At 36.7% G+C, this 65,714-nt stretch overlaps 5 protein-coding genes and 1 pseudogene across 26 annotated transcripts in view; 2 read left to right on the top strand and 4 right to left on the bottom strand.

The window, feature by feature from the left end:
- Positions 1-9,973: 9,973 nt before the first annotated feature.
- On the top strand, positions 9,974-13,572 carry LOC121972695 (annotated as a pseudogene).
- A 2,070-nt stretch (positions 13,573-15,642) lies between these two features.
- LOC121970763 lies at positions 15,643-28,133 on the bottom strand. Of its 6 annotated transcripts, none has more exons than XM_042521695.1 (16): positions 27,882-28,133; positions 24,989-25,946; positions 24,019-24,104; positions 23,724-23,943; positions 23,208-23,293; positions 22,637-23,130; positions 22,136-22,561; positions 21,941-22,059; positions 21,291-21,874; positions 20,723-20,953; positions 20,508-20,632; positions 19,848-20,353; positions 17,603-17,723; positions 16,558-17,517; positions 16,095-16,484; positions 15,643-16,026 (listed from the first exon to the last, which is right to left on the bottom strand). In XM_042521695.1, exons 2-14 carry the CDS (start codon positions 25,709-25,711, stop codon positions 16,838-16,840), a joined length of 4,401 nt encoding a protein of 1,466 aa, XP_042377629.1. In that variant the 5' UTR covers positions 25,712-25,946; positions 27,882-28,133; the 3' UTR covers positions 15,643-16,026; positions 16,095-16,484; positions 16,558-16,837. The 6 variants fall into 6 exon arrangements, with proteins under 6 accessions (XP_042377629.1, XP_042377631.1, XP_042377630.1 ...); XM_042521697.1 differs by having other exon boundaries at positions 15,643-15,957; XM_042521696.1 differs by adding an exon at positions 27,579-27,774 and having other exon boundaries at positions 15,773-16,484.
- A 1,763-nt stretch (positions 28,134-29,896) lies between these two features.
- Positions 29,897-35,890, top strand: LOC121970761 (zinc finger CCCH domain-containing protein 33-like). Of its 4 annotated transcripts, none has more exons than XM_042521689.1 (7): positions 29,897-30,412; positions 30,608-30,774; positions 30,956-31,009; positions 32,415-32,531; positions 32,672-32,983; positions 34,936-35,205; positions 35,299-35,890. In XM_042521689.1, the coding sequence occupies exons 1-7, from the start codon at positions 30,331-30,333 to the stop codon at positions 35,590-35,592; spliced, it is 1,296 nt and encodes a 431-aa protein (XP_042377623.1). In that variant the 5' UTR covers positions 29,897-30,330; the 3' UTR covers positions 35,593-35,890. The 4 variants fall into 4 exon arrangements, with proteins under 4 accessions (XP_042377623.1, XP_042377624.1, XP_042377625.1 ...); XM_042521690.1 differs by having other exon boundaries at positions 29,898-30,397; XM_042521691.1 differs by having other exon boundaries at positions 29,898-30,412; positions 34,957-35,205.
- Positions 35,891-38,150: 2,260 nt separating this feature from the next.
- Positions 38,151-51,509, bottom strand: LOC121970760 (protein argonaute 16-like). 4 transcript variants are annotated; one of them, XM_042521686.1, is made up of 23 exons: positions 51,326-51,509; positions 44,222-44,447; positions 43,942-44,153; positions 42,742-42,960; positions 42,522-42,658; positions 42,318-42,415; positions 42,134-42,231; positions 41,886-42,048; positions 41,668-41,784; positions 41,487-41,594; positions 41,338-41,400; positions 41,093-41,218; positions 40,850-41,015; positions 40,663-40,775; positions 40,421-40,552; positions 40,133-40,263; positions 39,826-39,891; positions 39,339-39,402; positions 39,161-39,272; positions 39,002-39,075; positions 38,789-38,883; positions 38,666-38,697; positions 38,151-38,556 (listed from the first exon to the last, which is right to left on the bottom strand). In XM_042521686.1, exons 2-23 carry the CDS (start codon positions 44,435-44,437, stop codon positions 38,390-38,392), a joined length of 2,709 nt encoding a protein of 902 aa, XP_042377620.1. In that variant the 5' UTR covers positions 44,438-44,447; positions 51,326-51,509; the 3' UTR covers positions 38,151-38,389. The 4 variants fall into 4 exon arrangements, with proteins under 4 accessions (XP_042377620.1, XP_042377619.1, XP_042377621.1 ...); XM_042521685.1 differs by having other exon boundaries at positions 44,222-44,438; XM_042521687.1 differs by having other exon boundaries at positions 44,222-44,438; positions 51,342-51,509.
- A 1,665-nt stretch (positions 51,510-53,174) lies between these two features.
- On the bottom strand, positions 53,175-59,122 carry LOC121970759 (alpha/beta hydrolase domain-containing protein 17C-like). The gene is made up of 6 exons (XM_042521684.1): positions 58,518-59,122; positions 54,767-54,803; positions 54,451-54,687; positions 54,321-54,368; positions 53,656-54,101; positions 53,175-53,569 (listed from the first exon to the last, which is right to left on the bottom strand). The coding sequence occupies exons 1-6, from the start codon at positions 58,820-58,822 to the stop codon at positions 53,476-53,478; spliced, it is 1,167 nt and encodes a 388-aa protein (XP_042377618.1). The 5' UTR covers positions 58,823-59,122; the 3' UTR covers positions 53,175-53,475.
- A 2,283-nt stretch (positions 59,123-61,405) lies between these two features.
- The window catches only part of LOC121970758 (serine/threonine-protein kinase D6PK-like), a 10,940-nt gene continuing 6,631 nt past the window's right edge, over positions 61,406-65,714 (bottom strand). For 3 of the 11 annotated variants that reach the window (XM_042521679.1, XM_042521683.1, XM_042521672.1), the window contains 3 exons: positions 63,242-65,714; positions 62,301-62,512; positions 61,406-61,665 (listed from right to left, as the gene is read on the bottom strand). The exon at positions 63,242-65,714 is cut by the window's right edge and continues 429 nt beyond it. In XM_042521679.1, the coding sequence (XP_042377613.1) occupies positions 65,282-65,714 (433 nt within the window). In that variant the 3' untranslated portion in view covers positions 61,406-61,665; positions 62,301-62,512; positions 63,242-65,281. The remainder of the gene's footprint in view (positions 61,666-62,300; positions 62,513-63,241) is intronic. The other 8 variants (XM_042521682.1, XM_042521678.1, XM_042521681.1 and 5 more) reach the window with 8 other exon arrangements.

Genomic DNA, 65,714 nt, shown 5'->3' with positions numbered 1-65,714 from the left:
TGAACTTTTCCGTGCCAAGTCTCCATACTTGGACTTTTCCCGTGCCAAGCTCCCTGCTTGGACTTTTCCGTGCCAAGTCTCCATACTTGGACTTTTCCCGAATCAGGTCAACTCAAGTTGGGTCAACCAGGTCAACCTTGACTAAAGGTTGCACCCACAATCCCCCAAGTTCCTATTCTTGTCAAGCATCAAAACATAACTTCTTTATTCTTGTCAAACATCAAAATATACCTCGAGTCAGGTCAACTCGAGTCGGGTCACCCAGGTCAACCTTGACCTAAGGTTGCACCAACAGTTAGGAACAACAATGATATCAGAGCATTAGTTCTAAGTACATGAAAACCTCCTGGAAGCTTTCTCTGTTCTGCCCGTGATTTTGTTGACAAAATCGTGATCTGCAGCTGTTGAATGAAATCACGATCCGTGATCAATGTTGGCAGGCTACCAGCTTCCGTGGCCGGCGAACACAGATGACCGTGTTTGAAAGGCTGGCGATCAGCTGACCATCGTATTTGTTACAAGAAAAGGAGCATGGGAAAAATGGAGAAGATGAACAGTACTTTTTGACAGCACAGTAAAATTTCCCATGTTTTAATCGATTACTCAACCGATTCATTCATTTGAATCGATTGAAAAGAAAATTTGAATCAATTAATTTCACGGCACAGTGATTCATGTGCTTAATCAATTCATCAATCGATTGAATGCATGTCAAAAAATTTTTATTATGTTTTAATCGATTAAATAAAATCTCAATCAATTAAAAAAAAAAGGATGAATACTATTATTGACGAATCTCTTTGAGAAAATTTTTGATTTTATTAGATAAAAAGGAAAAGAAATAAACTTTCTCAAAACACGTTTAATGAAAAAAACCATGCATGAACAGTACGTTTCATGTTATTAAATATATTTGTTAATTAATTAATTAAATGCATATAGAAATGTATTTTATATATATATATATATAATTTATTATTTAATTAATTGAAAATTGAAATAAATCAATATGTCTAATCAAACTCAAGTCTGGTTTAAATTATTGGTTGATTTAAATAGACCAGTTTGATTTAATAATACCTAGAATTATTCAAATTATTTGTTGGTTTAACCAGATCAGTTTATTATTGAATTAGTTGGGGTGATTTTGATTACATAAGTTGGGCTCATCAAATATGACCAGATTAGTTCTATTATGTTAGATTTGATCAAAAATATTAGATTTGTTCTAGTATGTCAGATTTAATCCAATGGGTATTGGATTAATCAAATGGACTTGAATTTGATCAATAAGTGTGAGATTGGCTTAAATGGACTTAGATTAAAATAATAACAAAAGATAGGTCAAAAATCTCTGACCAATTAGATTTGTTCTAATAAGGACAATGGACTAAACTTAGGATCTAGATACCTGATCAACCAATCTAATGGATCAGTCGACTTAAACTCCTGAAAATCAAGAAGATTCATTTTTCTTGATTTATAATGATGGTTCTATGCCTGTATAAATTGAATTAAACTGGTTTTGTACTGGTTAGTCGATTTTGTACTGACTTATTTAAATTCAATTTTTCAGATGACACGAACGATTACCACATTGACTCATCACGAAATGAGGCGAAACCAGCTCAGGGAGGAGATTCAGGAGATAGAGTATAACTTCGCTTATGGAGTCGACGAACATGTTAGACGGCTTGATAGACAATTTTAGAAACTTGAGCAAGAAGAGTTTCCAGTCTTGGACAGTAATAGGATCTGGGCTTTGATGCGTTCATTTCCAGAGTATTCTAGGGTGATAGCAAATTATGTATGGGGATGTCATGAAGGACACGTCACATATTCAGAACTGTGTGAGGAACTATTTCACCATATGGGTGAAGAAGATCCTGAAGAGTCTGAAGAGGACCAAGAAATGTTCGAGGAAAATCCAGAAATAGATCCGATGACAATCTTGAAGCAGTCCCATCTAAGATTATCCCAAATGAGTCCAGGATGATACGGATAATGTTGGTCGCTGTACTAATATTTGTCCTAGTGAGAGTGGTATTGGCATATCTAATTTACTAGTGTTCTGTTTACTGTCGTTATGTACGAACAATATTAGCCCATTTAGTTTTTGAGTCATGTAATAATTTCTATCGTTATGTAGGAACAGAGTTATGTTATGAAAAGTTATGTTATGTGTTAACAAACTAGAAAATGATTAGTTCATTTCATGATTCGTTCATGTTCAAATATATGATTAGCTCATATATATATAATTTGTTCATATTAAATGATTCGTTCATTAGATGGGATGTATGTAATATAATTGATCAATATTGATTAGATTGACACATATAAATGATGAGTGGAAATATAGTTATCACTTGATTTTGTAAACCAATTTTAATTTACAGTGAGTCAATAATTAATTGCATGCATATGAATTATATTGAAATAATAAATAATGTATTTATTTATATAGGTTATGACAATTAAAAATATCATAGCTGAACTCAATAAAGGAGAAAAATTATATGGCGATAACTACAAAATATGGCACCTCAAGATACAATACGTTATTGAGGAACAAGAAGTTCTAGAGGCTGTAAATCAATTCATGGACGAATCGGCTGATGGTTCTACAACACAGTACAGACGTGACTTTAATGCCTATAAGGCATGGAAAAAGAAGGACTTCATTGTTAAGGGAATATTGATTAGTTCAATGGTTGATGACCTGGTCATTAATGTTGTCCTTTGGTGAAAAGCTGGCGTTGAGTAATGATCATTAATTGATCATTAATGTTGTGCTTTGGTCTTGAGCTCCTATATAAGGAGGTTGCGACCACAGGTAAAAGGTTACGCAGATAACACAGCGAAAGCAAACAGAAGCTCTCCTCCTCATTCCCCTTCTCTATCGTGCAACTCCTGCTCGGCAGATTGCCCGCGGTAGTATTCGGGTACCACTCAGTTCGCCGTGACCACCGGTGCTTGGTGGAGTTCACGGTCAGACCGTTGTATCCTGGGAAACAGACCACCCAAATAAGCCTCGAAGCACAGCCGGAGGTGGGGGCGAATCTGTTTCAAGGAAACTGCTACTTGCAGGCCTCGGTCAGCTTGCCCGGTCGGGATTTTGCCCGACCTTACTGCTCCGTCAAGACCTGTTGCTCTGTCGAGACTGCTCTACAGACCTGGCATTCTGTGTTCTGCAGATCTGCTCTAAACAGACCTGGTCTTCCTTTCTGTCAAGACCTGCTTTGCTGCTCGACCGACTCAGCCGACCCGGCCGATTGACCGACCCGCTGACCCGGCCGACCGACCGACCCGCCTGACTGATCGACCCGCCGACCCGGCCGACCGACCGACCGACCGGACCGACCTCATCTCGACCGATCTATCCTCTGCTCGGTCGATCCGCCCGCTCAGCAACACAGACTAGTGGCTCAGCCGATCTTCTAGGCTCGGAGCAAAAATCAGCCCCTGCTGGTAACCTGAGATAATCCGCTTAGGTCATCTCTACTGTAAATTGAATTTAATTCAGTGCAATTTAAATTCAGCTAATAATCCGTAAAATCTCCGGCAACGTATTGTTGTGTGTCTAACAAACTAATCAAAGGTTACATCTAATTTGATGGATTCAGATCTACAGAGGTGAGTAGTAGAATAAACAATTGCAACTGAACATATGAAGAAACAGTACTAAATTGGGAAACTAACGAAAAGAAATAAATCCTATGAGCTGGGGCACTAATCTTTGACAAAGATAATAAAATTGATAGCCCATGAAATCAGATCAGTGAACCCAAATCTGACTAGTCCAGTTGAACTGCAGAAATCAGAATCAGTAGAAAAAAAAACAGCATTTCCCAATCAGAGTGGTCAGAGCTCAAGGGAAGGAAACCACATGCTGGAAGATGAGGTATCTGGCTTCAAAACCACAGAATCGCCTTCTCCCCGCTTCTTCCTATTCTTCCTCAAAATCGCGACACCCCTGGCTCTGTAGCTTCCCCTGCTCTTTATTCCTCAATTTCAGATCCGGGATATGAAATTAAGCGGTTCAAATCTTTCATGTGCAGATCCAACGGTCCAAGCTTCCTCTGCCTCTCATTCAGTGTTGTGGTCCAAAATGCCCAGATCTGGATCCAATTTGATATCTCCATCCAAGCCTAAATCAACTCCAGCTTGATCTGATCAACGATCCAGATTTCTCTCCCTTCAATGCCTACAAAGGTCAATCAAACAAATAACTCCATAATTGCTACAAAACCCATCAAAACTCTAATCAACAAGTAAATTCCTTTATCAAGATTAAGGACACAATTTTAAACTCAATAGATAGTTAAAGACTCTAAGATGGACTCAATATCATGCTAAAATAACACTTATCATGGAGCGGCTCTTTATCATGGAGCGGAGAGCCAATACACTGAAAACAGTGCCTTCTCCTCAGTGAAGTGGGTGAGATTGTACACTTCACACCATGGGGCTCAGACGTCTTTAAAGTCTTTCCTATCCTTATCAACTTGGATCAGGGTGAGGAGGCAAAGTGGCAACCCACTCAGTAGGGAATTTAAAAGGGTTAGATGGCCGTACAAAGAAGAAGAGCTCTTTGTTAGTGCAATATCCTCTCAAGATTGATTAGGTTGACTAAATTTGAATTGGCTCAAGCTTGAGTCTTGATATTTGGGTTTTGATGTTTGACAATACATGGAGATTGCAAATGCAATCGTCTGATTGGGGAGATTGTTGATACAATTCCCGTTTGATCAAGGATTGACCAGTTAGATGTGACAAAAAGTCAAGTAGGTCAAAGGCTTGACTGGATACTTGACTGGGAAAGTCCTAACTGGAGGTTAGGCAGTTAAAAAATCCTGGTGAGTAAAGCGAGACAATTGGAAAGTCCCGGTGAATGAAGCCGGGCAGTGGGAAAATCCTAGTGAGTAAAGCTAGATGAAAGTCCTAGTGAGTGAAGCCAAGCAGATTGAAAGTCCTGATGAGTGAAGGCAGGTAGATTGAAAGTCCTAGTGAGTGAAGCCAAACAGATGAAAATCTTAGTGAGTGAAGTCGGGTGAAAGATCTAGTGAGTGAAGCTAGGCAGGTGAAAGTCCTAGTGAGTAAAGATGGACAATGGGAAAATCCTAGTGAGTGAAGATAGGTGAAAGTCCTTGTGAGTGAAGCCAGAAGATTGAAAGTCCTGGTGAGTGAAATCAGACAGATGAAAAGTCCTAGTGAGTGAAGTTAGGTAGATGGAAAGCCCTAGTGAGTGAAACTAGGCAGATGAAAAGATCTGATGAGTGAAGTCAGGCACATGGAAATCCAGTTGGGTCAAGGTTAACCAGACACATGGTGTTGAGAAGTCCAAGTAGGTCAAAGGGTTAACCGGATACTTGACATAAGGAAATTCAGATTGGTCAAGGGTGACCGGACATCTGGTGGGAGGAAATCCAAATGGGTCAAGGGTGACCGGACATCTGGTAGAAAGAAGTCCAAATGGGTCATCACCAGACACTTGGCACGAGATGGTAAGTTCCAAGTGGGTCAAGGTTGACCGGACACTTAGCACGAGGAGAAAAGTCCAAGTGGGTCAAATGATTGACCGAACACTTGGTGAAGAAGTCCCAGCAGATTAAGGTTGACCGGATACTATGCATGAGGAGTTCCAACATATCACGATTGACTGGATGTTGGATTTGGGGACCCTTGAGCTTGAGTTAAGCAAGTCAAGGGTGGTCAATCGATCAGCCGATCGATTGAACCGAAGCCCAATCAATCAGTCGATCGATTGAGAGAATGTTACGATAAATAGTAGTCCAATCAATTGGTCGATCGATTGGGGGTGCTTGTCGCGCAAACAGAATGGTCTACAATCGATCAGTCGATCAATTAGGCACCACTAATCGATCAACCGATCGATTGGGGGTTGGAAATCGTGCGAGTCACGATAAAAGCTAAATCGATCAACTGATCGATTCAGGCCATTTCCAGCAGAGCACGGAGGCACTTTGAATCAATCAGCCAATCGATTCAAGCATCCCCAATCGGTTGATCAATCAATTGGGATACGACCGTTGTGCAGGATGCAGGTTTTGGATGGTTGAGATCGCAGGAATCTGACGTGACAATCGATTGGGAGCCCTAGAAGTGTAGATATAAAGGCGACAACGAGTTCAAACGTTACAACGCTTCTCCCGATTCTTCTCCACTAAGCTCACGACTTTTCCACCAGTTCTTGGAAGCTCTTGGGAACCGGTGCTGCTGTACTTCCAAGGTTTAAGAGGCATTTCTTCAACAATAAGGTCAAGCAAGAAGAGGTGTTTCATTTATATTCTTGTATTTTCTTCTTGCGTGTGCTGTATCTTGTTGTGTGAGTTTGTACAAGGATTCTCCGCCTTCGGTAGATACCGAGAAGGAGTATTTTTTATAGTGGAGAGCGTGTCGTGTGTGGATCCTTAGATTAGTCACCTCTTCTTGAGGTGGATACCAAGTAAATCCTTTGTGTTAGCATTGGAGAAATTGCTTCGAGCTTTATTCCGCTGCAAATCATCACGAAGCAAGCTCACGAAGCGCGACGAGCTATTCACCGCCCCCCCCCCCCCCTCTAATTACAAATCGACCCTAACACTCTTTCCACTCCTTCGGAGGATTTTTGACTCCGGTTAGAAAATAGGTCTTTGGCCTGAATGAAAAGTAGTGTTGATGCAATATCCCTAGGTCAAGGTTGACTCGGTTAACTAAGCTTGAGTTGGCTCAAGCTTGAGTCTTGATGTTTGGATTTTGATGTTTGACAATACATAGAGATTGCAGATGCAATCATTCGATTGAGAAGATTGATGATATAATTCCCCTCTAGTTAAGAATTGACTAGTTAGATGTGAAGAAGAGTTAAGTAGGTCAAAGGGTTGACCGGACACTTGACTAGGAAAGTCCTAACTGGAGGTTAAACAGTTGGAAAATCTTGGTGAGTGAAGCCAGGTGAAAGTCCTAATGAGTGAAGCCATGCATGTGAAAGCCTCGGTGAGTGAAGCCGAACAGTGGAAAAATCCTAGTGAGTGAAGTTAGGTGAAAGTCCTGGTGAGTGAAGCTAGGCGAAAACCCTAGTGAGTGAAGCTAGTGAAAGTTCTGGTAAGTGAAGCTAGGCAAATGGAAAGTCCTGGTGAGTGAAGCCAGACAGATGGGAAGTCCTAGTGAGTGAAGCTAGGTAGTTGGAAAACCTGGTGAGTGAAGTTACGTGAAAACCCTAGTGAGTGAAGCTAGGTGAAAGTTCTAGTGAGTGAAGCCAGACAGATGAAAAGCCCTAGTGAGTGAAGCTAGGTAGAAGGAAAGACCTGTTGAGCGAAGCCAGACACAAGGAAATCTAGGTGGGTCAAGATTTACCGAACACCTGTATTGAAAAGTCCAAGTAGGTCAAAAGATTGACAGATACTTGGCACAAGGAAATCCAGATGGATCAAGAGTGACCAGACATTTGGTGGAAGAAAGTCCAAGTGGGTCATGGAGTACAGGACACTTGGCACGAGACGGTAAATCCAAGTGGGTCAAGGTTGACCGGACACTTGGCACGAGGAGAAAAGTCCAAGTGGATCAAAGAATTGACCGGACACTTGGTGAAGAAGTCCCAACAGGTCAAGATTGACCGGATGCTAGGCATGATGAGTCCCAACAAGTCACGGTTGATCAAATGTTTGGTTTGGGACCCTTGGACTTGAGTTTAAGCAAGTCAAGGTTGGGGCAATCAATCAGCTGATCATTGACTAAAGCCCAATCGATCAGCCGATCGATTGGGAGAGTATTGCGAAAAACAGCAGCCCAATCGATCGATCGATCGATTAGGAGCTTATATCACGTACACAGAAGTCTTCTCAATCGATCAACCGATCGATTGGGAACCGTCAATCGATCAGTCGATCGATTGACAGCTGGAAATCACGCATGACGCGATGAAGTTACGTGAAAACCCTAGTGAGTGAAGCTAGGTGAAAGTTCTAGTGAGTGAAGCCAGACAGATGAAAAGCCCTAGTGAGTGAAGCTAGGTAGAAGGAAAGACCTGTTGAGCGAAGCCAGACACAAGGAAATCTAGGTGGGTCAAGATTTACCGAACACCTGTATTGAAAAGTCCAAGTAGGTCAAAAGATTGACAGATACTTGGCACAAGGAAATCCAGATGGATCAAGAGTGACCAGACATTTGGTGGAAGAAAGTCCAAGTGGGTCATGGAGTACAGGACACTTGGCACGAGACGGTAAATCCAAGTGGGTCAAGGTTGACCGGACACTTGGCACGAGGAGAAAAGTCCAAGTGGATCAAAGAATTGACCGGACACTTGGTGAAGAAGTCCCAACAGGTCAAGATTGACCGGATGCTAGGCATGATGAGTCCCAACAAGTCACGGTTGATCAAATGTTTGGTTTGGGACCCTTGGACTTGAGTTTAAGCAAGTCAAGGTTGGGGCAATCAATCAGCTGATCATTGACTAAAGCCCAATCGATCAGCCGATCGATTGGGAGAGTGTTGCGAAAAACAGCAGCCCAATCGATCGATCGATCGATTAGGAGCTTATATCACGTACACAGAAGTCTTCTCAATCGATCAACCGATCGATTGGGAACCGTCAATCGATCAGTCGATCGATTGACAGCTGGAAATCACGCATGACGCGATGAAGGCCGAATCGATAGACCGATCGATTCGGGTTTCTCCAATAGAGCACAAAGGCGCTCTGAATCGATCAGTCGATCGATTCAAGCCTCCCCAATCGATTGGTCAATCGATTGAGATGTGATTGTTGCGAAGGAAGCGTCGGGTTTGAAGTCATCTTCTTCGTAACGATTTAACAATCTCTTCCTCTCCACTTCTTGCGATCTTTTCTCATAGGTTCACGCCAGTTCTTGAAGCTTTTTGGGGCAAAGTGTTACTGCACTTCCAAGGTCAAGAGACGTTCCACACAAGAAGAAGAATCAAATCTAGGGTTTCATGTTGTAAATTCTGTAAGAGAATATTTGTATTTTGCTTGTATTTTCTTCTTGTTGTATTGAGAGGTTGTACAAGACTTCTCTGTCTTTGGTAGTTACCGAAAATGAGTGTTTTCATAGTGGATGAGTCAGTGAGGGTTGGATTCTTGGATTAGTCACCTCTTCTTGATGTGGATACCAAGTAAATCCTAGCGTTAGCATTGTGAGTGTGCTTTGTGTGTATTTCCGCTACATTTCATCATCACGAAACAAGCAACGAGTGCATGACGAGCTATTCACCCCCCCCCCCCTAGCACCAACCGACTCTAACAAGTAAAACACCCCTAGCTCGATATATTCAACTGGAAAAAACACTAAAAGAGAATAGTCGTGGGAGCTACCTCTAGCCAGTCATGACTAACAAAAAGTCTAAAATGGACCTCCATCCATTCAGAGTGATCTAGTGAGGGGAAACGAAAAGTACATAAAGACAGAGAAGAAGAATGGATGCAGTGAGAATCACAGAATGCCTTCAAACCAACCTAGAAGGAAGCCTACAGACCTTGATGAAGGTCGGTGGATGTGATCGGATTGTAGGGAGTGACTAGGGTATGGTTGGTGGGGACATACCAGTTACTGTAGAAGGTCTCGATGGTGGGAGGTCCTAAACGGGAGGCTTTCTCCTCAAACCACGGACTCCAGGATGGTCGAGAAGAGGAGGATGTGGCCTTGGAAGAGGTTTCCCATAGCATGAGGGACTCGAAACCAAAAGACAAGGAAGGAAAGGGAGTTTCCCTTCGTGGTCCCTCCTTTTTATAAGGGTGACTGAGGGGGCATGCTTGTGGAAGTAGCGAAGGGGATTGAGCCCCCACTTATCAAGGGAGGGGATCCAACAAAGTCAGGGTGTAGTCTCGCTACAGCAACGTCCCGTCCTTGGTCAGCCTCGCTATCCTAGCCAGTGCGGATCCATGCCAAGCTACCAACGACATGACCTAGATCATAGCCCAGGCGAACACAGTTTGGGATGTGGCAATTTGGTAATGACCATATTAGGTACAACCCCAAAAATACTCAAGCTTCCACAACTTGGGATGTTGCAGTTTGAGAATAACGCCATTGGTACATCTCCAAAAAGACTCAAGCTTCCACAACTTAAGATAGTACATGTTGGGAACAACTTCATTGGATACATCCTCGGAAAGACCCAAGTTTCCACAGCTTGGAATGGTGTAGCTTGGGAACAACTTCATTGGATACATCCCCGAAAAGACTCAAGCTTCCACATCTTAGGATGTTACAACTTGGAAACAACTCCATTGGATACATCCGCAGAAAGACCCAAGTTTCCACAGCTTGGGATGGTGTAGCTTGGGAACAACTTCATTGGATACATCCTCGGAAAGACCCAAGTTTCCACAGCTTAAGATGGTGTAGCTTGGGAACAACTTCATTGGATACATCCCCGAAAAGACTCAAGCTTCCACATCTTAGGATGTTACAACTTGGAAACAACTCCATTGGATACATCCGCAGAAAGACTCAAGCTTCCATAACTTGGGATGTGACAATTTAGGAACAACTCCATTGGGTGCATTCCCGAAAAGACTTAAGGTTCCACAGCTTGAAATGTTACAATTTGAGAACAATACCATTGGATACATCTCCAGAAAGACTCTAGGTTCTACAACTTAGGATGGTACAGTTTGGGAACAACTTCATTGGGTATATCCCTGAAAAGACTCAAGCTTCCACAACTTGGGATGGTACATCTTGGGATAGTGCAGCTTAGAAACAACTCCATTGGGTACATCTCCGGAAAAACTCAAGTTTCCACATCTTAGGATGTTATAGCTTGGGAACAACTCCATTGGGTACATCTCCGGAAAGACTCAAGCTTCCACAGTTTGGGATGTTGCAACTTGGGAATAACTCCATTGAGTACATCCCTCGAAAAACCCAAGCTTTCACAACTTGAATGTTATAGATGGGGAGCAACCCCATTAGGTACATCCCCATAAAAAAAAAGGTAGATCCGCTACCTTAGCGGCCCCCTTAGTGTCGGCCCAACGGATATGGAGGGAAGTTCATGCAGGTACATAGGTTATAAGCGCATGGTGGGTTAAACCCCAGGTCGTCAGTTCCTGAGAATCGACCCCTGGTCATTACGCCAGAGATACCATACACCCACCATCTGCGCTACACCTTGGGGGCAGGTACATCCCCATAAAGACTCAAGCTTCCATAGCGTGGGATATTCTTATCCCTCCTTTGAACTTTACTCAATATTTTATTGCTAGCAAAAGTCTCTTGCTGGTAATAGTCTCTTCTCTCTAATAGAATTTTCTTTAATTTCCTTTTCTCTCTTTCCTTGTCTATTAATAATATTTATTGATTGTCTTGTTTCATGTTACCATGTGTAGTTTGATGTATTATCTTAATGTTTAATTTAATGGTTTCTGTATTTTATTACTTCCAACTTGCTAGCAAGCGTAGTTATTAAAGGCACTTGCCTAGTTGTGCAAGGCACAGCCAGGCAAGCCTCTTGCGCTTATGTGCCTTAAGTGTGCACCTTGCGAGAGGAGGAAGAAATCAGTCTTAAGGAAATCAATGAAGATTCAGTTATATAAATCTGAAATATTTGGTGATGGTAATGATATGATTGAAGATAATAAAGATTTAGATATTTGAATTTTTTTAAATGTGAATTATGTTGCATAATGTGTTTATTTACTAGTGAATTTTATATTTATATTATTGTTTAATATTTTATGGATTATAGTTTTGTTAGTAAATAGTTTGACAGAAATTTTCTATATATGTTTGAATTGAAAAATTTATACCTAGAGTGTCTTACTTCAATAAGGCATCTCAGGTTCCATTATATCTATGTGCTTTTGGGCACCTCGTGCCTTAAATAACCATGTTTCATTGCAAATGAGAGGCTTACCCAACTGTAGTTTTTTATGTGGCTTCTCTATCATTCTTTACCAAATGCTTGAAATTATTTTACTTGATCATTAAGTTGCAAGAAAATATTATGCTAGTGCCTTGTCATAAAGTATTAGTTAGTTGATTCATAAGGAGCCATCTAATAGTAGATTTAAAAAATAGCTCCAATTAAGTTCTCTCATTGTTTTTGTCATGTGACTTAAAGATTACGGGTTCAAATTTTGAAAATAACCTTTTGCAAAATTGGATAAAGCTACATATCCTTCTTGGAACTCCATATCGGTGGGAGTTTTGTGCACCAGATTAACCTTTTTCATGGTATATGTGAAACTTATATCGAATGACTCATTTATTTTTTCTTTATTTTTTAAATTTCAAGTTATGTTTAGAAATATCGGTATTTTGCTTTAACGCGAAGCAACTTTTGTTGTAGTTTCTCAGATAGAAGCACGCAGCGAGCAGTTTGATATGTTCATGCATCTAGATGTGAACATTGAAATTTATCCACTCCATGTTGGAGATAAATTCACAATGGTTCTATCTCCAACACTCTGGATGGAACTCCCGACACTGGTTACTTCTTGCAGGTATTAATTAGTATGACTATGAGTTTTATTTCTTTGATCTTTTAAATTTTATCGAGAAGGTGAAACTCTTGTGCTTGATGATCGAATGTGTTTATTTATTTAATTTTTTTGTTTGTTTTACTTATTTTGAGTTAATATCTCAAATCATATTGAAGGTTATCATTTATGTTACAGTTTTGTTCACTATATTTTTTCTAAGAATTATTGGTTTATTCCCAGGGTAACAGAAAATCACTTGCTGACAAATTTGAGTATGTGATGCACGGGAAGCTATACAAAATCTCGAAGGAAACTTCAAGCGGACAGAATGTTAATGTTAAAGTGTATGTTTTTTTTTCCTTCCTAAAAGAGAATTGCCTCTTTTTTATTTTGTTATAATCAAACTTACAAGTAGAACAAGTTCTTCAGCAATTGAGCAAAGAATGCATTTAAAATTGTGGAATTCTCATAAGGCACACTTAACTTTCAGATTTCTCAAAGGGCGCATTTGTTTTCTATTTTACCCTTCCCGTCAACCACTGCAGAGTGCTGCATTCAAATAACAGTACCACTATGCTATTGCATTTCAAAAATCAAAATCAAAGTGGTTGTTTTCAAAATAGGTTTTAGGATTTATGCAACACTAAAGTGATGATGTTGTTCTTTGAATGCAACATTACAGTCGTTGGCGGGAGTAAAATGGGAAACAAGTGCATCATTTGTGAAATCTGAAAGTTTGATGTGCCTTTTGAGAATTCCGTAATTTTAAGTGCGCCTGGTCAGTGTTTCTTCATTATGCTTTTTTACGTCCTACCATAATCAAGTTCTGATGCTCACAATTAAAATGCAAATATTTACCAGAAAGAATGGATATTAAGTTCACTGGAGGTTTATGCACTAGGCATCCTCAGACTGTCCATTCGTGTGTGCCCGACATTTGCTATTGTACAAATTCTAGCCCTCTCTGAATCTAGTGAATCTATCCCCTTTTCATCTCTTCAGAGAAATATATGCATTGTTCGGAGGACTGCTTATGATGCTCAAGGGCGACCCCTCGAATGCGGCTCAATTCGAGTTGGATCAGAGAGTCTTTCTTCTGATAAGAAAAGTGTAATCTGTATGTTCCTCAGGCTAGATAATGACTTAGCTTTTGAGACTTTTAGTCTTTGGATTCTGCATTATGTGAATTTGGATTCTGTTTCCTTATGATTATGACTCAAAATTATCTAGTGAGTTTGGTTATATTCAGACATTATGAAATCTAAAATAATCTGGTTTTCATCTTTGCTTTATAATAAATTTTTGTATTTGATTGGTTGGGGAAAAAAAGTTATACATGATTATCAAAAAGTATATCTTCGATCATTTTTAAACTGAAGATATAGTTAGGGGAGGATTTTGTTTTCTGGAATTTTATTTCATCAACTGTTGTCTGTGAAATAAAATGGAGATTTAAGTAGCTAAAATAAAAATCTGTAAACGAGCCAAAGCAAACTAAGCTTTGCAGTATTCAAATTTTTTTGATAAGGTAATCGAGTTAGTTTAGTCTAAAATGAATCGCTATTGAAATGATTATTTAAGTTTAGTTTGATTTGATTTATTTTTAAGCTTGAGTTTTAGTTTGAAATTTTTTCTTTTTTAACTAAGTTTAAATGTTATTGAGCTCTCAATTCAATTTTAAATTTTTTTGATTGGTATTAAACTTAACAATATAAATTTATTTGTTCATTTTAATTTTTTTTTGTTCGTTTAGTATATTTGTTCACAAACGTTGTTCATAAACATTAATAAGTTGAATAGATATGTTTAAGTTTGTTTGTTTAGTTTAACGAGTTATTCATTTAATTAATCTGTGTATATTGGATGAACATAAATAAGTTCTTACCAAGTTGAATAACAAATTTATTTATTTAAAATTTATTTATTTATTTAGTATATTTGTTCATTAACATTGTTTATGAAAAATTAACGAGCTGAATACATGTGTTTGAATTTGTTCATTTAATTTAATAAGTTATTCAAACTTGTTTATAAAATTAAACTTATATATATTAAATGAACTTAAATAAATTCTTATCAAGATGACAAAAGACGAATAAAATCAATACATTTATGAATATTCAATTTATTTACAACCCCATACATGGAGTCTATTCCATTCAACGGGCAACTTCTTTTTCGTTATAATTATTAAGCTATCTGCAGCGGATCGTGAGGCCATTTCCCTGGATCCACTGAATTTTCTATTTTGGTAGTTAAAATGACATCATGCTTTCTTTGGCGCCGGTCTCCGGCTTCGTCCCCTCGCCCCCTTCTCCTTCATCTTTTTTATCTCCCACTAAAGTTTCACTCTCCCCTCGCCTTCATCTTCTTTATCTCCCACTAAGATTTTACTCTCCCCTCGCCCAAAGCACTGCCACTCATAGTTCTAGTTCTCTCCCCTCACAGATCATTCTGCGTAAAACTTTCGATAAAAGGTATGATTGTTTCCTTTTGAATTGGATAGCACAAGACAAGACAAGACAAGACAGCAATCCTCATCCAAAATAGCTGATGCGGTAAACAGTAAGTGCCCTTTAGGTGGGGCCCAAGGTCAAGGAACTGGTTAGCTGGCAGGCGATCAAGATTGCTCGAGCAGCATTTCCCGAACGGCTACCACTGATCAGACAAACCCTCTAGGGTCCACTCCCGATTCAAACCGGACTTATCCGGGGCTATGCTCCCCACTCTATCCTGATCGCACAGACGCTTTGCAGCCTCACTCCCAGTTCAGATTGGACACACTCAGGCTCTGCACCCTCTCTCTGATCAGCTACCATCAATTGGACAAACTTCCTAGGAGTCCACTCCCGATTTAGACTGGGCTCGCTCGGGACAAAACCATAAGATGGAGTAGGCCGAAGACCCTGTTTCCTCTAGGGACGTCACCACAGCCCATCAAGGCACCATATGAGAAATGGGCTCTACTCCAAGAATCGCACGACAGCTCATCTAGGCCCATAAAAGGGCAGGCTCTCTTGGGACTGCATCCACCATATAATAGCCCAATGGGCCTCCCGGCCCAAACGTCTATTTCATCATTAATAAATACATGGGATTGTTAGAAAGCTAAGAGATACACAATACACACAATATTCTCCGCCCATACCAGTGATGTAAGCATAGTGATTGAACATGTTGTCAAGATGGCAGGATAATATCTCCTTAAATGCGGAGATGATAAGGAGCACTATAAAAGGAAGTCCTCTGCTGTACAGGTACACATATATATACACACACACATTTATTAGCATTTCATATTTTTCCTCCGTTTTTGCACCATCATCGTTTTCTAACTTGATCGTCGTAGTAGCTACCCCACCAAGGACTCCCCTGACCCGCTTACTAATGATTTTTTGCTCCATTATTTGTTGATATCCACAGGCAACTCCCAGAATTCGTGGTATGGAGTCTTCTTTGTCAAAACCAGCGCCATCTCACCCAGCGCTGTCTCACCCGCAGTCTACTCTCTACCGTTTCCGGATAGGGTCAATAGCCATTGGAAACCGAATGAAAAACAGGATCATTCACTTGTAAAACTGTGAAAATGGCTATCATGGGAGATATTCTACAAGATGAAGAAACCATATACAACACAACTCAATACCTCTAGCGTACCATGTAGACTCTGTAACTCAATTTCGGCGACAGCAAATACATCTCTCGACTTATTTGCCAGAGCCTTGTATGTGTTTCGGGTACGTACCAATTACAAGTAATTTGCATTAGCCAAATCTGAAGGTGCACTAGCTGGACATTAGTCTGGATTTACCTTGTCAAGTATTTCGTGTTATTTCCGAGAATCCACATCTATAAAAGAAATACGTCCTCGTTGAAGTTTCAGATGCTCCAGGCTCCTCTAATCTGTTAATTGGCATGAAGGTTGTGGAAAACAATGCCAGTGTAGACTAACCATTCTTCATCTAGCACAAGCATTGCTAGCAAAGCTGTTGATGTCTTGTTGCTTTATGAAACAGTTCCTCGAGAAGGATTTTACCTATAGTGCATCAGCTCATTATTAAGGACTTCATTTGCATAAAGAAAAAGCAGAGGCAATGACGATAACTTACTCAACCACATCAGCAAAAGCCAAACAACCTGATCCCCATCGACCTTCCTGTATAGAAACATGAGCAATGTACCTTGCACTAGAAAGGAAGGAAGAAAAAGAAACAGGAATTGAAGCGTATATAGTGTAGGAAGAAAATAGCTGGCCATCTTGAGGAAACCGCATTCAGGCTGCAATTTCTAATGACAAGATACATGCTGTATATGAACTGTGATTCTGAATTGATTTATAGGTCTGTACAGTCACCAAAAAGCCAGGAAGAAGTGCTAGTAGAAGCCGTATCAGGCAAAAGATTCTCTACTTCTGAAATTTGGTTTAGCAGTTTGTGCCTTCTCCGATACAGGAAAAGCAAGCGAGAGCGAAAGCAAAGTCGGTGCATCATCTCCATCAACCACATCAGGAACATGTAGCTTATCTTGTCTGTTCCTTTCTGTAATTTTTTGAGATTGCAAAGGGGAGATCTCCTGTTTTGCGATTCTTCTCTTCTCTCCCAAAGCTAGCTCGAGAACAGGGATGTTAGATTTAGGCGAATCATCATCATCATCTGATGAAACATATATTACGTTGTCTGCCTTTGTGCATGTAGGTCCTTGATTGACATGGAAGAAATAATTTTCAGCATTTTTTGATCTCTCCGACATTGCCCCATAGAACAGGCTACTATTTGGTAAACTAGATGGCACGAATTGTACTTTAGGAAACAATATATTGGATGAAATTTCCTCCCTCGAGCTACAATCGATATGGCCACCATTGTCAAGCCTCATCTTTTTGTGCTCTTTTTCGTCACTCAGAGATGTGCATGTTGACTCACCTGCCCACAGGACTGCATCACCAGTGGGTTGTAACAAATCAATGGAAGAATTTTCTATTGCATCCAATGAACTAGGATTTGCGCACTTCAGATTCGGCTTTGATTCCCAGCTAAAATGGTCCAACATTTGAATATTTCTATCATTACCTGATCCAAGAAGTGGCTGATAAAATGAGAAGATATTTTATGCATTGAAAGAGATGTGAGTCAATCACAAGAGCAGATGCCTCACCTTGCCAGCAGTTTAATGAAACCAACTTTGAGGGTTCTACACGATTACCAACCTGTGTGCTACCACTTTTAACAAGGTGTTCATGGCCTTTTCTGCAATCTGGATCACTGGTGAATTCATCCTATAACGTATGACAATATGACATGTAAACCTAGTTGCGAGTTTAAGCAACCAACAAAAGATCATAATAAAGTTGGATAAAAACACTTAACTAGGTTAGCAATACAACAAGTTGACCATTAAATAAAAACTAAAAAAATCATGTAGTACAAGAAGGGTTGTGACTTCGAATCAATGAAGCGGGCTTAGGACTACAAACTATCTAGCATTTCTTTTAACAGTACAAGAAAAAGTTGCAGTATGATATTTGGGTAACCATTAGCATGTACATCAAATCATTTTAAAGATGACTAAGGATCATGAATCAGAGATTGTATACTAGGAATAGAAGAAGCAAACATATTGTACCATCATGAATTTCTTGTATCTATCAAATCTCATGGTGCCAGCAGGTCCAAACTATAAAGAGACAATAGGGAAGGCACATCCTCAATTCTTTCTCCATTATGGAAAATCTGATAGCAACGTATTTGATTGCTGAAGTCCACAAAAAACTTTTACCATTCTAACTATCTTCTGTAATCAGAATTATACTTGCAGGATTATACTATACTGATTGCTGCCTTTATTTCTTGCTATCAGTCATGAGCTTTTCAGTTGATCTTAAGTCAGAAAGCCAATGATTAACTTCTAACAATATGCAGAGTATGGGCTCACATAGGAAACCAACCGATTAACAATTTCACTTGCAACTATATGCATCTCGAAAACCTCAAGGCTGTAAATAAATACAGTTATCAGTGATCGAAATCCTTGCTATCTTCCATCTACTCAAGATTGATAAAAATGAGGTATAATATTAAATCTAAGAAATTATTCTGACATTGTTTTCCCACTTGGGAGATTAACCGTGCAGTCAGGCAATAGTGCCAAATACTCATATAACACTCAAATAGGGAGATGATCATGTATCACTTATTAAGTTACGCAATAGAAAAAGTTAAAAAAAAAAACAAAATAAACTGGTTTGTGATCTAAGTTTGAACTTTTCATTATTTTATTTTATAATTTTGTTATTTCCAGCAAGCCTAGTCTATTTTAATTTTACACCATTTTTTAGGAGACCAGGTTTTTGTAAGACTTATAAGCCCCTCTGCTGCTGTTTTATTCATATGTGAAAATAAACCTCTTTCAGAAGATATTGATTGTGGCTTGCAACCTGGAAAGGTCACCAACTAAGCACAAATTTTATCCCGCATCACATCATCCCATGAGATATCCAGCTGGGCATATAACTTCGCTGATGCTATGTTACATGGTGTTGGAACATAACATTGTTCCCAAATTAAACTAAACTGGATAAATGGACAACGCAAGTAGATACCGAGTAGTTCATTTGGAAAGAAACCCCTTTTAAGAATGAATTAAGACATGTACCTACCGAGATATGACTTCATGAATATACACCCGACATTAGATCAGCACATGAATTTTTTGGCATTTTGCAGACTTGATGACCCAGAATTTGAGTCATGAAATACAAACATTCTCTTTTTATGCAAGGATAAAACTATGAACCACTATCCTCCTTATTTAACACAGACTCATCAGTGGGGCCTGCCTTTGAAATTGCACACAAATAATTTGACACTTTTGCAACAATAGTGACAACAAAAGTGGAATACGACAGCCTGGAGTCAGCTGCATGGTCCTTTTTCCTGCAATTGAAGTCTACTTAGAGGATACCCACACAACAAGGTGTAATTTCAGTCTGAACAATCGTTCTATTATCCAAGATAAGTTATAGCTAACTGAAATGGGCTTGAGCATATCTATTACCACCATCTGACATTGACCATAGTTCTTTCCATCACAACTAATTCAGCCTATGATGTATGATGTTCATTCTGTACAAGGTGATACTCAAAGTAGAGATGACCCCTACTGCTGATAAGGTAGTTTTCTGGAAACCATAAACATTTTAATCCATTTGTAAATATATATTATTACTTATTAGACAAACTAAAGCCCAAATATGTGATGTCTGAGAGAGAGGGAGGGACCTCAAAGGAAAACATTAAAAAAATAATCAACTTGTACTTGTAAACGTGTGGTATCAGGCAAACTAAAGACAATGAGATGTAATGTGTAAGCCTCTCACAGAGAGAGAAATAGACAAGCTTACCAAGCTGTAGATATCATCTTCCACTTCTGGAGGCAATTTTTCAATGTCTATCTGAAATTTTGGTTCTAGACAGGAAACACAGACAGTGCTGAGTTGGCTCATGTTTCTAGATGAGTAGGCTGCAGGAAAAGAGCATGAAATCTGCTTCTTTTGAACTTCATCTGGAATATCCTGATGCAAAGTATCCTTTACAAAAGCTTGCTCCTTGTTGGAGACCTCATTATCCTTCCCTGAGGCTGGAATATCCTGAAGAACACTGCAAGTACTACATCTGGATGCATTTGCAATTGGAAAAGTATCAGACCCTGATGAAGCCTGATTCTTGACATTAGATATGTTGACAGTGCTACAAACATCAGAAAGAGTTTGCATAGACAGCCCTCGGGTAGCAGGTTCCATGTTCAAACTAAAAACAGTAGGCTTCTTATTAAGACCAGGCAGATCTCCCAAGTTATTTTCCTGACTTCCTCTAAATACACCCCAAAGATAAAATAAATTGTTCCAACCTGAAGTATGGAAAACAATGTAAATCAGAAATTTATCAAATTTATTGGAACACATAAAACCACGTCAGACATGAAGATTAAGTTCTAAGTCTGTAGATAAAAGAAACTAATTACTACACATTCCCCTTCTTGTGATGTAGGAATAGTTTCTTACGTTGGGACTTCCCTGGTAATAGATTTGAAGGGAATATAAGAAGTTGCATTGCACCAATAACACCTACAAGAGCTAGATCATTTTTCAGTATATTATCCAACAGCTTCCAATAGTAATTTTCATAACTGCACAAAATAAAATGTATAGAAACATCAGATATTGTCTCAACCTGCATATATTATGGAATTTCTCAATGGATAAGTACTCATAAATACCTGTCAATATTTTTAGCAAAGAAAAAGATAGCAATATTATCTTCTACAGGACTGTTTTCATGGAACTTCAGAGGCCATGAGCTTAGGCGAGGTACTTCCTCCAACTGAACTTTGCAAGGAAATTGTCCTGCCACTTCAAGTGCTTTGGGTGAGACATCGGACGACAAATGAGCCTGAAAACCATCAAAAACTGTCGGAGGTTTGGCAGTCCTCGACACCTCAAAAGCACCTCTGTTGATAACAAGCGAAAAGTATAATCATAATGCAGTAAGCAGTTGATAACACCTAAGGTGGCGTTTGGTTAAATGATGGAAATGACTATGGATATGGGTTTGATAGTAAGGTGGAATGAGAATGGGAATAGAAATGAAACTCACCTACTTATATGGGTTTGGTTGATCCCCATAAATCTAGAAATCATTCCCAAACCCACAATCCAAACACTATCTTTTACTATCATTCCATTCCCTCATTCCCAAACTCATCAATCAAACACCCCCTTAGTGTAACTATATGTTAATGATAAAGTATTAAACACATTCTCAAAACTAGTAAGAAGATGTCATACTGCCAGATGTAGTCCATCTCTGGTATTGCCGAAGCTCTCACTAGATCAACAGGAGTGGAAGCTTGACCAAGTAAGGTTGGTGCCATAATCTTTGTGGACACATCACCTGGAAAGTCAAGAACTGTCCCTTCTCCAGGAACATTTATAAATTTCTTATGATCTTCCACTAGCTTTGCATGGATGGTATTTGCTGCTTTACTACAATTTTGAACATTGGTTATCCTAGAAGACAAGTCATTAGAACTTGGATACAAAGTTGTTGCTTCAGAATTTACATCAGCACTGGCTAAAGAAACTTCCTCAGATTGATAGGGTGATTTTCTCTTGGTTCCAGATTTCCAAGCCGGCCCCTCACTTACATTTTTCCACTTAATACTTCTGATATCCATATCCCTCAAATTTCGTTCAGAAGAAGGCTTTGTGGCAATCATGCGAAGTTTGTCAACTGGACAGAACTGTGCTATGTGACCTGTTTCATTACACTCATGGCAATGTGATAAGCAATTAGGGACTGAAGCTAGCTGTCTAGAGTTTATAGATATTTGGCCCTTAGCTTTGACGTCCCTTTGTGTCAAATATGTTGCCTGAGGTGAATTTTTCAAGTTAACTACATTATTTAACAAAGAAATTTTAGAGAATAGCTTAGTTACCTTGGGAGTAGGTTGAAACCCCTTCTGATCTTCATTTTTACATAATCTAACTAGAGATTGAGTTCCAGAAGTTTGTGACAGAGATGCTGACGTCTTCTTCACTTCAGTAGCTGATGAACCTCCAGAATAGCCAGTTACAAACAGTTTCAAATAACATAGATAAGCTACACAATCAAGACGGAAGCATTTACTTACCGGAACTAATTGCATCAATTGGTCTCCTTTTGCCATCTAGATTGTTTAAATCAGAAAATTTTCTTACTTTGGAATTACAGCTTTGCTCATTTGAATCAGCCTTTATCGATACTGCAGGACTGACAAATCGTTGATCACATGTGGAATTTTTCTTATCCAGCATACTCCCACCTTTCACTTGTTTAGGATCCTCAGAATGTGGTAGGCTAAGTGCATGAGCTTTGCTTGATGTCTCAACACTGGAGAAGCCTGAAGTCTCACTTCCAAATGTTGCAGATTTTGAGACTGCCGGGGACGGAATGTCATTTCTTTTGTTGGTTAAATTAGATTCTCTATTAAGTTTCATCTTCCAAGGGACATTATCCAGCAACTGTTTTACTTTTGGCAGTTTTGAATTGTTAAATGAATTTGACTTTGAGAGAGAGCCTGAAACTAAAAGCTTTAAACATGGGGAACTAAGTGTATTCAAAATGCTCAATCATATAGTAAAACAAAAATTACCACGTGTTGGTTGCAAAGGTGCTTGTATCCCAGATGAATCAAGAACAGAAGAAGTTTGTGTGCGAGATATTCCTTCTGACTGATTGCATATTGTGGAGGAGATTGGTTTTATCTTCACACTATCATGTTTGTTGAAGTTCTCACATGAGAACTGAGAAGGTTTCATAGGAAAAATTGTTCCACTAGGTGTATCAATTGCTTCATCGAGTTTTTGCTTAGAAACAGAATTAACCTCTGAATTTTCTTCCTTCCTCTTAGATGAAATAGACTTAACTGGTTCTTTGTTGTATCTTCTCATGTCTGGATCAGTTGTCTTCTTTTCCACACTGCTTTCCTTATTTGCACTATTTTCTTCTAAACAAAGTGGTGCCTCTGTTGGAGCAACTCGTGCTTCAAATTTTCCAGTCACCTGAGCTGCAGCCTCCTTGAGTTGGCATTCTTCACATAACCAATCGCCTTCAGGAACTTCAGCCAACATTATTTGCATGCAGTAACTGATTAAAAGCAAATTTCCATCAAACATAGTAGTTTATGAAAAAACATCTCAGAAAAAGGGGAAAAAGAAACTTACGTATGCTCAGCCCCATCATTACACCTACTACAGATAGCAAGGAACTCTTCCTGACCTGTATCCCCACAGATATCACAGACTTTTACCTGCAAGAAAATGTAATGGATCAAGAGCATGATGTTTATTTCTACCATAAAATATTCTAGGTATGTGTCAACATAAAAAAACATGCAACTAGTATCCTTAACCTACTAGTCATATGATAATTCTTTTTGTAACAACACACACATCAGGCATGAAAATGTACAATTTTTAGTTGCATTGACCACATTCTGATGTAACGTGAGAACAGGATTTAAAACTAAGATATTAGTAGCCATGTAGCTTTACATAGAGTTATAACAGCAATAAAACAAATGGTTTAGCTGACCGGAATAGTTGGGACTATGTTTTATTCATCTTTTCTTCACTGTTGTTATGAAAATGGCAACCTAACAGATTATAAACATGACCAATTCAGAAAGATAAGAAATTGTTTAGCCTGAACCCAAACATTATTGCTGTAATAGACTTAACTGGTTCTTCGTTGTATCTTTTCATGTCTGGATCAGTTGTCTTATTTTCCACAATGCCTTCCTTATTTGCACAATTTTCTTTTAAACAAAGTGGTGTCCCTGTTGGAGCAACTTTTGCTTCAAATTTTCCTGTCACCTGAGCTGCAGCCTCCTTGAGTTGGCATTCTTCACATAACCACTCACCTTCAGGAACTTCAGCCAACATTATTTGCATGCAGTAACTGATTAAAAGCAAATTTCCATCAAACATAGTAGTTTACGAAAAACATCTCAGAAAAAGGAAAAAAGAAACTTACATATGCTCAGCCACATCACTACACCTACTACAGATAGCAAGGAACTCTTCCTGACCTGTATCCCCACAGATATCACAGACTTTTACCTACAAGAAAATGTAATGGAGCAAGAGCATGATGTTTATTTTTACCATAAAATATTCTAGGTATGTGTCAACATAAAAAAAGCATACAACTAGCATCCTTAACCTACTAGTCATATGGTAGTTCCTTTTGTAACAACACACACATCAGGCATGAAAATATACAATTTTTAGTTGCATTGACCACATTTTGATGCAATGTGAGAACAGGATTTAAAACTAAGATATTAGTAGCCATGTAGCTTTACATAGAGTTCTAACAGCAGCAATATAACAAGTGGTTTAGCTGACCGAAATAGTTGGGACTATGTTTTATCCATCTTTTCTTCACTGTTGTTGTTTTGAAAATGGCTGCCTAACAGATTAAAAACATGACCAATTCAGCAAGATAAGAAATTGTTTAGCTGAACCCAAACATTATTGCTGTCAAGATTAAAGCTTCTGTTATTTGTCAAACAATAAAGCATATTACCAATTTCCACATGGCTGGTTAACATATTTAAAGATATAAGCACCATTTACAAAGGAATAGTTGAAAGTGGAAAGTTAGTAGTTTCTTAAGGTACCATAAAACGAAACAAAATCCATACAAAGGGTGAGAAGCAACAAAAAACAACCTTTTCAGCAAACACATTGTTAAAAAAGATAATCCTACAAGTAAATTTTTGAGTGAAATACTTAGAAATTGATCAACATAAGAGAATCAAAGATAAATATATGATCCTATACCCACATCCTCATCAATGGTGAAACCTTGTTCATTAGATGTAGCACTTGTTTAAATTCAAGACTAATTTTTCATGAGTCAATAACATATCTCAATAAGATAGATTCCTGCAAAAAAATATGTACATACTACAACAGAGAAAAGAAAATTATGAACTTACATCATCATCAGTTTTTGCTAAAACTTCACCCTCAAAATATGGCTGCAAAAGCACCTTAGATGTCTGAGAGTTTGAGTTGGGTCTGTCAGGTTGGTCTTTACTACCCATTGACTTTATTGCCTCTTGCAGTTTAAACCCACTGATGCAATTTTCAGTCCCCAAAGAAACAAATTGAGGAGTCTTTTCGCCATCATCTTTGCAAGCATCATCATCTGCAATTTTATTTTCCCCATTCACATTGACTAGAGCATGAGAAAGACATGCGCTCATCAGTGAACCTGAACAAATTTGGGCTTTTGAAGATACATTACTACTTGAATGTGGGTCTTCTAAGCCATCAGTATTGTGACAAGGATTATCATCTTCTGAACAATAGGCAATACTATTTTTCAATATGAGTGTTCTATTTCCTATAGGGTTAGTCCAATTGTCTTCAGACCCACTATTATTATAGTCATCAGTAGATTGTTTCTGAATCTCCTTTGGATCATTTTTCTCCAGCAAAGATTCTGATGATCTGGAGTTGCATCCTATAAGCTTCTTCTCTAATTCCACAGGATGGTCATGATTTGTATTACTAGAATCTTGTAATACAGCAATGTGTGAAATGTTGTCAATGTGACACTTCTTACCTTGCTCATCAGCAAGATTTGAAATTATGTTATGAAAATCTGACGTTTTATTGCTGTCTGAGGAGAAAAGACAATCATCAATAGAACTCATTTGGTCTTGTTGGAAATTGTTGTCTTCGACTGTATCCTTCAGATTGAAGTTATGTTGGAAGTAGCCTTTGGATCTAAGACAACTTTCTCAGATGCAACATGAACTGTTGATACTGTAATTGTTTAAGTGCAATCACAGATTAAGGAGAAGGACACAGGTTGCATGCTCCAGGTTCTATCCAAATGTAAGGATCTTTTAAGTACGTTTAGGCACCTTTTTCCAATGGGAAATACCACTGTGTAAGAACAAAGGCAAAATAAGAGTATGTATCATTTGCATCACGTCGTTTGAATTAGAATAACAAATAGCATGCAAATACATGATTTTATCATCGACAAAATCTTAGACCATTGATTGTTTTGTAATGTCACAGTTGATAAATTTTGAGGGTGATGAAAGCATGGTTTTAAATATTGTTTCATATTGGTAAGCACAGGTGGATCATTTTGCATTAGCCATTGGCATACAGAGGCAGATTGATGGGGTTTTTTTTCCACAATGTGTGAGCATTCTGCGAGTGAGAGGACTCAAAAAAATTTCCCATTTGTAACAACTTAGAACAACTATGCACAATACACAAGATCTTCTGTGAGCAAAGGGCTTTTTCATGCTCCACAACAGATCGGTACAACTCCACCAGCACTGTGATTTCTCACAAACAACTCCACGAGGACTGAAAAACTCGTGATACAACTTCACAAGGATTTTATTTAGCTCACAAGTAGCTCTACAAGGACCACACGAGCTCCACAAGTGTTTCCTCCAATTCACAAACAACTCCAAAAGGATTGTAGTCTCAAACAACCTTTATTGAATGTGTAAGAAGTCATGCAATAGCTTATATAGCTATGCATTTGCCTCTTTTTCATCACCTTTATTCTATACTTACACTATGCATTGATACTCCAACACAATACAGAAATCATCTCATTTGGTCAGCTACTTAAACTCAGAGAAGATTTTAAAATTTTAATATAAATAGAAGGACATTTAATCAAAGTTGAATACTTCTAGTGATATGGTTTGAAGAGCACAAGAAAAGAATCTATATAGGTTACACCAAATACTTGGGACAAATAGGACTTGATGACAATGACAACAAAAATTAAGTATGTTTACTCTGAGACTTGTAATACCTAAATTTTGTATTGAATTAAGCTAGTGATTTCGGTAAATCAAGACGATGATCATAAGAGCTTATATGTTAGCAAAAGTACTTTTTTTTAGAAATTAAATTTGACATGTAAAATTTATCATGTAATTTTGAATATTACTAATGTTATTGTCTTGTGTACACTAGAAGAAAAGAGGGATAAGAATCACATATGATATAGCTAACTCTAAATAATTGGGATTTATCAAATGTATTAAGTTTCATTGTCTAAGATTCAAAGCCAATCTGATCTTTACCGAAACTAAAATTGTTTGATCCATTTTAGGCTATATGATCATAAGATATTGCAGTCTAGATCAAAATCCGGATAACTAAAGAGATCATAGAAGATCAGATCATCTCAAATAGCATATCTAAAAAGATTGTAAAAATATGATGGTTAATAAATGCAACATATATATAAGAGACTCAAAAAAAAATCTATACATGTACCTTTTGCCTTGTTGTCTCATATAGGCAAAACATGAATTAGTTAACTAGAGAGATGATCAGTACAATGAAATCATCAAGCTCGTATAAGTTTATCTTCTAGTCTTGTAATGAAATAAACGATAACTAAAATAGCAAGAAAGTTACACTAATTCTAATGCAAGAAGGCGTAAGGCTAAACATAAGGGTTCCACAGAAAGATCGAGTTAAAATGTCTCATTGAATCTGTCCTTTTAAGGTCATACACAAATTCATAAAAAGAACCTTGTATGCAGCACTTGCCAATAAGTATCACCATGATCTAGAAAGCACGTTCAGAATCCTCCAGCACCTTAATCAGGATACACTAGCTAAGCACACCAATCCAAAGAAACACAACTTATCATCACTCTTCGGTGATTTGGAAAAGGGCACTTTCAGATGGACATCAAAATTTCCCATCATCAATCAATCTCCGAATCTAGTATAACAGATGCGAAAGGGAACTAAACAATGCAGAATTATCACAATGCCCCCAAACCACATAATACAATAAGTAAATTAAACAAATCATCCCATCAAGCATACCAGTCCGAGTACAGAAAAGGGTTCCAGTACCAGCTCCGAATAGGGTTCCAGTACTGACCGCCTGATACGAATTAAGTCCCGCAGCTTCCGAGACCAGGAGAAGGTGGTGAGAACTTGAGAGAGGAACGATGAAGATAACAGAGAAAAAAGGTTAAACTCGGGCAGGAGTTGGCGAGAGTAATCGACCACTTTGAGAGAGTGTTCTAATGGAGACGAAAGCGATGAGAGGGAGAGACGAAGGGAAGGGGACGAGGCGGGCGAGGAGAGGAGGGGATGCTCAGAAATAGAACTTCTTGTCACGTGACTTGGACTAAATTGTTTTTTAATTAATTAATTAATCTTTTTTTGATCATTTTTGGGGTAAAAAATCCTACCTACCATTATAATTACTATTTTATATTTAAATAAATCATTTTAATATTTTAATTTCTAATTAAATTTATTAAAATTATTACATAAAAATATTATTATATCAAATAATTTTATCAACCTATTTAAAATTATTCAACTTTATTAAAAATATTCCAATTTAATTACAAATATTTTATTATTATTGTATCAGATATAATTATAATTGTTATAACAATGTTAAAACTTATAATCGATACAATAATATTGAAATTATTTTAACTGAGTTAAAAGTATTATGGATGCAAAATATAAATTTAAATGATTGATAAATTATTTTATTATATAATTTTAAAATATAGTTTATATATATTGAGTTGCTTGTAGTTAGGATTTTAGTGCACTGGTTCTGAATTTAAAGTTAAACAAGTAAGTAAAGGAATTATCAAAAGATTTTAAATACCTATTTTTTAAAAAATTATCATTAATGAAGACATTTTGACCCTAAAATACAAATGCTAAGAGATATTTAAGGATATTTCGAAAAAAATAAATTAAAATTTAGTACATTTTTAAAAGTAATTCTATTTAAAAAACAATTTTAAATTTATTCTTTACGAAAGAAAAGATCACTTAAATAATATAGAAGTCTTCTTTGTAAAATAAATTAATTTAATTTTATATATCAAATATTAAATTAATAAGAACATATATTATATTTATCTTAGCCAAAGGATTGAAAAAAAATATTTTCAAAACTAAAGATATTTATAGAAATTTATCCACTCATATCGTTGGTAATTCAAATATATGGGACTAAAGAAAACTATGTGTATATATTTTTATATAAATAACAAATAAAAAATATTAATAAATTTTAAAATTATTTTTAATATGAAAATAAATATATTTTTATTTTAAGTTTTATCAAAATTAGTTATTAAATGAATTTTGACTGATAAATTATTAATCAATTTTATATTTAAAATTTGATTTGTATAAAAATAAAATTAATTTAATCAATTTCTATTTATTCGATTCGCCGTCCAAATCCCTCGCCATCAACTCTCATCCCCGCTGAATGTTCCAACGCCGATAAACGGCACGGAAGTGTGGACGGTGCTCTGGGCGAGACATCCGATCGCTATTATGCGGGTCCTACGAATCGCATCCGATGACGCAAGCACCGTCGTCTTCCCTCCTCTCAACGGCCACGCGGCGCCTTCTCACCGCGCGAGAGTTCGCTTCTGGCTTTCTTAATCGAACTGCAGCACCACGCTCAAATGCCGTTTGATCATTTACCAACGGATAGATTTCGTCCATTCGTTATAGCGTAAGATATTCGCGTACGAAGAGCTAGTAACGTTAGCAATCCGTGTGTTGTTAGCTTTCCTACCTTCCAATTAACACCTATTAACTTCCGTACGATCGAGCCCGATTTGAGCTAACCAACACTACACGCTGAATTTAATTAGCGACCGACCGTGGGGCCCATATATTTGATGCAATAGAGAACCAGGTAGATTTCGGTGTGTATAACACGTCACCCTTAACGATAACTAATTAATAAAATAGATTACGGTGTGGCGCAAGTTAACTCTTAAATACTCCATTAATTGTGTTTACATGTATTAAGTGAGATTAATTGTAGAATAAATACCCTAACCTCCTTGCTGCAATCTCCTCTCCCTCGTGTCGCATTGCGATAAAGAATGAACAGAATAAAATAAAGGGGGGCGAAACCGAAGAGAGCTGAGGGAGGAGGGAGCGAGAGCGAGCGATCGCCCGATCGATCGAGATCCAACGCCTAATCAGAAAGCCGAACTTTTCGTGTTCTCCGCGCCCGTTTAGGAGGCTGAATCGAAGCCGATTTGCGCGTGGTGAGTTCTTGTCGTGGATTTGGTTGGCAGCTGTGCCTGCTTCCGAATGCAGGAGGCCTGAATCGCTTTGTGAATCGCGGGGATCGGGGATCTGAGTTGTATCCGGCTGCCTTCGGTAGTTGATTCGATCGAAGATTGTGGTTTGGGCTGGATTTGATTGGCGATTTGTCGGTGGGAGTTTGATCTGCCGGTAGGGTTTTGTGTTACGATCGCGGCTTCCGATGATGCCCGATGCCAGGCACAATGCTGTTTCCAATTTGTCCAGTGCTTCGCGGGACAACCTTGAAGGTGGTCTCTGGTTTGGTGGAGCCCCTTTTCTCATTTTTGTTGCTTATTTTTTGCAACTTAGGATTCTCCTTTTTTGTCTTGTTGATTGAATGTCTTTATCTGGGGAAGATACAAACTTTCTCGGGGTAAATAGGCAAGTAGGTAGACCTTATTGGTGCCATACAGAGTATACTACGAGCGGCTAATTGAGTGTTGTGTTTCTTATCGCAGAAGCTATGTGGCAGTTGAAAATCGAGGACGGCCAAGAGGGAGCTGATGGCCAGCTGAGTTCTTATCCTGATCGCCCAGGCATGCCTGACTGTCTTTATTATCTGAGGACTGGTAGCTGCGGATATGGAAACAGCTGCAAGTATAATCATCCTACTCACACTTGGCAGGTGAGAACCATGGAGTCATTCATTTATTTTTATTATTTTTGCGTTGTATCACCTTTGAACATGATGGCTTTTGCTCTAGTGTGTGGAAACTTGGTTTAGATACTTCTGGCATGCCAATTGTTAAACAAAGTCTGATTATATTGGATGTTGTAACTAAGATTATGTTAATTGTTTTCTGCAGAACAATCAGTTTAGTGCTGAACTCCCTCAGAGAGATGGTCAACCTGATTGTCAGGTGCATTACCTAAAGCCAAACAGATAGTAGATCCTATAATATTATATAGTTTGTTGTCCGGTTTGATGAGATAGATCTTTTGTTTATTAGGGTACTTACTCTAATGTCTGTTCACTACAATGCAATTCCTAATGGAGCTACAACCAAAATAAAAGAAACTCCATTGTATATGCACAGGGCAGTGAAAATGTCCTAAAACATATCCTTGATTTTAGATTTGATCTAAGTAGCAAACTTTATCCATACAACATATTTAGTGCAACAGGTAAGAAAGGAAAACAAAACCCCAACATACGATATGAAGTCAATTCATTTTGTCAGTGATAAACCAAAGAGAATCAAAATGGACTTTGCTGCTTTCTTTTATTTGTTTATTTGCTCTTTTGTTTATAAACAGAGAAGCAAGCAGAGGAAAAGCTCATGGAAGTATTTGATATAATTTTTTTCCTGTTTTAAAAAGATTTTATCATAACAAGGAAAGTTGTATAGGAAATATGTTTGGCATGATTATTTATTTATTTATTTTGGAGAAGTTTAAGGAATTGACCAGGAAAAAGTAAAAAAAAAAAATAGTGTTAGAATTTATAATTAAATAGTATAGGTTTCCTAGATTGCTTACATTCACAGCACATAGAAAGATCCTAGGTGACCAATAATGTTGCATGCAATCACACACATGGTTTGCTACTTATTTATGATACGTGGAATCTATGGCCTGGATGGCTGGAAAGGAATTTCTCAGATGCTCAAGTGAGATTGGGTTCAAGGATTGATTGGACATTCAATTGGTAGGAACATAAGTGAGATCAGATTGTGATCACAGAAGAAACAAAGGTGGAAGGTTGGGCAATCCATGGACTCTCATAATGGCTCTTTATGATAGTTGATAGAAAAATACTGAATTAATCCCGGAAGACAAGGAGAAAATTTATAAATATTAGTCCGTCTTGTGAATGTTGCCTCCTCACCCCTAGCTTCGCATTATCCAGACAACCAGGGTCCTGCACCTGCACGCACACTATTGTTCATGCTGCCCCTACATCTTCTAGTGAGCTCATTGGTTCATCATGCTGGGTAGTGTGCCAACATGATCCACTGACACAACATATCTAAGCTATGATTCCTCTAGGTTCGCTTATAAAATAGGACTGCAGCAGAAGTCATTATGTAACTTGTTGTTTCTGATCGAAAAGCATGGTAGATTAGACCTAAAAAATTAGACAAATTTACTTCATCAGCATGTTAGGTACCAGTTATTTTAAGCTAGAAACAAACTGGCATGGCTAGCCTACTAAATTTAATAAATTTCTTCTTGGTGATAACTTTATGTATATGAATTCATCCTCATGTGGATTGTTACATGAAACATGTGGTAGTCTCTAATTTATCTCAACTATTGTTGCAGTTCTTCCTGAAAACAGGAACTTGCAAGTATGGGACATCCTGTAAATATCATCATCCACGGGACAAACATGAGACCAAATTGGTTCAGTTGAATGTGCTGGGGCTACCTATCCGAAAGGTCTCTGATGCTTCATGGTCCCTTTTTATGATTCAATTGGTTTATTGCTTCAAAGTTACCAACACCTTCACTTGTGGTTATTTAAGCCAGCTCTCTATCTAGTAGTTAATTTTTTAAGATTCATTTGATCTGATTTCCAGGATGAAAAGCCATGTGCCTATTACATGAGAACTGGAACTTGTAAATATGGATTTGCCTGCAAGTTCAATCATCCTCAGCCAGTCACTACTGGAGCGACATTCCCTCTTACAGGATCTCCAGCCTATGGATATTCAAGTCCCATAGTACCTACATCTGCCTCCCCTGTAATTGGTGGAATTTCACCATGGCCCTTATCAAAAGTTCCTTACATGTCTAGTCCACGAATGCAAGCTCTTCCAGCTTATGTACCACTGGTTCTTCCAACCACCCAAGGAACTATGGCTGGGCAGCAGGGTTGGAGCACTTACATGGTTAGTAGCTATCTGCTTGAAAATTAAAAATAAAACTCCTCAAGTCAGCTAAATATAGATATTTCTTGCAAATTAGTAAAATTTCTTAGTTTGACATAGTGATTTTTCTGTTACATTATTTCTGTTCTACTAGCTTGTTCTGTAAAGATGTAGTTTGTTTTACATAGTAAATTTTCAGTCACATTATTTCTGTTTTACTGGTTTGATCTGCAGTCTTAGTTTTACATAGTCGTTCTTGTGGTTATATTCACATAAGTTGAAATCGCATAGTACAAATTTCTTTAACTGGTAGTGCTGAAGAACTTACAGGATTTAATTCTTTACAGAATCTCAGTTCTTAATGCTTTAGTTTCTTTATGCTCTTGCATATGCATTACTTCACAGCTACATTCTGTCTTATATGTAACTTAAATGATGCTCTTTGTATGCTTTTGAAGCCATCTCTTAAAGAAATAGTAGAAGAATGGTGGCGGCAATAGTCCATTTTCAAAACTAGTTGTCATTTCAGGAAAATAGAATTTATCAGAAGACATTTGCACTTCTTTTATTTATTTATTTGTTGATGAGGCCTTTTCTGTCTCGGGTATACTGGTTAGCAAGAACAACTAGCTGGAGTAAATTGGCGAATACATTCACAAGTTTGTGCTTCTTGGTTCAATCTTGCAAATCCATGCTGGGTGTTAAAAGCAAAGAAACCACACACGGACTTGGACACTACTAACTTTTTTTACAAGCAATGTACAGATGTCCTGAATTAACATTTATGTACTGTGTTGCACGGGTTGGCATGACACAGTGGCACAATGGTCTTCTGTGATTATCTCAGGCAAGCAAGTTTGGTTTCAAGGCATGACAATTTTACTAAGTTAGGGTTGCAAAGCATGACAACTCTTCTGGGTGGAACTTTCTAGTTATTTCCAGCTCATCCTCCTAGCTCAGGTTCATCCATACTGTGTTTCAGCAGCATCATGGAATGGTTCTTGACCTAGACTGAAATCAATTTCAGCACCAATACTTTGAACCTCTGTTACCTGTATGACACTGACCGTCTCACTTAGACAATTACAATAGTATATTCAGATAAGATTATATTATGGTATAGCTTTGCCTGTATTGCCAAATTTCTGCCAAGACGTTGTCAATGCTCTGACTGAATATGTGACAGTCACATGTTTTATACTTCAGCCTTTTTCCATATAAGGCATGAAACTTGGCTATGTCAGTCATATATACACTGTATCTCGGGGTATGTAAATTGGATTCCCATCCATGAATGCCAAGTAGATAGAAGAAGTAACAAGACCAACAAAAAACAGTATATTTTCTTCTACAGATCTAGAAATTGATTAATTTATTTATAACAAAGCATAGGGACCACTTAACATGTGCTGGCAATCTAGACCATTGTAGCAAAAGGTGATAACCCTCACCCTGGCAATCTAGACCATGTGGCATAGGCAAGTAGGCATGATGATCTTTCATCAATCGATTCCTAAAATAAGGTAATCCTCCTTTCATTCAGTTGTCTCAATTGCTGGCCTTTTAGTTACATTGAGAAACAATAGGCACCTCAATGCCAACTTATAATGATGGTCACTTCAATTTGTTTTGTATTGTGTTAGGCAATGTTTTTCGAAATCAATCATGATAAGCTCCTTCACTGTTTAACCCAGGAACCAGAAGTCAACCTGGTCACGTTGAAATAACTGGAACATTCCTCTTGAATTGGATTTTTTTTTTTACGTTCAACTAAAAAACCATGACCAGTGGGCTGACCGATTCACCCCCTCGGTCCAGGTTTAAAAAAAGATTGTTTCATTGCTAGTTTAGTCAGAATTTCATATTGATATGTGTCAGTATAAAATTATTTTATCTTATAGTAGTTTGAACTTTGATGGCAAACACCATCCTTATAATTTTGTTATTCATTCATGTTGTTTTGGCATCGTAAGCGTTCTTCAAATGCATGCCAGGGAAGCATGAACCATATCTACTCTCCCAATATGCTTGCACCTAACCAGATATCCAACTCAATGCATCAAGAACAATCAGGCTCCATCCTCCCACTCGAACTGCCCGAGAGACCTGATCGACCAGACTGCCAATATTACATGAAAACTGGGAGCTGCAAGTATGGAACCTCATGCAAGTACCACCACCCCAAGGAGAGTAATCAAGCAGCTATAGCTGGCATAGGACCACTTGGGCTTCCTCTAAGACCAGTAATTTTACAACTCATTTTCCTTTATTTCTTTAGTGTCTGCTTAATTACATGTCTGTTTCCTTTCTCATTTTCCTGTGGCTTATTCTCATAGGGTCAGCCAGTATGCACGTTTTATACCACATATGGAAGCTGCAAGTTTGGCATGGATTGCAAATATGATCATCCACTCATCAGTTATTATGGTTATACTCTACCGTCTTTCTCCTATACCGATCCCACCATAGCATTTGCCCAGGAAAAGAGTTCACCAATTGTATGGACAGCAGAAAAGCCCTTTCCCAAGTCATCAAAAACACCTGATCAGCACAATCTGGAGAATCATGAACATGGAAATACCTCGGCGCACACCACATCCAACACTGAACCTTCAGAAGATTCTCCATGATGAATAAATGTTTCAACACTAACCAGTCGTCCCAAGATGGAGATTTTGGATCTCTGCTCCATAGTGCCACCCTCCTCCCTTGCCTGTCATCTCGAGCCCTTCTGAGGCATGGCCTTTCTTACTGAAGAATTGCAGGCAGTGTTGTAAGTTAAACGATTTTTGTTCCACAGCTTTGCGGAAAACTAAACCTTTTGATGTCTGTCAGAATTCTCTGTTTCCAGTTTCCCCTGTAAAGCTGGTCTCCCAGAATAAAAGGTGATAAATTAGGCTCGTGTCTCTCGACTGAGCCTTTGTATCTCGATCTTATTTTTGTGCCATCTTGTTTGGGAAGGACGAGTTCCATGTAGTCAGTCATACACACGTGACTTAGAGATGACAGGTAAGATCGATGAAACCAAAGGCTAAAGTTTCATTTTACCCTCTGTAGTTTCCTTATAATTTCAAAATCATCACAATACTCAAGCCTAACTTTCTAAGGTTTGAGATTGTTAATTTACTTGACAAATGGTGACGTGGCACATGTGTCATATTCCTCATGTTATTGTTGTGGCTAGGGGGAAAAATTAAAAGATGGGTATTTTGACAATTTTGAAACGTTAGGGGCAAATAAAATTTCCATATACTATATGATATCAGGGATTTTGCTTCCCTCTAGTCCAGTTGATTTGGTCCATATGGAACAGAGCATGCCCTATAAATAGGATAGCAAAGGTTATGGTAAGAGTTTTTTTTTTTTTTTTTGCTTTTCCATTTTTTATCTGTTTTTAGTCACTGATTTGACCGTTAGACTGGTTATGTCAGCACTTGTTGATGTGCAAGCTCTGATGACAAGGAGATTCGTTTTCCTTAAGTTAATACGAAAAGATAAATCATGGATAATTATTAGTCATTAGTGCAGGTGGTAAAATATGGAGAGAGGCATGTTCGAACATGTTGAATTTCGACTTAAGATTTCATATGACAATATCTTATATTTAAATCATCGCATCATCCCGAAGGAACTATAGAGGTGATGACTCTATCAATGTAGACTCGTGTGGGCGAAGGAAAGCCGCAACTGCATCACTATAGTTTCTGCTTCGTTCAACTATTTGCATTTTATGGAGGAGGAATTTTAACTGCTACCACAAGAATAAAATGAGTTAATGTGATCATTTTCCAATGACCTCAACCAACAACAGCAATCCGGAAATATTTCATTAGTTATTTTATTTGAAATTTATGAAGAAAGGGTTGGTGGGAAAAAAAACTGCAGTTAAAACTTTTAATCAACTAAATTTCGATCAATTTCCAGCTAGTTTTCACCAAATATCAAGCGAAAGGTTAGTGTTAACATCGTAGACTGTGACTATAAATATAAAGTTTACCATTTTGGATTTAAAAATTAAAAAAATAATAATCAAATGAAACGAGGATTACCGCGGGAAGCACGATCATGATGCATAAAAACACCGAGATGAGCCACGATAAACTGACAGCTTAATCTAAATATTAAAAAACAATGATGTCAAAGAGTGATCCGGTAAACATTGACCAATTTAGAGCTCGCTGTCAGCCAGACACGAAATGTTTCCGACGCAGGCTTTGTCAAAGTTTTATAAAATTAAAAAATTTTAATAAAAAAGTTTTTATGATTACATAGGTGAGGTTTGAAATTTTAAGTACGTAGATTTATTAAATCTATATATTTGATCATTTCAAAATAATTTAAAAAATAAATTATTTTATGAAATATTTAATTATAATATTTTATTTCATAAATTATTAGTATTTTTTCTTTTGAAAATAAATATATTCAAGATAAGTTAAAAAAATATATACAAATGACTAAATTAAAATTCATAAATTAATTAAATATTAAATAAAAATTATAAATTTAATTAAATTAAAAATCATTAATTTATTAATTATAAATTAAAATATTAAATAAAAAATATATAGAGATTAAATAAAAATAATAATAAATGAAAATATACAATTTGTAATGTAGGACTCATAAAAAAAGTTGTATGAAAATTTTTAAATTACAAAGAGAATAATATATTTTTATACATGTGATATGTCATTAATATGGTATATTGGAAACTATAAAAAAAAATCTCGAAATTTAACTATTAAAAATACCTTAAGTATATCGAGCTACAAAGGCTGTTGGTGGTTTTAGAAAAACAAATAAGATCATAATTATATTTTGAAAATTAGTCTTAGATATATATAAATTATGTTTTGAATTTATCAGATTTATAAATCAGAAAAGAAGGCTCTTGCTTTTAAGATTAATAGAGAGCGAAGTTTGAACACTATCACAAAATACTCCTAACACACAAACGACACTTAGATGCACAAAACCCAACTCCTATCAATGCATATGATAAGGATATATTTTATGCAATCTTATCTTATTTTATAAAAAACTATTTCAACGACTCAAATCCTGTGACCTCCAAATCGCACGGTAATAATTTTACAATTATATCAAAACTCCTCTTCCTAGCCCATCACAAACAATAAATAAATACACTTCCAAACCATAACCGAGTTGATTACCACATAATTGATTTATAAAAATGAACAAGAGCTGATTCCCGACAAAGATACCCTTCTATGTCATGGTCGGCTCAATTTTTTCTCTCTATCAATATTTCCCTCAATTCCAGGATTTGTTATTTACACCTCTGACAAAAAATTATATTTGAACTGAAATTTCTTTGTTTACGATAAATATATAATGCGTTAAGCATCAAACCTGTTAGCAAAAGAAAATGAACAGAGGTAGAGAATGAGGTGGTTTAACTCTTCAGCAAAAGAACATAGTGTGGCGGACGTTCTCATGCAGTCTTGGGAGCTGCGGAAATGTCATTCTTTCTCCAGCTGATGCCTCAGAGGAAGGTTCTTCTGCAGCATCTAACTTGATAAACTGTGACATTTGCGAAGCCGCCAAATGTGCATAGCAAACAGGAGCCACTGAAAAGAATTTGATAGAACAACACACTTGTTTAGAAAGATTCTGTCGCGAGAAACAAAAAGTAGCGAGGAAACAAATTCACAGAGTTAACCAACAATCAGAGTTTACCCATCGATACTGCACTGGTGCTCCTCTGGTAGCTGCTTTCAGTGAAAGAAATGACACGAGTTTGTTATTCTGTAGAGAACTTACCGACAATGGAAGAGGGTTTCAGAATGAAATGTAACTTACACATAAGAAAGTGAATGAACAAATTTCTGTAGATCGTCAGGGGAGAACCCAATCTCGTCAAGCAATACATTGTAATGGACGGGCCTTGACATTCCCTGACACATAAAGAAATGTATTTGAATTAATCACCACAAAACAGATACCTTCTATAGCTCTCTTCCTCTTCCTATCTTCTCAAGGAGCTTCACCGAAAACATGAAGTAGGAAACTCACAATCATTCCAGCCTGAGGGCACATATAGAAGTCGTAGTTCCTTGGGTGAACCACCATTGTGTCAACAACTGTTCCTGTTACAAAAAACATTGAAACAAACGGAATCAGGACACGTAGAGCAACCCCCTATAGACGGATTTTTCCAATTAACAGAGCTACCAGGCGGGACATTCTCGGAGCCGTTAGCAAGAAAAAGCTTAGTATGATGGTTTTTCTGTGCCACAATGAGAGTGAACTTAGGAGGTGTAGGTTCACCGAGATGCTCGAATGCCTGGAACAACATATTTCAGAAACAAAAACGAACATAATAAAATGTCTTATGATCTTATGTCAGCACCTTGAGGAATTGAGTTAGCTCCACATTCAGAACTTGATTAAATTGGGACTCGCCAACACCATCCCTGGAATATTGAAAGAGAAAAGAACATCCTTTGAAGCAAACAAAATAAAGAAAAAAAATATACTTATTACTTGGGAGGTCAGAAACCAAACCAGGAGGCATGATAAAGAAGAAAATCCAAAAAACACAAACCCAGAAAACCCAAAAACTGAAAATAAATAAATAAATAAATAAAAAATGGAACCCGTCTCTAAAATCATTTCTCTAAAATGAGTATATCAAAATTTAGAATAAAATTCTTCAACCTACTGTGTTGACATTTATTCGTATAACAACCAATTTTAATAGGCATCTCAATATTTACTGCAATATAGAAAAAAGAAAGTGCATAAATACCCATCAAGTTGGCAATGAAATAATCTAAACTTGGATGGTGCAAATCTAAGCCTTTGTGTATGTAAACATGAGAGAGAGACAAGTTTACCTGAAAATGACGATTTGAGTAGGTTTCATGCCATTAGTAGAGTTGTAGAAGTCAATCAACAGCTCTCTGATATTGTCAAAAAAAAAAATGATCACTTGAAATAAATATGTTTTTTCCCATACAAAAGAAGTCTGATTCAACACATTCCTCTGATTGTTATTGTAGTAACAAAGGAATAAACAATCATTGCCGGTATGTGTAAACATTGTGCTCTATAAATTTACAATTCAAAATGCACCTCTAAGTGAACAGTTTAAATTTTAAGAAGATACTAAATGGTACTTTCAAAAAAGAAAAAAAAACAAACCTGATCATTCCCTCATCTTTTCCATCTGCTCCAAGCTTAAATAAAGAATCAATCATTTCCAATTTACTAGATTGCGTTGTCACAGATGCTCTGTATCTTGATACCAAAGGCCACTGTCTAGAACCAACTACCTGTGTATATACAAAATTACAAATAAATATAAAGATTTGTGCCTATTGACCAAGTTGAATATAAGACGGCTACCATATAATTCTTTTGTTACAATATAATGCATCACTATCAATCTAGTAGATTTAGTAACCAAAAAATTCATGATTAGTGACATACCGCTGCAACTGATGGCAAATCAGAATGACGAGAACCGTGAGAAACATCCATTCCGAAAATCATCATAACATCCTTGTTGATTAGGGGTATGCTTGGATACTCGATAGCGAGTAGAGAATTGATGCCACCAAGCTCATCAGGCAAAAGAGGTAAAAATACAAGGAATCAGTTCAATAGTAGTAATAGAAGTTCAATAAATGCTTGTTACAGAATAAAAGCCTATCCATAATTATCTTACATACCTTAGTATTTATTTTAAGGAGGACATTGGTTAGATACTGATCATTGATCTTGGTAGGAGAGATGCATTGAGTAACAATACCCATTTCTACAAGATTCTTCTTCTTCCATGGTCCTACAGAGAAGATAGTATATAATTATTTCTAGTAATGATCAAAATAATCAAATTGGAATGGAATATTATTTAACCATATATTTCAGAATTTTTTTTCTCAGGCAAGACACAAAGAAGAAATTTTGGTTTCTCTGGAATATGTGGCATCATCTTCTCAAACATCCGTTCCACTCTTACAACAGGACTCAATTTCAACCATTGTCGATCCTCTTCAATAATGGTGTATGGCCGCTCCATATGCTATGAAAACCAAATAAAGATGTTACATAGACTCAGCAGTATAAAATAATTCAGATAAATACGAAAATGAAACCTACAATTCCTTTGTTTCTTGCACAGCTAAGAAGCTCCCTTGATAGGTAACTCAAATCACAACGAGCAGAAAAATTGACAATAGCCCAATACTGGTCCTTTTGACCTATTTTGACAGGTCTCAATAGTCTCTGGTACAGGATAAATGAATTTCAGACTAGGATAGGAAATCAGAAAGGAAACTGATAATGGAGGATTGAGATCCAAGAATAATTGACCTTGATGGACGGATTATTAATAGCAAGATTACCTTTCGGTTAAAGTTCCAACGTCCATTTTGAGGCACAAGTTCTTCCTCATTACCAATCTTCAGCTATGTTAAGTGTCATTTAAATGAATAGTACAGTGTCACAGAAATAATCACATTTTTCAGTAATATGGATGTTAAGCAAGATCTACCTTTGGTGCATGAAGAACACGACCATCCAACTTTGTCAGTTGCTTATCTATGTAAAAACCACAAGCTCTAAGAATTGGATCCTCATCATACTGATTTTTCTTTAGAATCTGTGACAGTAGGAAAAATTAGCAATGATGTATAAAACTATAATTAAGTACATATAAAAGCATAAGAGCCTACATTTGTCACCACACTGATTCTTTCCTGTGGTTTCTGCCTGGACTTTTCAACTAGTGAAGCCCTTTGTTGAGAAGACAATGCCTTGGTATAGCATTGTAAAGGAATTAGGTGGCAAAGCTGCAAATACAATGATAACACAAGTGCAAATAAAAATATATGAAATGAAAGAAAAAGCCATAACTAAAATTTGCCAGAGTAACGAGTCAAATATCACAAACCTCAACTGGTAGATAATTAGGTTGTGTTGGTTTGCCCACATCAAGGCATGGTGCATAGGCTGACCATGTTAACTCAATATTATGGCTCTCTCGAAAATAATCATACACTGTGATCTCAACCATCTGAGATTCGCCATCATTGTTTCTTACTTTCATGTTAAATCTGCAATGAGTGCAAGGTAATATGGTGAGATTAAAAAAACGTATACAGAAAATGTTTAAAAAAAAAGGAAGCATAATTAACATACGACTGCTGGTTGCAAGGCAATTCACTTATCCCAGTTATCTTGAATTCCTTCTTGTTGTGTTCAGTTTTAATTCTAATGTTTTTCAGCATCCTTTTGGCCTGTAAAATTCCATTTAATAATCTATAGTAACCTTGTAAGAAAACACGTGATACAACATAGAAGTTGACTACAAGATATTACAAACCTTGACCCAGTCAATTTGAAGAGGATTCTGAACATTTTGATTAGCCAGCAAAAAGTTCAAGACAGGACCAGGGCTCATAATCAAAGTGGTAGATACATCTGCAAACAGGAAGTAGAAAAGAAAAATCAACATCTTGAATTCAGTTAATGATGTGTGGGTGTCACAGAGAGAGAGAGAGAGAGAGAGAGAGAGAGAGAGAGAGACCAATGTTCAATGATAGACCAGCTCCCGTGGTGCGGAAGCTGGTGTGTATTCCACGGCAACCAGTAACTCCACCACCTAAATCTACAAAGTTTGCATGGTTACCATCAAAAAAAGACTGCTTGATAAGGAGGCAACCCCTGCAATCATGAGGACAATGAAATTCAGTTGTAACTATGTGATATTGGAACAAACTAATTTAACAAAGCAATTGAGAGTAGACCTTTTTGCATGTTGTTGCCTTAAAATGATGTCAAGTACTCGAAGAGCATCATGAGTGTGCTCTGAGTTGATGCCTTTTAACGCATGTGCAATAGTTTCAAGCGGAATCATTGTTGCAAACTTCATTTCAACATTATATGTCCTTGTAAGATATGAATGCTTTAATCGTTTCTGGTCGCCTTCAATTGGGCTCCCTTTTCCTGGGTTTCCACTAGCAGATCTGCAAAATTGAAAGAGTTCGTTGCCAACTTTAACTAATGTTACAACCCTAAATAACTCTCTAACATCATTTTAAAAGGTTCGCAATTAATCTGTTTATGCAGCTGCATAAGCTTATGCAATGGACTATATAATATCAGCTTATGATCGCATAAGAATCAGGCAAGCGAGACACTAGCTAGCTTGTTAAAATCCAAATCATGTTCAAATTAAAATCCAATTAGACTAAACAAATAAGAAGCAAGTTATATGTATTGCATAAATTGGCATTGTCAAATAGACAAATAAGAAGCAAGGTATATATTTTGATTAGACTTAGATACAAAATAATGATATGAAATTTTGGATTCTAGGATAATTAATATAATTATTAATAGGTGAAATAAATTTTGCTTACTATTATTGCATAGGTTGATCAATTTGATGTCTTATATAGTAGATTATGCTCATTATTTTCTTGACACATGTTACATTATTGTCTATTATCTGATATTATTTTTTTTTAATATGGACCATGTAGGCATCAACATGTTGCTGCAAACTGCCAATACATTATTCAATGACTCAGCTGCACAATGCTTTTTAATACCTGTTCTATAATCAACATAACAAACATGTCCTGAGAAAATCCAATGACATTTAGCACTTCCATAATCCAATATGTTAAAGCAAACTTAGTCCTTCATGTCATTATGCTGATATTACCACATTGAAATAACTCTCAGTAACCATCAAAATTCACAACTAATATGTCCTGAGAAAGTCCAATGGCATTTAACACTTCTAATGATATTCTACAGAATATGAGGTAATGGCAAAATAGGAGTTCCTGTGCAAGGTTCATTATCATCAAACACTCGACTCAATAATGTTGCCATAAAATCTAACATGTTCAGAAGAATACAATATTTGTCCCTGAAATTTCTAAACTTCCAAGTCAAGAAAACAAATTAATGGCAACAAGTCTCAAACAATTCATTACCTGGATGATGAATTATCAAGAACAACTGTAAATTCAAAATTGTTCTGTGGTAGAGGGCCAACAGTGAATAAGCTCTTTGCACCATCATAAACAAATTCCTTGCCATTAAGTTCAGAACTATAAGTCTGGTATAGCTTGTCCAAGATCTTTCTTCCTAAGCTTTTACTGGTTGCAATAGTTTCATCAATCTTATCGTTGGATTTTATAGTGATCTACATTTATGGATTAAGCAAAGTAAAGATATAATCAACTCATCATAGGGGAAACACTGCATACTTACAGAGTAATTATAGAAAACTGCATCATGCCGAGTAAATTTAACATTGAAATGGTTTGCAAGCAGCTGGATTACTCGTCCATCAGTACCATAAGCAGGCCTAGACATTGGGGAGCGTATTTGAAAACTCGTCTCAGATTTTGTACAGCATGCACTGTCTGCTATTTTCTGAGAAGAAAATATGCCATCTCCTTCAACTTTGCCACCTTGAGAAGCCATACTGTTGCAACTCGATTGAATGGATGTATTGACAGGTATCAAAACAAAAATATAGTGTAGAAAATAACAGAAGAGTAACACTGAAATATATGGACTGATAAATTCATTTTGTGCACAAGCACAAGATGGCAATAAACTTTAACTTTAAAGAAGCAGAATCATAACAAATTTATAAAAGAATGCATTAAATCTGTAAATATTTCTACGCTTGAATGAAGATTTGGTGACATCACAAAATAACAAAGAAATTCATGTAATGGACCTTCAGGAGAAGAGTAACAGTTTATTGAACATTACATCATTGGGTTAGTGTACGAAACTCCTGCCAATGCGGGTTCCAGGAAAGGTTTATTGTACACGGCCTTACTTGCTTTACAAGAGGCAATTTCTAAGACTCGAATCCATGACCTCTAAGTCACATGACGACAATTTTATCATTGCGCCAAGAATTTATAAAATCTTGGGAAAAAAAATCAAAAGGGCGCCCCTTATTATCATTAACGTCAAAAGGGAACCCCATTTTAAAATAATATCAAAAGGGTGCCCCCACCCATCTTGTTTGCCCTAAATATTCTTTTATTGGCCAGTCCATCTAACTACCATAACCCAACCCAAGTACCTTGATAAATTGTCCAAGAGCAGAAGTGTCTGACCAATTTTTTACTGTAGTGTTTTATCACCCATCTTTTTGTTTTGTTGAGGTTCATTTATCTCTAAGTTGTCGGTGAACCTTCCATCCTTCTCATATTATCCCCTCGTGCCCACATGTATGTTTCTTGTTTTTTTCTCTTGGTCCATTCCAATTCTTTGTGTTAACAATGTCTTTTTTTAATCATTGTTTTTTGATCTTTTTTATTGACTTAAGGGAACATGTGTCATTTTCACAATTAATTGGGTTGATGTGTCTCTCTAACACCAGGTATGTCAATTTGCATATTTATTGATGTTCTTGACCCCCATGTTGTAGTTTTGGACATTTATGCATATTGTTGAAACCCCCCTGCATTCCATTATGTCTACCTATGCCTTTTGTCACTAAATTTTGCATCTGAGACATATAGTAATTTTGGTCAAAACTTCTCCGGGACAAAACTACTACAGCTGGATATTCTACCCCAGGACCATGCTACAACATCTACAATAGTTCTTTTTTACAAGAAAGGGCATAAAACAAGTTGTCATTTTGTGTCATCCCCAATCCATGTTGATGATTTTAAGGCCTCGTAGCAGTCTTCACAATAAATACACACCATTAAACCCCCTACAATCAGCTGTCTACCATGTGTTTAGTGTTCAAAATTTTGTATCTAAACCATCTATATCAGTTTTGGTCAAATTGCTCCAAGGGGTAGCAGTTTTGGACAAAATTGCTATAACTGCATGTTCTCTCCTAAGACCATATAGATAGTATTAACTTGCTCCATTTCATTTTAGGATTCACCTATTTCTTTACATTGATAGTCTTAGGCAGGAATGGATTTTCCTTGTCCATTAAGCTAAACCCAAAAAATCAAAATAAACTAGCTTGAGCAGAGGATAACAATCAACAATTTGACCTAAACAACGCAATATTTTGTCGATGATCGGTGGTAAGGACAGGGCCCCACGTCGACGGTGGTCAACGACACGTGGAGGTCAAAGGTCAATAGGGGCGGCCCCAAGGTCTTACCGAGCAGACAGAACATCTGACCAGTCGGCAGGATGTCCTCCAGGCCGATCGGAATATAGCTTGACCACAGGTCGAGCTTCCGACGCTTAAGGTAAAGGAGCTTATGGGCCGAGCGGACAGGCCACTCGGTCGAAGTACAGATCATTGAGGTGCAATCTCATCCAAGCACAGGACCGAGGATCTTCCCGCTTGGTGATCCGGTGGTAAGGACGGGGCCCCACGTCGGCGGTGGTCAACGACACGTGGAGGTCAAAGGTCAATAGGGGCGGCCCCAAGGTCTTACCGAGCAGACAGAACATCTGACCGGTCGGCAAGATGTCCTCCAGGCCGATCGGAATATAGCTTGACCATAGGTCGAGCTTCCGACGCTTAAGGTAAAGGAGCTTATGGGCCGAGCGGACAGGCCGCTCGGTCGAAGTACAGATCATTGAGGTGTGATCCCATCCGAGCACAAGACCGAGGATCTTCCCGCTCAGTCTAATACATACACGTACTCGAGTGCTGGGAGCGCCGAGCGACCGGACCGCTTGGCCCTGGAACCGACAAGAGACGCAAAAAGACGAAAGGGACAACTGGTAACATCATCCTCGAGACACCTGCCGCCGACAAACAGCATGGTCGGCGGCCGGACCGGACAGAGTATAGTACGGTGGAAGTTTCCACCGTCACGTCAGGGATATGCTCAGACGATTGCGGAATGGCGTCAAGCATGCTTTTCTGACACACTCATTTGGAGGTATGTTTTGGGAAGCGTGCACGCATCGAGAAACGTGCGCGCGCCTCCCCGGGGTCCTATATAAGGACCCCAAACTTCAACGGAGGTATGGAGAATTCTCATCACTGTAGCCACAGTTACTCTGCCTCTTTTCTTCTTCGCCTGACTTGAGCGTCGGAGGGTCGTTGCCGGGAACCCCCTCCCAGCTCGGCTTCTTTGCAGGTTCGCCGGAGATCCACATCACCAGTCGGAGTCAGCGGAGAGCGCCACGTCTCCCAGCGTCTATCGACTCAGCGCTCGGACAGGATCAATCGACCTAAACAATGCAACATTGGACAAGAAAGAACAAATGCACTTTGAGCATTTTGAGTTGATTTCTACATTCTAATGTTGACAATTGAAAATCTGAATGACTCATTCTTCCATGAGATAACATGTCAAGCTGGTATAGTTGAGGACACTTTCATATTGGGCGTGGGCGTCGAAGATGAGGATACTAGTGGGAAATCACCAAAAGTCGGCTACATATTAAAAGGTTTTGCTTAAAGTTGTTGAGAAATGGTTGAGACTATAAAAATTTGCAGTAGTTCTTGGGTTGCTATTGAAATTTAAGAACAAGTAATGACTAGTGAAAAATACACTCCAAGAATATTCAGAAAAGATTTAGAGTGACATTGTTGTAATCTTTTTGATTTCTTGAGATGTCATTCCATTGTGTTCGCTAGACTCTAGAGAGTTGTTTGATGCATTTATCTTACTCGCTTGATTAGATATGCATCATGTAGGTATTTCTAAATTTATACACATTGAAGTAGTTTTAAGGAAAACTTCTACATAAAACTACAAAACTACTCCACATTGATCATTCCATTGTGTTCATTGGACTCTAGGGAGTTGTTGCATTTATCTTCCTTGTCTGATCAGATTTGCACCATGTTGGTAGTTCTAGACTTATACACGTTGGAGCAATTTTGAACAAAACTACTCCTCTCTATAGTCTATTCTGATTTGTTGGGAATTAACAAAACAAGAAGACAAAGTAAAGACCATGAAATGATATAACAATTCATAGAATTTCTAGGTAAAATATAGGATGCTTGGAAATGTAAGATATGTAAGAAGTTTTGAAAATACTACATATGTTGCATGCTACATATGTTGCATGCTACATATGTTGCAGTTCTGAAAATGTTGTCTCTTATAGCAGTTTCTAAATTGTTAGATGAATCTAGAATTTATGAAACTACTAGAAAAAAATATAATGTAAAATTTAAGAAGGTGTGAGATGTTCCTTTTCTAGTAGAACACAATTTCTTTAAAAAGGAAACATCATGTTTTATTTTGACTATACAAAATAATCCAAAATTATGCTAGGTTATCTCCTAATAAAAATAATGTCTTTTTTGAAATGTCGTAACTTTATAACACTTCACTTAGTGCAACAACTCATTTTAATTGATTGACCTTCAATAATGTGTTTGCCACAGTAGCATCTTTATTGTTCTTGAAATATGTTTTTGATTGCTGAGAAAGAGATAACAAATATATTATTATGCACTTTACAACACCTACTTTAACTACAAGCATCCTTACTGTTGATGTAAAATCCTCCCTTTCTGTAAGGGTTGCAGGTAATGTGCTAGGACCTTCTAGTTCTTTTAGGTTAACAGTTTCTTTCCCTTTGACATACCCCTTAAGTGCCTCCTCTTCTAGAGGCACTTTAGTCCCACCAACAACACTTTCAACTTTTGTAAAGCAAGCTAATGTTGCATTTTCCTGGGCATCAAATATGTATCCAATAGTCAGTCTAGCACACTTATTTATCTTTATATCCATGCTATTAGGTTGCTTAGGGATAGTTGTAGCCTCTAGGGCATGTGGATCACTATCAACAACATCCTTACTTGGGGTTGCTTGGGATTCTTTGATGACCTTGCTCTCTAGAAGAGCTTGAAGCTCTAATATCCTTTTTTTCCTTTTGAGCAATGATCTTTTCATTGATAGTGACACTCCTCTCTAACAAGTTAACAAGCTCCTTTATCATCTTATCCTTCTCAGCAAGCAATTTATCCTTGGAATTGTCACTCTTCTCCAATAAATAAATCAATTTTTGATTCCTCTTGTGCATGGATTGCAGCATGTCATCCTTAGCAGCAAGTAATTCGTCTTTTTCCTTGCACGATTGGCATCCAACATCTTTTGCAAGGACAGGTGGCAGGGCACCATTAGACATCAAAGGCAACTCTGATTCTGAAGGTAGTAAATCAACAATGATTTGGTTTGATGGGAGTTGTTCAATCATTCTCTTTATTTTTCCAACACGTTAGACTCTCCACTTCCTTCTGCAAATTCTTGGAATGACATAAGGATTGTGAGGTCTTTCAATTGGAATATGCTCACACATCCATACCTACAATGCAAAATGATTATTTAATTTGTATCACATAAATGCTAAACTCCTATAGGAAGGTTATCAACTTACAGCTAAGAGACGTGCAAATCCCTTGAGCATTGGCTTTTTAGTGGGCTCAAGGCACTGTGGCTTAGATCTCAATGAGAGAACCATACCAATGGCCTCCATTTGAGGTTCCATGTAGTTGTAGAGGGCCTCACACCAATTGAATTTGCCTAAATTATCAAGGTCATCTACACAGTCTATGAGCGATAATGCTGGTAATTTATATATACTACTAGTGGTAGTGAAAAAAACACAAACAAAAAAATACAATATGACAATTTACAAAACAAAATAACAGATGCAGGATTTGTTTCCCTTCTAATTTGTATTAGCTTTTTTTCAAGATCATTCTTTGAACAATGACTATCTTGAAAATGTTGCAAGTAAAGTTGGCTGAAGGCTGCATCTACATGCATAGGAACTACATCTCCATAATCTGGCAATCCCAAAATGAGTGAAATATCACTCTTTGTGAAGCTCAGCTGAACATCCTGAAAGATGAAACATTTGGCTTCACAATTCCAATTATCAAACATATTCTAGGCAAATCCTCTAATGTTGGGACTCTCTGGGATGTCTAAAACCCATGAAAAGGGAGTTTTGCTGAGCCTCTCTATGTGACTATCACTAGGTCCTACAGATGTGATAAAGGACCTAAACTGAAAAAGATTACTTTTCCATTGCATTTTCTTTCTATATGCACGCGAGGCAGTGCTTCTGTAATAAGTAAATGAGTTGTCGCCTGAGTCTGAAGAACTTGATGCCATTTAGTACTGCAAAACAAATGCAATCATTACTCCATACAACAACGAAAGCTATTGATCATATAGGAGTTCAAAACTTGATGGAGCAATTTTGGCCTAAAGAACTCTAATTTGGATCAGTTTTAAACAAAATTAATACATCAAGCATAAGGTTTAATCTTTTACAAGAAGCAAAATTGATCACATGTGCAAGACTATTACATCTTACAACTCCACAAATCAGTCTACATGTTGTAGCACTTTTGCCGAAAATTGTTACATTATTAGAAACAACTCAAGTTGCACCTTCAATCAATCAAATGCTATGTTGGAACCTAGAGAGTTGTAAGTTGCATTAATCTTTGACCATTGAGTCCTGATTATCAATGTAGCATTGCATTGACTTTACATGCCCTTTGGAATGACTTAAAACCCTAAGCCTAAACCACTTAAAGTATCAAGCCAGTAACCATACTTTTGAAGAATTTTTCACAGAAAACCGACAAAGAACCAAAGAGAAAGCATGATCAAATGGCAAGGTGTAGTGGAAACATGAGCGGACAAGGAAAAACTTCAGAGTTGGGTGGAAATGACCTAAACTAAATCGTCACCCTTTAATAGGTTCAGCTCTCGATCTATTTATCAAGGCAACTGAGTTGGGTTATAGTAAATTTAATATTATTTGAAAATGGGCATAATGATTATAGTGGGCACCCTTTTGATTTTTGCCCTAAAAGCGTCCTCACTTTCACTTCCATCGCACTATGTTTACTAGAACTGAAAGGTAGAAAGTAATATCCTTACTTGCTTAGCTTGCATTTATTGAAAACTCCAACTTTATTTCATTCTACTCAAATGATAAACTTGTTTCATCATTTCTTTCCGTCCTATTTCTCTCCTAGTAAAGACACAAAAATAAAGAACTTGAGAAGCATTTTCTCCAATGAACAAAACCTAAGAACGAATTTCTTAGGAAGCTAATCCAGCAATGCAGATTGCAAAAAGCCGTCTACACCAAACCACGATAATCCCCAGCAATAATCGCCAAGCAGTGGACTGCCGAAACAAGCAAAAGAGGATCAATTCCTCTCCGCAACCAAACCAGCTCCCCTAGTAAACTGTGCCGACTATCATGGTCGAATACACAAGAAAACACATCCACATAGGGACGCGCGAAGACAAAGAACGAGAAGAACCACAACAGCCCATCAAAATCCGGTTCCTGATCCATCAGCAGGCAGCAGGGATCCGAAACAAGAACTCGAAACGAGAAAGAAAGAAGAGGAACTGCCTCGATAGAAACCTGGGAGCTAAACGACCTCGAAGAGGATTCGGAGAATGAGACGGAGTTCCCCTTCGACGAGCTCGTCGCCTCTCTCTCTCTCTCTCTCACCGCCCTGCTTGCTCTCTTCTCAAGGAGGAAGGGGAGGGAAAAGCAGCATCGCCAGTAAAAACGATGGGTTCCGGGTACATGTTCGAAGACGCGTGTGTGTATGTATATTTATGTCGAGGGACTTTTGAAATAATAGGGTAAATTAGGGTTTGCCATTTGCCGACTGTTGGGATTCGGTTTCGGATTTCAAATGCTCTTTCCGTTTGCGGTAATTACTTGTGTTTACTCGAGAGGATGAGACTTCAAATAGAAGGAAGAAAGGAAGACAACTATAATTATTTATGTCGTCTATTCATTCAAAGGTAAAATAACTTTAACCCATGTTATGTTTTCTATTAGTAGTATTTTGCCCTCTTACATTTAAAAAAATAATATTTAACACTTCTTTAATAAAAAAAAGTCAGATGTGAGAAACTTTGGAAAAGATAATTACGTTCTTATCGTTTTTATCATTTTTTTATAATAATTTAAAAAAGAGAAAAATATATTGAATCGGTCATTATATCCTTCGATAGAAACTCTTATAAAATTTATACATACATCAGCATAAATAATAGAGAAACAGTAACTCTGAAAGGGATAATCAGCCAAAAACTCATTCCACCACCCTACCCAAATTAAAAAAGAGTCATAATTCTAAATTGATGAATCAAAATTAAATGAAGATGAAACAAAATTCATCATTAAAAATCCCTTGCTCATCATCAAATGTGGCAAATAATGAATAAAAGATAATTGTATCTTCTTTTTTTTTTTTATCATTTTTCGATAACAACATCAAGAGGGAAAAAATATATTAAATTTATTATTATATCCTTTAATAAAAATCTTCACAAAATTCATATATGCACTTGCGTAAATAACAAAAAAGTAACAACTCCAAAAGGGATAATTAATCAAAAACTCATGCTCATCAAATCAACAAAGAGTCAAAATTCTAAATTAATGAATTAAAATCATTCCTACTTCATTTTATATCACATTCAATGATAAGGAAAAGATTTTTAATGATGAACTTTGTTCCATTTTTATTTGATTATGATTCATCAATTTAGAATTCTAGTTCTTTTTTAATTTGGTAAGAGTGATGAAATAAATTTTTGACTGATATCCCTTTTAAAGTTGTTACTTTTCTATTATTTATGTTGATGTATTAATAAATTTTATAAGGATTTTTACTGAAGGGCATAATAATCAATTCAATATGCATTTTTTCCTTTATTATTATTGAAAAATGATAAAAAGACAAGAATATAATCCTCTTTTATAAGATTTCTCTCATTAACTTTTGGTTAAGGGATTAAATATTATTTTTAAAATATAAAGATAAAATACTACGAGTTAGAAAGCAAAGGGTTAAAGGTATGTTACCCTCTATTCAATTAAAGAGGTTAGAAAATAATGATAAGAAAGAAACACCTTTTATTTTATCCTCAAGAAAGAAATTTGGATGGTAATTTAGAAGGATAAAAATACTTTTTTTATTTTAGTTAAATGAAAATGTCAAGCAGTGTGTTTATCACTAGTGAACATGGAGGGATTCTAAAAACAATTACTAAATCTCAGGAATTTTTAAACTTACTAAAATCTAATTTTTTTTTTTAATATATTAGGTAGACAATTGATTGCGAGTAAATTTGAAACACAATTTATACACCTCTAAAAATATTTATTCTTAATGAGATTTGAGATTCGAATTCTGATCCTCTTGGTTGTTTCGTAAGGGTAAAAAAAGACTTTTACAACTGGGATTGGTGCATAATCTTACTAATGAGAGTCACATAATCAAGTTTGACTTAAAAAAAGAACATTTTTGACTTGAAAATTGTCAAAATAGAGAGCATGGCTATGTTTGAACCCTATTGTATAAGTACTTGGAAAGCATTGCTTTTGTTTTTATTCAGTTGGATAACACAAGGGAAAACTTTCCATCATGAGGGCAACTTACAAAACAACTAATGTGGATCCCTTCTTCGATGAACAAACCTACATTTCCATCACTAAAATCGCCTCGTAGAATCTAAACAATCACTGTGGAGATGTTCGTGTGTGACTGAATACTAGCACTCGCCTTTGCACTCCTCCAGTTGAGAAGCGGGAACTTTGAAACAATCGATATTACACAAGCCTACCGACTTCATCATTCCTCCGAACCTGCAAACCATTTCAAAGTAGAGATCAGAAAAACAGGATTCGAGAATGAACTCGGAAGCATGTTCAAGAGACGAGAGTTATCGGACCGGTCAAAGCTCTTCCTCGGTTTCTCTGGCTGATCCACACTAAGTCTCGCTTTTTCGGTGACTTCAAAGCTCTTTCTTGATTTTTCTTTCTTATCGATGCTTATTCTCGGTCTGTCTCTCCTATCTGTGCTATTTCTACCCTTCTCTCTGCAATCAGTACTCGCCCTTGGTTTTTCCCTCCTATCTGTGCTTTTTCTTTGGAGATCAATATGATCAGTGCTCGTACTAGGAGGATCCTGTACGAGTGCTCGATCAGTCAATGCAGTTTCAGCTGGAGGTGTCTTCTCGACCGCTGATATGAACTTCTTAAGATGCCTTATGTACTCTGGGTACAATTCCAAATTACAGTGATTCCCTCCCTTAATCCATAAAGGTTCATATTTTTCTTTGCAAAGCTCCCAAAGGCGTTTTCCATGGGACGAATCCACGACATCATCCGCCATTCCCTGCATAGAACAGAAGAAGCGATTGAAAATACATTTAGACATACGATAATAAGCAAAAGAAGATCGATGCTTGTGTAATGTTACGAAGATATCTATTCCAACAGTTTGTGCAATTTTTTTGGATTTCAGTGTCGTAAGATGATGATGATCCAGTATGTTTGATCAGTTTCAGAACAAAGATTATCGTAACAATATCAAGTCCTCGAGAAGTCTACTTACATGTATAACCAGCACTGGACATTGAACTGAAGGAATTTTATCAATGTTCTGCAGAACATCAGCAAATAACGTGAGCTATGTATCAGAAGGAAATGTAAAAAGGAAGTATCAACAGAAAAGAAATGAAAACCTTATATATATCGAACCAGTATGAATACTTCACAGGATACATGACGCGCAAACCAGACAAAATCGGGCTGTGGAGCACGACTGCTCTTAAGTTTGGTAAACGGGTAGCCAGTTCCAATGTAGGCCCACTACCAACCGACTGGCCGTAAAGTATAATGTTTTCTGCATGAGCTCCATATGTTTCTTCAAGACACCTATAAGCAGCTTCTATATCAGCGTAAGTGTTTTGCTCGCTTGGCTGCAAACACAAAGGGACAGGTCAAGTAGGTTCTAGTATCGTTCAAAGATGACCAAGAGAGAATTAACTATTCTCCTACCTTTCCAGAAGATTGTCCATACCCAGAATAATCATACCTGAAGAGAAAGATTCCATATATAAATCGATAAATACCATATTCATACATGAAGATCAACACCAAAGAACGAGTGTGTCATAAGTAAGTCATAAGTGTGCTAGCAAGCATACACATTTTTTTCACATGTGCACTCTCGACGCACAAAGACAGTTTCATATACATGGAGCAAATTCATAAGATAGAGAACAAATGAATAAGGCAAAATAAAGATACTTAAAAAGTGCATGACATTCATATTCGATAACATAAATTCAAATACATGAAATATGCCACAGAATTAGGGGTGTAAATGAGTCAAGCTGCTCGTGAGTTATTTGGGTTTCGGTTCGAAAAAAAATCATTCAAATTTGTTTGATTAAGTTAATGAGCCGAGCTCGAACTTGATTTCGAGCTCGAAAAGATTATCAAGCCGAACTCGAGCTTAACAGAAGTGTGTGCGTGTGTGTATATATATATATATATATATTAACGAGTCGAGTTTGAACTAAGCTCGTTTAACTTCTAAACGAATCATTTTCAAACCGAGTTCGAACTAAGCTCATTTAACTTTTAAACAAGATATTTTTGAGCCGAGCTCAAGCCGTTCGCAGACTATTTAATTTCATTACGAGCCAAGCTCGAACTTAAGAATTAAAACTTGAATCGAACTTGAGTCGAGCTCGAGCTTAGGTAAAACGAACTAAGCTCGAGCCTCCTACTATTCAGCTCGGTTCAGTTCGATTATACCCCTGCACAGAGTGACATAAAATTATTTTTAAACCTAAGGCGAACAGGATCACACAACACCTCTGAAGTTCCTCTCTTTCAATGCTTTATTCTTTTGACAATATTTTCATCAATATCACTTTCATGCTGAATAACAGATCCAAGTTGTCCAAAACTTGTATATATAGAAATTTCATACCTACATATCCAAGTAAAACACATCTAAATTCATCTCAGCACGCTTCGATGAGTATGAAGCATGCCAAGTTTTGGAACAACATGATGTCAAAACCATCCTATTCCTGTCGGACAAAAACTCTGGCACAAAGCCATTTTTTAAACCTTGGTCTTCCAATTAATGCATAATCCTTCCTTAACAGGAGTAAATTGAACATTGACTAATCCATCCATGAACACTAATTTGTCAATGTAGAACAATGACAATTAACCACTTGTAAATCCAGAAGTGGTTTGATGTACCAGATTCTGTATGTCGCCATGTTCACATAACAAAGATTGATCACATACTAAGCTTACCATTCCAAATATTTGCACAGAGAATGACAAAGGATAGCGGCATTTGATTGTCAGGAGTCAGGAGGACCATGTTCACCTATATTCACCATTTTGGAAGATCTTCAGACTGATCTTAACAAAGAAAATGTGTTGATCATGGAATGCTCAAAGATGAATACTAAGTAGTTGAATCAACATATCTTAAACAAGTATCACTCAAGTGAAAAGATCTTTTTTGTCAACATTTTTAACACATCTTTTCATCCTCCAGGCATAAATTACACTGCTACTCATGCCCACTTGTAGTATTATTCGATTCTGATTCTTCATTCCAGACTTCATTTTGTTCAGACTTCAAATATATTGTTTGTTGACTAAGTCTTCTTAAAGAAAAAAATCATACAATATTATGCTTCTTGAGAATTTTGTTTGAACTAAGCAGTTCCTTTAATTCTTAATCCTTCTCAGAGAATCTTTCAAGCTGCTCAACACTAATTTACATAATAATATCCATAATCATATAACAAAAACCATATGCTAACTTAGTCATTTCTTGCGGCTTTATAATTTTATGGTAGAAGTTATATCATAAACATTACAATACATCTTTTACATAGTTATTTGAGATTGATTATAGTTTGTACAAATTTTTTCTATCAACAACTTGTCTTTTTCGGTTGAAATATAACCTCAGAGTTGAGATTTGAAGGAGAATATAATAAGATACCCGCTAAGAAGTTTCATTAAACATAAATGGCAATTGAAGTTTCATGCACTGGGCTGCCCTTTTTTAGAGCCTAAAAGTGACAATTAGGATAATTGTTATACCATCTTCTTATACATAAGTAATTTCTTCGTTGGGAAGCCATCACAACATGATATGCAGCTCTAGTTAATCACGGGCGATTGAAGAAAGAATCTCTTCGGTATATTTCCCCTGATCGAAAACACATGAATCTAACAATGAAACAAGGTAGAGCCTAAAAGTGACAATCAGAATAATTGTTATACCATCTTCTCATATATATATGTAATTTCTTCGTTGGGAAGCCATAACAACATGATAAGCATGCTCTAGTTAATCACTGGTGATTGAAGAAAGAATCTCTTCGATAGATTTCCCCTGATCGAAAACACGTGAATCTAACAATAAAATAAGGTAGAACCTAAAAGTGACAATCAAGATAATTGTTATACCATCTTCTCATGTATATGTAATTTCTTCCTTGGGAAGCCATCACAACATGATAGGTATGCTCTAGTTAATCACTGGTGATTAGTGAGAGCGGATGAAACTTTCAAACTTCAATTTTTCCATAAATTCTCATATCATGTCATGAGTTTATCTTTGTTATCCACCATTTTTTTCCTTTTCTTATTTTTTTGATAAAAGAGATCCCCTAATAAAACACTGTTTGCTAATGAATCTATTAATGCATAGCTTTTGTATGAAATTCTATTGTGAATCTCCTTAGCTAAAATCCTGTCTAGTGAAATTCAAGCCATATACACAGGCTTCCTTTGTCAGATCAAAATATTCTAAGCCATAATAATCATTCGCCAAATAGTGAAATATGGTTTCATCTCTACGTATAAACCCTATCACTTTCCAAGGCTTAAATTCAAGACGTGATCGTTTCATATCATTGATTTGAAGACCTTTGTTTGTTTCTTTTCCTGATTGTCTTTAGCACTGCAGTAACATCATGCATTTACTTGGACTGAGGAACATGTTCCTATCCTGTTGCGTTATGGATAAATCAGGAGGCCAACAATCAAAAACATTATGATCAAAAGAAGACAAGGAACTTAAACTCAGCAGCCAATTCTTCTACAAAATCTTCAGGAATCAAAATAAGACTAATGAGAAAGCAACTTTTCAACTCACATCTAACTTTATGATATGTCAACAGTTTCTCAAGGAACATGACCGCAGATAAACGACTAGTCATTCTGAACCAATATTTGCTTTGAAATAGTTTATCAAAATTCCATTTTTATTGATCCGAAAAAGAAACTTAAGTTCTACAATACTACATGTGGCATTTTAAAAGGCGATTTACTCGCCACAGCACCCCACCAACCCATCCCTAGATGGATACGGAGGTAAATCACGGGTGGCTACTAGCCATTAGTGGCGCCAAGACATAGGGAAAAATATGCTCGGACGCGTTGAGTTTCGACCCCAAGACTTCATGTGGTAACACCCCATGCCTCAAGAACCTGGAGGGGACAAGTTGTACAATACTACAGTACAAAGAAGAAAAGTATCTGCTAATCACAGAATTCAAAAAATCGAAATCAAAGTGATTTCTCGATGAAACAATTTTGCTGCACAACTCAAGATCAAATTCATCAGCCATATGGAATCTCCGTGAAAGGGGAAAAAAATACAATGTTTTTGTCTCTGTTAAACTAATTGTAGAAACCAACAAAAACCAACATCGTCCACAACAAAGTCAAAGGTTAAGTGAGAGACGAGTTCGCTCACCCCATAAGATTGACGCAGAGATGTTTGCTGAGCTCGCAGAAGAGCTCATACATCTGCCCAAGGTCGGCGGCGTTCCCGTGCGAGTAGAGCACGGTGAGACGCGCAGCGGGGTTCTTCACGTACATGGAGACGATCTCCGTCCTCCGCCTCGTACGCAGCCGTCGGACCTCCACGTTCTCCCGTGGCGCCACGCCCGTCATCTCCACCCGCCCCGTCGCCTCATCCGCGACCGCCACACCGTACGAGGGAGGGCTCGGCGGGAAGAATGCGAACTTCGCCGCCACCGACGACGTGACCCCGCCCATCTCCCGGACCAGAAGAGGAGCAAAGGCCCGACCTTCCCGCCCCTCAACTCACCAGCAGTCCAATACCTCTCCGACCGCCGGATTTCGAGGGGAAACGGATCGAAAGTGGAGATTTTGAGCGCAGTCAGGGACGAGCGCGACGATTGGGGGATTGGAATAGAGGGAAAGATTCCGATTGGGGGATTGGAATAGAGGGAAAGATTCCGCCTGCTTTCCAGATTCGTGCGAACTCGATCAAGGGAGGAAGCGGAAGGGGGAGGGAGAGGACAGAGTAATTGACGCATTTATTGATGAATTAGAAAATAAAGCAAATAGTATTAATTTCAGGGGGGAAAAAAAGAAAAGAGAGAGAGAGGGAAATGTGAACGGCACAGGAAAGGCAAGGAGCACGTGATTTCAGCTTCAGATCACGTGCTGTCCGGAGATTATTGTAATGGAACGACATTTCTTGACTTTGATATAAAAAAAAAATAGCCACGTGCATGCAGCTGGGTTTGATAAATTTTTATTGTAGGTCTAATCTTAAAAGATTTTTAATGATAGATGAAAATATCTTTATAATTTATCTAGTAATATTTTATAATGAGGCAGATGATACAACCATTTAGGATGGATGAACAATATCATCATATCAATTGATAAAAAAAATAAAATAAAAGGGCACCCTACTTTTTTAATCACCAAATTAAAAGAGTTTTTTTTTACTTGCCCTATCTACTAGCAACTTATTTATAATTATTCATTTCTCGCATCTAATTTCATCAATCGATCATCCAGTTTCATCAATCAATTGAATGAATCATATAAATTTATATCGTAGTAGTTACAATTTCTATCATCCATTATCACGAGGCCGATGATACTATTAATTGAGATGAACGATATCATTATTTTAATTGGTAAAAAGATGAACGATATTACTATTTCAATTGATAAAAAAAATAAAATAATAGAGCACCCTACTTTTTTAATAGTCAAATGAGTTTCCTTTTTTTTTATCAAAAACACTTTGCCCTATCTACCAACAACTTATTTATAATTACTCTCCAATATATTATTGTCACTTTATTACCTTCTATCATCCGGTTCCATCAATCATCCGGTTCATTAATCAATTGGATGAACAATATAAATATATGTATTATAGTAATTAAGATTACGTAGCTCTTATAGTAGTTATAATAATTATAGTCCGTAATTACTATAATATGAATGTCATTTAATAAGATAAATTTATATTATAGTAACTATAAAATCATAATTAAATATTATTAAATAAGATAAATTTATATTATAACAGTTATAAAATTGTAACTAATAAAACATTAAATAAATAGATAAAATAATTATCATTTTTTGTGAAATAATTATAAAATAAGGAAAATACTAAAAAAATAATGAATTTTCAAGTTGAGGGAAGTAGATATTATTATTACTGTCCATTATTTCTATGGATAGGAATTTTAAATAGATTTTATAATATACATATATAATGATTGATTGATTTAATTTTTGGAAATATAGATCACATCTAATCAATCATGCAAAATTGCATGAAAAAGATGACATATCAAAATATACATGAAAAAAAGAGAAATAAATAATAATAATAATAATAATAATAATAATAAGATACTTGAAGATTAAAGACCAATAATATTAAAACATTAATATTGTGGCCTATTTGGAAAAAGTCCACTTTATTTTAAGTATTTTTTTTAAAAAAAAGAATATGGTAATGGTATAAAAAAATAGAGGGGAAAGAGGTGAATTTTTTAAAACAGGAAGAAGAAAACGAATAGCGATAATTTCAGGGGGGTGAAAGGAAATGTGAAGTGTGAGCTGAATTCTCGCAGGCGCAGGAAAGGAACACGTGATTTTAGCTGCAGATCACGTGCTGTCCGGATATTATGGAGTTCAATATATTACGTCATTTATTGACTTTTATAAATACTTAAATAGAACAAATAAAATATAAAATAAATAGACAAATTCAATTGCTATTTTTTTAGAAAAAATATATTATAAAATAAACATTTCGATCTAAATAAATTTTTTAAAAAAACGTAAGTAAGAAAGGTGAGCACAAATGAAGAGAGAGAAGGCTATTTTTTTCTTTTGATAAATATCAAATTTATCATTAATGTCAAATTAATATATAAAATCAATTAATTTAATCAAATACAAAATAATTGACTATTATTACATTATTAATGGACTGATATGTGAATAATTGACTGTCACTCGACTATCTTTGAATTATTATAATTCATGAACTTGGATTATAATTCATTGTTGATAATTTAAATTAATCAAAACCAATAAATCAAAATAATTATTTTTTAAGAAAACTAAATTTCTGAAATAACCAAATTTAAATTTTGAATCAAATACAGTTATTTCAATTTGATTTCTCAGCTTTATCCTGAAAAAACATACATGAATGAATTTTCATGGTGAGTGAATGAGATATTATCATTGTGTTCTCTTTATTTATGTTTTTTCTATGGGCATGGGGCCATATAATCATACACATGCAGATTTCATCCCCTAACCACAAGACACAATTGAAACAAAGATCACTTTTAAAAATATTAAAATGATTGATTGATTCAATTTTTGTACATAAAGAATACATCTAATTATTTCAAGCAAAAAAATGCATTAGAAATTATATATCATGACAAATAAATAAATAAATAAATACATTTTTATATACTATATGATAGGCACACACCACATATTCATTAGAAAAAAAACAACCCTAGAGATGTGCTGCGTTTCTATGTTGCCATCTGTTTTTTTGTTCAATGGATGTTTCTTGCCAATGTCTTGAAGTGTGCCTAGTTTATGGAAGAGGAACACATTCATATTTAGTCTTTTTGATGAAATGCCAACTAAAAAAAATAGAAAATGAACAACCATGTATATATATATATATATATATATATATATATATATATATATATATATATATATATATATATATATATATTAATTTATCACTAAATTTATATTTACTAATTAAAAAAATGTACATGCCTGTAACTCTTTTTTTTTAACCTTTTTAATTTGTATCTATCATTTGGTTTAAATAGCATAAACTTAAATGTGGTTCCACAAAAATTAAATTATCAAGAAACAATAGCTAGCTGTAGCCACCAAGCACAATATTATATATATATATATATATATATATATATATATATATATATAAAGTTTAATGTCCATCTGTTTGAATTATTGTGCTAAGAGTTAAGAAACCCAAGAACCAGCACAGTTGTGCAGTTGTGTTATCTTTCCTTGGCAAAGAAACAAAAAAAGTTGTCTTTTCATGAGGAAAAAAAAACACATTAAGATCATATTTGATGGATGCAATGTTAGATAACTTTTATTCACAATTTGAAGTTCATTTAATCAGTTGAAGACACAGCTGTTGCAGAAATGATCTTAAACCTGATACAAAACTAGGGCATACCTGTAAGCAGCCTCAGACAGTTTCGTTTGGACTTTATCATCTTGACTAGTTCCGCTCGGTCGTGGCACGTCTACATGGAAGGATCCTTGCTTCAGGAATGTCACATATTCCAGGCCTAGAGCTTGTTGCTTCATGTAATCATAGAGCTCTTGGTGAGGAATGGCCCAAGGGGTCATCAGATGCAGCCTCTCTAGAGAATTGTAGCCCATTACCTACAGATCAGTACAGATAAGTACACTCTTGAGATTATCTAAACGACTAGTAACACATAGCAATACAGATGTTATCTGCTATAGTCGTTACCAAGTGTTTATTACTAGCATGCAAGTTGCTATCGTACACTAACTATCTTATAGCAATAATCTCTCTCTCTGGATACATTGGAAGTATCTGTTTTGCAAAGGTTAAGAAAGTAAGTCATCAACTACATGACGAGCGTTGTAGTTAGGATGCTCCAAACTTGTTAGTCTGGTTAGTTAAGACATCGACAAGTATGATGATTTAAGATCACAAAATTTCACCCTAATCAAGCCCCCCTCCCACACATTGTACCAAAGTCCTCCACTTCTACCATCAAATAATTTAACCAAACAACACTGAATGATATCAATAAACTCAATAGGGGATGATGAACTGCTAAAAATGTGGAATTGTTAAATTTATTCAATCCAACAAATAATTTTACCAAAGAACTTGAATGAACAATACTTTGTATCGAGAATGTGCTAAAGCTAACTTAGAACTTTAGCACTAGCTCTATAAATTGTTTGGTAAGACAGCTCAATGGCCAAAAAAGGATACTTTAGTACAATGGCTGGAGAGGTATGATCGGTGCAACAAGAAGGCCATATCAGGAAATTTCCATTATTAGGCACCCAATTTGATTATTTCCCTTATCTTTTTAATCTCACTATGAAGGGAAAAAAAAAAGTGATCCTCACCTTCAACAATTCATCTCTGCTACAACCTTGCAGGAGTTGTACCTTCTTGTCCTTTGTTGTAAGAGTGGCTTCACCACCTGGAAAACAAAGGTAGCACAGGCATCATGTGCAAGCAACTGAACAGATTCAACGTATCGATATCCTGCTAACAAGAAATGCATCAAGGAGAACTAAAAACTCCCTCTACCTCCAACAAACCAAGAATACATATGGTTAAACTATATAACAACTTTGCGTCTTCTCAGGATAATTTAGATGGTTTTATATATATATAAAAATTGGCTTATTTGACATTAGTTATCTTATCTGTATTTTAATATTATAGAATACCCCTATAATAAATATTGTTTTCTTGAAATTTGGATTAATAACTATGATTATTAAAGTGAGATTTAACTTGCATGCAAACGGAATTTCCAATTATCTGTCAGTAGGTACGTGTAGGACTACAATTTTATAGATTTCAGATGATACCTAGCACTAAAAATTAACATGAAAGCAAGCATGTTAGAGGATTTAATAAAATGACAGCCTAGTGCACAAAGCTCCCGTTATGCGAGGTCTCGGGAAAAGATCCATTGTACGCAACCTTACCCTACTTTTTACAAGAGGTTGTTTCCAGATGTTAGAGGATTTTATATTGAGGGAAAATGTAATTAATACATTAGCATAAACAGGTGTAGGCATACAATTCTATAGATCACAAATGATACCTAGCACAAAATGTTAATATGAAAGCGAGCATATACCAGTGATAAAATGAAATTAATATATTAACATAAACGCACTTGTAAAAACACTTTAGATTCACTCCTTGATATTTTGTCACACCTTCAACATCCACAAGTAATATGGTTATTTACTTTAAGACATGCTTTTTATCTTCTCACGAATAAAAAATATAAACCATACTTTTGATTTAGAAATAAAATATATATACCTTGTGCCCATGACATATTGGCAAAATCACTGCTGCTAATATCATACTAGATTCTAGAAAAACCATCTCTGAGGAGATTACAAAGTCTCCTTGGATCAACTTACAAAGCGAAGTGAAGCTCTGACCACTCAGATTGAATCTTATAGTGGTGATAAGTTGGTGATGCACATGCCGGCAGGCATTAGTGCAAATATTAATATTAAAATTGGAAAAGAACTCATCAAAGTGAAATATCAAGTGTAAAGATGTACCTTCAAACCAACATATCTTCCAAAAGGGTTAATGTTCCACCTAAAACATTGGCCAAAAGAGAAACATCTGCTTCTGTTAACTCATATCTGTAGGAAAATATAGTGATCCTTTTTTACAGAAAAAAAAAGAGTATAAGCAAAGCAGACACCTTACGGCAATAGGAAGTTTACAATCTGTTCATGTAGCTGGTTGGCCTACCCCGTAGATTAACCATCTTAGGTTTGTTTGAATCCGAGTTAATTCAGTTGAGAGCTCATAAACAGGAAAGTAAAATGATTCTATACTGTCTGCCTCCAAGATGCTGAGAATATAACATAATGCTATTAAGAAGTGCTCAACAGAAATTAAATTGCATACGGATCTCCATTCGCAACGAAATCCAATGAGAAGTTTTACAAGCATACAAGGGAAATTTTCATTTTGCACACTAGATTTTAATTCGATTCTGAACATAGTCCATGTACTGATTTTCTGAACTTGGTCCTGTGTCTTAAGTTTCAATTTCAACTTGGAGTCTCTCCCCACCAAAAAACAGAGAATCTGGATAATGCCAAACAATAAGATATTTGCAAACCCCACGAGGTGGTTGGGAATTTTTATCCAGAAACTCAGTAGCTATTATTTAGCAGAAAATTGCCGAATAGAAATGTCTCGTGCAAGCTTTGTAGATTAATGAACAGTAGAGGAAAATATCTAACCAACCATGAATAATATATGCAACTTAAGAAGTTTGACCTGGTACAATAAGAGAAATACAACCAGCATGATTTTTATAAAACCACTTAGAACTCGAGAGCATGCATTGAGTAGTGTCGACAAGGGCAATTGCACCAGTCAAGATTACGCCATTAGAAGAAATTGAACTCCAGATAGTTATCTGAACCTTTCTCAGATGTAGGGTTAGCATTCTGACTAGTTGATGCCATTGCCCCAATGTGTTGCTCAATCTTAATGGGTTTCGGGACATCAGGAGGGGTTGCACATCTAATCAAGGCCCAATTAACACCCTCAAAAAATGGGTGCTGCTTTATCTCTGTAGCCCCACGCTTATAAGCAAGCCGATGCTGTGGCTCTTTGACTAGTAATCCCCTTATGAGATCTCTAGTAGAGAAACTCACAACTGGATACTCAGGAAACCTCAAGGGCTGACCAATCACATTAAACAATGTAGCACGGTTGCCTGAACCCTTGAAAGGAGTCTTTCCAAATAAAAGCTCATACAGGAAGATACCTAAGGTCCACCAGTCAACAGCACTTCCATGGCCCTCACCTTTGATGATC

The sequence above is a fragment of the Zingiber officinale genome, chromosome 4A (genome assembly GCF_018446385.1).
Source record: "Zingiber officinale cultivar Zhangliang chromosome 4A, Zo_v1.1, whole genome shotgun sequence".
Taxonomy (NCBI): domain Eukaryota; kingdom Viridiplantae; phylum Streptophyta; class Magnoliopsida; order Zingiberales; family Zingiberaceae; genus Zingiber; species Zingiber officinale.
This window is presented reverse-complemented; position numbering and strand designations above follow the sequence as displayed.

Excerpts from the sequence above, each read along its gene's own strand:
- LOC121970760 (XM_042521686.1), bottom strand. The coding sequence starts at position 44,437 with ATGGCTTCTCAAGGTGGCAAAGTTGAAGGAGATGGCATATTTTCTTCT. Across the intron at positions 44,154-44,221 it reads CAGTTTTCTATAATTACTCT|ATCACTATAAAATCCAACGA; the intron begins GTAAGTATGCAG and ends CCATAAATGTAG. Across the intron at positions 42,049-42,133 it reads TTGCCTTGCAACCAGCAGTC|ATTTAACATGAAAGTAAGAA; the intron begins GTATGTTAATTA and ends CACTCATTGCAG.
- LOC121970759 (XM_042521684.1), bottom strand. The coding sequence starts at position 58,822 with ATGGGCGGGGTCACGTCGTCGGTGGCGGCGAAGTTCGCATTCTTCCCG. Across the intron at positions 54,688-54,766 it reads ATGGACAATCTTCTGGAAAG|CCAAGCGAGCAAAACACTTA; the intron begins GTAGGAGAATAG and ends TTGTGTTTGCAG. Across the intron at positions 53,570-53,655 it reads CCGAGGAAGAGCTTTGACCG|GTTCGGAGGAATGATGAAGT; the intron begins GTCCGATAACTC and ends AATGGTTTGCAG.
- LOC121970761 (XM_042521689.1), top strand. The coding sequence starts at position 30,331 with ATGATGCCCGATGCCAGGCACAATGCTGTTTCCAATTTGTCCAGTGCT. Across the intron at positions 30,413-30,607 it reads TGAAGGTGGTCTCTGGTTTG|AAGCTATGTGGCAGTTGAAA; the intron begins GTGGAGCCCCTT and ends TTCTTATCGCAG. Across the intron at positions 35,206-35,298 it reads TTGGGCTTCCTCTAAGACCA|GGTCAGCCAGTATGCACGTT; the intron begins GTAATTTTACAA and ends TTATTCTCATAG.
- LOC121970763 (XM_042521695.1), bottom strand. The coding sequence starts at position 25,711 with ATGAGTTCTATTGATGATTGTCTTTTCTCCTCAGACAGCAATAAAACG. Across the intron at positions 23,294-23,723 it reads AAAGATACAACGAAGAACCA|GTAAAAGTCTGTGATATCTG; the intron begins GTTAAGTCTATT and ends ATTTTCTTGCAG. Across the intron at positions 22,060-22,135 it reads AATTGATGCAATTAGTTCCG|GTTCATCAGCTACTGAAGTG; the intron begins GTAAGTAAATGC and ends GCTATTCTGGAG.